Source organism: Equus quagga, chromosome 11 (assembly GCF_021613505.1).
Source record: "Equus quagga isolate Etosha38 chromosome 11, UCLA_HA_Equagga_1.0, whole genome shotgun sequence".
Taxonomy (NCBI): Eukaryota; Metazoa; Chordata; class Mammalia; order Perissodactyla; family Equidae; genus Equus; species Equus quagga.
This window is the reverse complement of record NC_060277.1, coordinates 54,147,844-54,219,932: the sequence shown is the minus strand read 5'-3', so window position 1 is coordinate 54,219,932 and position 72,089 is coordinate 54,147,844.

Sequence of the window (72,089 nt, the reverse complement as noted above, 5' to 3'; positions counted from 1 at the left end):
TTATTTTCCACCATGGATTACATAAAATACAGAAAATCAAGAAAAACTGGTCACTTGGCCTTACTAGGAAGTAGCGATTTGCGACCTTTTTCCCACATTGGGTTAGAACCCAGATACTGGATGAGGCTGGAGTGTGAAGACTGAAAACACACAGACCCTTGATTTCTGCTCAAGAGGCCAGATATTTCTGGTTGAGGACCCCTTCTAGTGCTTCATATCACCAGTCCATGGACCACGTGACACAATGCCATATTTGATGATATTCAGAATTCGTTTATCATCGTCATCCTCTGCTTACTATTATTGAGTGACAGATTTATGGCTTTAATTTTCTTAGATATGAGAACACATCAGAAAACATTTTTCCAGTACATGTAATTAACCGTAGGACCATTTTTTTAATGTGTGATTTATTCAAATAGCTTTGAGTTTATAGATTTAAATTCACTTTAACCAAAACTTTTGAGAATGTACTATGTTGACACTAGAAGAGGTCATGTAGGCAATAATAAAATGCTCACCTGGTTCTCTTATTATGGTTCAGCAATAAGATATTTACACAAATAATTACAATATAAAGCAGAATGTCTGTTGGTTGCAATCATGGGAATGTTTTTATTGTCCCTTCCTCATGTGACAACTTACTTTAACTTGTCCCAAGTGCTTTTCCTTTACATGTTTATAATGTATGCTGTAGCCTTTAACATTTGTGTGTACTTGAAGTAATCTAGGTTGTTATTTCTTTAAAGGAAAGTGTGTGTTTGTACTTTCCAATAGTTTCACATTTGAAGTGTTGAATTTTCTCTACTGGAAAAAAATTAAAGTGAAATTGCTTACAAGACATTGCCATTGCTTCTCAGTTTCATAAAAACAGACTCCTTTTCTTCCAGTAGTTCAAAGTAGAAGGTGAAATGTTTACAGAGGATGATAAGTACTAAGACGACTTTGATTTTACCTTTGCTATATGACCTTGCTCCATGATGGTTTCATTTCAAACCAGACACCATAACCTTCCTCAATTTCAGAAAATTGTTCTCTATGATTGCTTCATCATAGAAGTGTAGCTCTTTTAGCACGTTTCCATCTGGAAATGAATCACTCAGTGATCCACATGTGCCATACCAACTGAAGTCAATCTGGACCCCATCGGCAACAACTCTGCCAAACACAAGACTATTCCAAGCCATGAGATGTTGGCTTTCCTACTTGATTAATGAGGACAGTATTTAAATCTGATATCATATTTTAAGGGAAACATTAAAAGTAAAGGGCTTTCATTTATCCTATCCTTAATAAAATGGTCAAATGTAAATGTGGATTAAAGTTGAAATCTACTTTATTTTGGAAAGTGGATTATTTCTGTCTAATTTTCTTCCTCTTCCTGATGGCAAAGAATTTCATTCATCGAATTTATTGAATTTCATTTATTTCTCATTTATTTTTCTGATGGCATGGAATTTTATTTATTGAATTATTGAATTTCATTATTTTTCTTTTATGATGTGAATTTCTCCTCTATTCTTTAAAATTTTTAAAATTATTTAACATCAAAATAACCTAAATGCCATCATATTTCAACAAACATCTACCAAAGGACAGTCTCACACTCTTGGTGACCACAATTCTTGTTGTCCATGTAATTATCTTTTGTTTGTAAAATGTATACCGTGTTTACCAAAGGTCACTATCACCAAAGATCTTACCAAGTAAAAGTAGGAATGGTAGTTATAATTCCACTCATAGCTCAAACTGACATAAACCTTAGAATAAGACACTTTGTGGGCTTAAGTTAAAAAAAAAAATCTTCTTTATTCTTCCCTCCCTTATCAGACGTAGAATGCAAATTCTGTGTCATATATGATAACTTAAAGCTAGTGTACTGAATTCAAAAGATAAGAAGCACAAGATGTACTGTCTATATTATGTTTTGTGTAGAGCATATTGCATATATTATATACATCCTCATCTTTTATCAGTCTATATACCAGTCCTCATCTTAGCTTAGGTTCTCCAGAAATCAGAGCCTGAGGTAAGAGTTTGCATGCAGATAGGTCATTTGAGAAATGATTCCATTTATAGTAGTGAAGGACCTGGAGAGAGTGAAAGAAGGAAGGAGGGAGAGAGTCAACACAATAATGTGTTACTAGTTGACCACCATTGTGCATGAATAGGTGCTCAGTCCTGCTGGGACCTTCAAGGGAGGGAGCTACAGAACACATCCCAGAATTAGCTGTCCATAAGGGAAAAAAGAAGTGGTTGTGTGTCAACTGCGTCTTCTCTGGGTTGAAAATTGTTCCTTGGGCAATAATTAACACATACTTCAAGGCTGCACGTGTATGATTACTAACTGGGCTCCTGTGGGCATCCCACCCTATGCATCAGGAAAGGCCCAGGGCAGAAAACAAGAAAAGCACTGCGTGACTAAAGTGAGACTCTTTCTGCAAAGTAGGTTGAAGTTTGTGCAGATGAGTTACTTTAGCTATGGCTGAGGATTTCATGAGACTTAGAGGACCTGAAGCTGTGGATGGCCAATAGAGTCTATTCTATTTTCCAAGCTTCTCACCTGCACGTAATTGCTAAGTTGATTCAGTTATAATTCCTTCAGAGCAGCAATGACCAAAATGGGTTCTTAGAGTACATACATAATGATAAAACTTGTAACCCATCCAATTTTATGTTCAAGTAATTATGAGAAACATTTACTTAAACAAAGTGGAGTAGATTTCTTTACTCAACACTTTCTGAATATTTAGAATGTGGATGAGTTTGTGAATCCAGGGTTTTTAAATGATCTGCTTCTTAAAATTTTATTTTTTTATGGAGGAAAATTTGCTTCATGGAATACTTCAAAAGACTCAAGTGCCATAAAAGAATTTTAGAAAGCAATAGGTCATATGTTTTCAGCTTGGGTATGCTCAGGGCTCTGCCCCAAGAGCTTTACGTGGAGTCACGTATTTCACCTTCACAATTTTGTAAGACAAGGAATATTATTCTCTCCATTTTACAGAAATAGAAATTGAGGCACAAAGAAATCTTTGCTAAATTTGCCTTAGAGCTTTTACAGATGATCCAAGACAGACACAATCTTTTGGGTAAGTGACACACGTGGGTCTGAAGATGGATTCGCATATTTATTTTCCAATTGTGTCCAAAGTTTAGTGTACCTAGAAGTTCCAATAGTTCATATTTTCAGTTTATTTTCAAATATATTTTATACATCACAGTTTGAAAATACATTTTTCAATACATCAATAAATATCCCATTGAGATGTCCATGAGATTCACTCTCTTTTTCTCTCTTTCTAGCTATCTTTTGGTCTTTCTGAAAGCATCTTATTTCTAATTCTAGGAATGACTTTCTTAATAATATTCATTTTGAAAAAATTTCTCATTTTCATGACTAACTCTTTTGATTTGGGTTTGAATATAGTTATATGAGTAGGTTAAGTGAAAGTTGAGCATATGAAATTCTCAGGGTATGATGTTTTTAAGGAAATACAATATTTTGGAAATTTTAATTAATCAAATTCTCCACTCTAAGACAAGATCGAATAAATGTTTTATGAGCCTGGATTGAAAAATTTCAACTTAAATTGATGTCAGTTTAGAATTTTTGCTTTGGTAAAATGTCATTATATGCCATTTCCTTCCAAGTTTTGTTGTCTGGCTTCTGCTATTCTGTTCCCAAGATAATCTCATTTACCCTTATGTCTTTACCAATAATGTCTACAGATAATTATGCACAAAATTAATATATAGAATAAAAGCTTCATGAATATAAGATGAATTAATGAAATTTCAAATTTTTATGTCTTGTTGTAATGTATATTCCAAGTTCTATCTCTCTAATCCATTCTCCATATTTACACCAAACATTCATTTAGCACCTCTTTCCAGACACCATGTTCCAGAATTACAAGTCCAATTCCAATTTCGCCTTCTGCAAAATGGGAATGCCTTCATCATCAGATATTATAAAAAATTGGGGAGACAATTTATATAGAGTATCAGTAACAATAAGCACTAAACAAATATGAGTTGTAGTCTCCAAAACCAGAGGTCAGCAAATTATAGTCCATGGATAAAATCAGGCTCATCTGTTTCTGTAAATAAAGTTTTATTAGAATACAGCCATGATTACATGTTACATATTGTGTGTGGCTACTATAATGGTAGTAGAGCGGAGTAGCTGCAGCAGAGACCATATGGCTCACAAAGCCAATTAGGTTTACTGTCTGACCCTTTATGGAAAAAATTGGCCAACTAGTATTTCCCAAATTACCCATATTTTAATACTTGTTATATATAGAAGAACTTGTTATATAGAGAAATACTCATTCCTCTCTATTTGGATTCTGATTAAAGAGATTTGGGGTGAGGCAGGAATTCTATGCTCAAAAAAATTCCCAAATAATGCCTAAAAAATTAATTGAGAGGTCAGTTTGGGAAACTTTCCTAAGAAATGACTATCTAGAGATGGATTTAAAAGTTCTGTGGTGTCTTAGCAGAGGAGAAATTTTTTAGGAAGAAGAGATAGATCTCCTAATCTGAATTGGCACTAAGGTAACCCTGAGCAGAACAAGAAAGGACAAAACTTCACTAAAATGCAAATTCTAATTCCTGAGCTGAAATTTCTGTGGACAAGATTTAATGCTGAGTAGGGAATCTGTCAGCACTAGACCAGTTAAAGTCATGAAGAGAGGACTCAAATAATTAAGTGCAGAACACTGAGTAGACTAGAAGACCTGCATTAAAAGGAAAAAAGACCTCAGTCAAATTGTGACAAAGCCATAAGCATTTTAAATTCAATGAAAAGGTTTTCTCAAGGGTCCAAGTGTTAGTAACAAGGCAAAAGAGTTAGAAAGAAAAGAACTAAGTAGAATGTACTTCTAAATGTGTTATCTTGCCAAATTATGGCATATATTCTCAGCCTAATGTAGTGCTAATTCCTTTATTAATCTTACTGAAATCAAAATCTGTCAAAGTAGTGATAGTCATTAGGATACGTACTTTAAAGAGCAGTGGCAAGAGAGCTCAAATCCACGTTTTATTTCTGCATGGGACCTAAAGAAGGGCACTGAAGATTGTAAGATTTTCTTGCTCTCTAAATAGGAAGAAGTCAGAAGGTGGGCCTAGTTGGCTGGGGATTGTTTGGATGGGAAGATGCCATGAAGTCAAGCCATGTCTGCTGCTTGAGTAGTTAGCCATCCTACCCCGGACAGGACCAGAGGACCTTTCTAGGGAAGATGCTTGATGACAGTAACCTTTCCAGCAACTCTGGGAACCGTGTAGAGTTGAAGAAACCCTATGCATCTGAGTCCTACCTGGGGATCATTGAGCACTTGCTCTGTCTTGGTCTTGCGGCTCTTCCTCTAAGATGTTTGCGAATAAAATCATTAGTGGGAGCCTTCACTCCAGCCTTTAATGTCTTCATAACCAGTCATAGAAAGGCCTTGGGTGCCTTATTCACACTTCTACTTCTTCCATAACTTTTCTTGGACCTCCCAAGTCCACCTCAGTAAACTTTCAATTACAAAAAGCTTAATTTAATCTGAAATGTACTAATCTTTAAGTGTGTTTCCTTATTTATTCTGCCGTTTAAAAACATAGCATCTACCAAGGATCTGCTTTCAATTTTTAAAGAGACTATGCCTTTTCTCTTTGAATATTCTCAAACCATTTAAATAAAACAACATGGAAAACAACTAAACAGAAATGTAGAGTGGTTTCCTCACTCAACAAGACACCCCTCCAGTCACAGTACTTGTATTTAGAGATCCTCAAAAACTTTGGAAACAACAGCTTCATATAAATTTCTAGATGTTAATATTCATATCCTTATAATCCCTGACAGTTGTCTTTTGATCCATATACGTACATAGTATACATACAAGGTAACTTGTACATCACACACATGTATTTCTGTCCTTTTCCACTTTCCAGCCATGGACACTCACAGAAACTCAGAACCAGAAGACACTATCAATGGCTCAATATGGTTGTTTTAACACATGCCCATAGAAGTTTTGACACTCTTCCCACCAGGGAGTAGTATGCTTTTGTGATTGTTTCAGCCAATAGACATTGTAGAAGTGACGCCATGTGACTTCAGAGGTCAGATCCTAAAAGGAGATGCAGCTTCTGCCTGCTCCCTTGGTACATTCACTTTCAATAAAGTCAGCTACCATGTAAGCGGTCAGACTGCCCTGAGGTTGCCACGCTGGGAGGAAGCCCAAGTTAGTGTATTTGAAAGACCTCATGAAGAGACTGACAGATGCCTGGCAAGCTCCTAACTGATACCATGCCCTGCTCTCATTCCACTCACCATCTCATCTGTCTGCAATTGTTTGAGAGACCTCAATCCAAAACCTCCCAGCAAAGCTCTGTCCAAGTTCTGGACACACAGACACTGAGAGAGAGTAGGCTGAGTTTGTTTTAAACCATGTTCTGGGGTAATTTATTTCACAGCAGTAGATAACTGAAACACTCATCTGAACTTGTGTTTTCATTACCTTTAGCTGTGTAGGGCACTTTGGGTCCAGGGACCCTCTGTTTTTCTTAGTCCATGGTATCAGAGGCCACTAGCACTAATGAATCTCTTTAAAGGGAGAAGAATTAGAATGATGCAGAAGTTTGGCAATGCCTCCCCCAAAACTCCTCTATGTGCAAAATTTTAGTGTCCATTCATAGACCTTCAGAAAAACTCTGTAGACAGAGATAAATTAAGTTCTCTGCCTACTATAGCAAAAAAGTGTTGATTTATAATTGTGGCAGAACTGGATCCAGTTGAACTGACTTGATTCACTCAGGGTTTTGGCGGGCTTGGGTTCAAATTCTGGCTGAACTATGTTCATAAGCTATTTGACCATGAACATGCTTCTTTCTTGGGGGTAATTTCATCCAACCACTTAGAATGAATTTTTTATAAGCAGGAGCATGTGCCCAAACATGAGTTTTATGACACGGTCATAAGCATGAGGGTATAGGCTGGAGGCTGGATTGGAGAATCTTATAGGGGTAGCGATAAGGGAGGGAGGAAAGCTGATGGGTAATTTACATTAACAGTTAGCAGTTAACAGTATCACCATGCATTTAGTTTCCTGAATTATTACTGTAATTTGTATATCACAATTTTTTACATTAAAAATATTTAGTAAATATTTATATTGGTTGTTTTAATAGTTACAGTTTTATAAGTTAGGGTAGATTGTGAATGCCCTCCATATCTGTGGAAACCTAATTGGTTGGTTCTTAATACCACAAACCTGGTTCCAAAGAGCTGTCTGTGTGTTGAGTCATGAAATAATTGTTGGTTAACTGTTAACCAGTCTTTATAAAAGTTTAGCATCAGTAAACCTGGGGTACTTGTTCAAAATTGAGATTCCACCATTTGTGACAACAGGGATGGACCGTGAGGGTATTATGCTAAGTGAAATAAGTCAGAGAGACAAAGTCAAATATTGTATGATCTCACTCATAAGTAGAAGATAAAAACAGTGACAAAGAAATACATAGCAATAGAGATTGGATTGGTGGTTACCAGAGGGGAAGGAGGAAGCCAGGAGGGAGAAAGGGGTGGTTAGGCACACATGTGTAGTGATGGATTGTAATTAGTCTTTGGGTGGTGATCATGATATAATCTACACAGAAGTTGAAATATATTCCGATGTACACCTGAAATTCATATAATGTTATAAACCAATGTTACTGAAATAAAATAAAATTTAAAAAAATTGACATTCGGGGCCCGACCACAGATGTAGCTCCGTTTGCGTTTAGTCCATGGTGGCAGTGGCAGCATTAATGCTAGTCGTTCCTAGTAGTAATGAATCTCTTTAAGGAGAGAATAATTAGAGTGAACCTCTGGGAAGGAAGCCCTGATATCTGCATTTTCAGGTCTCCAAGTAGATGTGAGAAACACAGTTGGAAAACTATTATGGAGGCCAAAGTGATGAGCAACTGTCCAGTTAAAAGTATGTGTCATGTCAGTTTCACCTTAGACCTTCATTGCTGCTTGTTATTTCATATTTGTGTTTCTGCGGTACCCACCCTTTCGTAGAATTCCCCTTCCTCCTTAAATTTCCAACTCCTCTTCCCTTTTACCTCCCATTCCACCTACCAGAAATCTTTCCTCTTACTTTATGGGGAAGGTAGCAGTCATTGAAATGCACTTGTTTTGTATTCTCATTTTAATATATTCTCAGTCTGGCTGAGAACTGGATGTTTGATTTCTTCATGTGATTCTGCCATGATATATCTGTGGCTGAGGTCAATTACTTTAATTCTCTTCAGTTTTCATTTTTCTCTGCTGTAAAATGTGGGACTCTACCATGAATCTCATAACTAAAGTCAGAATTTATTGCCTTGTCATAAAAGGCTCTTAATGACTGGTTCTTACGTCTTATTTCCAGTTTTATTTCCCTTACACAGCTCCCAGCAAACTTTGCTGCCAAGCCCCAAACTTGAGCTTTCCAGACTTTCCATATTTAATTGCTGATGATAGACCATGAATACTATGCTTTTGCTTCTCTCTGCTTGGAACCTCTTCCCACATCTCATTTCTTTGTTTAGTGAAATCCTACCACCACCTGCAACCACACAAAGCATAAAATCCTGTATATAGCTTTCCTAGAGCACTTAACGTATTATATCTTATCTACCTACAGATACTTGTCTTCACAAGGGCAGACATTGGGTTTCTTCACCCAAGTATCCACACTACCTTGAACAATAAGCACTTGTCCAGAGTAGATGATCTTGATCAGCCCTAACATTTTATAAATTTTGACCAGTTCACAGATTTCTAAATTGTAGACATCCTTGAGCTTCTAGAATGAGGTCTTGTAAATCTTAAACTCTAAGTGTCAATGACTGTCTCACATGTGATGAAGAACATTCCATGGTGTCATGTGGACCTGGATTTGAGTCCCAGCTCTACCACTGTCAAGCTATCAGACCTTGGGCAAGATGCATAAACATCTTTGATGAGCCTCAATTCCCTCATCTTTGAAATAGATCTTACGGATAGTCCTTATCTCATAAGAAAATGCACATGAAATTCCTAGAATATCTGACAATGATTGTCAGATGTCATTGAAACTAGGATATTATCAATTAAATGATGCAAATTAAACCATAACACAATGTGTTTTTAGTGACTTAGAATTTTCATTTTATACATATTGTGACAGTTAATTTTATGTGCCAACTTGACTGGGCCATGAGGTGCCCAGATATTTGGTGTATACGTTTGGCTGAGAAGCCAAGACGTTGAAGCTAACATCCAGGTGGAACAATAAAGGAACATGAAGTTGGATAAGGCCAAATTAATTGATATGGACTCATTAAGCAGATATTCTACATTTAATATTGCAGCTCAGGGAGTTAGAAAGGGTTCTAATAGCTTGGTAGGTTTGCTGAAACATGTACCAAAAGGAGGTCCACAGTGAGCAATTTGGAAATGCCAGATCTGCCTTCGCTTAATGTAGAGGAAGAGATTCAAAGGCTTAAGGTGATTAGAATGTTAGTGTGAATTTATTACTTAAGACCTACTCACACACACTGGGAGAGGCCAAGAGACACTTCTTTCACTATGACTATGAGAAATAAATTTTTGAATGGAGCCCTGGCATCTTTGAAGAACTTTGTGATCACTCTTCTCTACAGTGGGGACCTACAGTGGGGACGATAGTCACTGAAATGGGAAACGTAAATACAATTGGGTAATTGGATCCCAGGGTGGCAGAGGTCAAGTGGGGCACTTAACAACGAAAGGCAAGGTGGACACGGTTACCGTAACGAGCAGCAGAGTCAAAGCAGCAATCAAAATATATGATTTGCACACACCTGTGGAGTTGGCCGGTTAATCATGGTGTTTCTAGAAGTGAAAAATGTAAGAAGCCTAAATTCTTACTTGATCTGTGTAAGCAGAAAAGTTCTAGGTAAAGTGAATCATAAAACAGAAAATCAAGTCCCCTCGATTGGTTCCAAGCTTTGAGTGGATTTATAAACCGAGAACCCCTTGAATGAAGGGAAGTAATGAGGTCCCTCTGAGGAAGCACTGATACACTACCAAAAATTTCTACTGTTAATCTTTATCCCAGCTTTCCACCAAAGGACATATGGCTTTTTACAAGGGTAACTGTGCTTTGGGGAAAAGGAAATAATCATAACTTTCAGAAACTACTGGACACTGACTCTGAACTGACACTAATTCTAGGAGACCCAAAATGTCATTGTGTTCCACCAGAGTAGGAACACATGGAGGTTATCCGATCAATGATCAATGGAGTTTTAGTTCAAGTCTGTCCCACAGTGAGACCAGGGGGTCCCTAAGCCCATCCTGTGGATATTTCTCCAGTTCCAGAATGCATAATTAGAGCAGATATACTCAGCAGCTAGCAGAATCCCCACATTGATTCACTTAGTGGCTGTCACGGTGGGGAAGGTTAAGCGGAAGCCACTAAAACTGCTCTACCTGGGAAAATAGTAAACAAAGGGCAATGTTGCATTCCTGGAGGGGTTGCAGAGATTAGTGCCACCATGAAGGACTTGAAGGATGCAGGGGTGGTGATTCTACCACATCCCCATTCAATTTGTCTATTTGGCCTGTGCAGAAGACAGTTGGATCTTAGAGAATGACAGTGGATTATTATAAGCTTAACCACATGACGATTCCAATTGCAGCTGCTGTATAGATGTGGTTTCCATTGTTTGAGCAAATTAACACATCCACTGGTTTCTGGTATGCAGCTATTGATCTAGCAAATCTTTTCTGCATCTGTCTATAAGGTACCAAAAGCAGTTGCTTTCAGCTGGCAAGGCCAGCAATACATCTTCACTGCCTGCTTCACTGCTTATATCAACTCTCTAGCCCTATGTAATAATTTAGTTTGCAGTTATCTTGACCACTTTTTCCTTCCACAGAATACACACTGGTCTGTTACAGTGATGACATTACGCTGATAGAACTAGTGAGCAAGAAGTTGTGACTACTCTAGATTTATTAGCAAGACATTTGCATGTCATATGGTAAGAAATAAATCTGGCAAGAGTTCAAGGGCATTCCAGGGGTCCAATGGTATGGAGCACATTGAGATATCCCATCTAAGGTGAAAAGTAAGTTGTTACATCTAGCCCCTTTTACAACTAAGAAAAGGCATAACACTTACGGGGCCTCTTTCTATTTTGGAGGCAACATATTCCTAATTTGGGTCGGTTACTCCAGCCCATTTAGCTGACCCAAACAGCTGCTAGTTTTTGGTGGGGTCTAGAATAAGAGGAGGCTCTGCAACAGGTCCAGCCCACTGTTTAAGCTGCTCTGCCACTTGGGCCATATGATCCAGCAGACCCAAAGGTGCTTGAAGTGTCAGTGGCAGATAGGGATGCCGTTTAGACCCTTTGGCAGACCCCCATAGATAAATTTCAGTTAAGGCTCTTAGGATCTTGGAGTAAAACTCTACCATCCTCTGTGGATAACTACTCCTCTTTTGAGAAACAGCCCTTGGCCTGCTCCTGGACCTTAGTAGAAACTGAATGTTTAACCATGGGTCACCAACTTACCATGTGACTTCAGCTGCCTATCATAAACTGGGTATTATCTGACCTACCAAACCATCAAGTGGACATGTGCAGCAGCACTCCATCATCCAAGGGAAGTGGTATATAAGCGACTGGGCCTGAGCAGACCCTGAAAGCACAATTAAGCACACAGTTACATGAAGAAGTGGCCCAAGTGCTCATGGTTCAGGCTCCCACTGCACTCCATTCTCTCTCCCAGACTATACCTATGGCCTCACAAGGAGTTCCCTACAATTAGTTCACAGAAGAAGAGAAGGTGTGGGCCTGCCTTAGAGATGATTCCACACTGTATGCAGGCACTACCCAAAAGTGTACAGAAGCAGCACTACAGCCCCATACTGGGACATCCCTACCGGACAGTGGTGGAGAGAAACCCTCCCAGTGGGCAGAACTTCAAGTAATGCACCTCAGGTTGTTCACTTTACTTGAAAGGAGAAATGGCCAGATGTGTGATTATATAGCAATTCATGGTCTGTGTCCAGTGGGTTGTCTGGATGCTCAGACGGACTTGGAATGAACATTATTGGAAAATTGGTTACAAGGAAATTTGAGGAAGAGGTATATGGATAAATCTCTCTGAATGCACAAAATACATGAAGATATTTGTGTCTTTTGTGAATGCTCACCAAAGGAATACCTCAACAGAGGAGGATTTTAATGATCAAGTGGATGGGGTGACTCAATCATGGTGGATTCTAGTGAGTCGCTTTCTTTGGCCACCCTTGTCATCACCCAATGGGCTCATGAACAAAGTGGCTAGGGTTTCAGGGATAGAATTTATGCATGAGTTCAGCAACATGGACTCCACTCACCAAGTTCAACCTGGCTATGACCATCACTCAGTACCAAATTTGCCAGCAGCAGAGACCAATACTGAGTCCCAGTATGGCACCATTCCCTAAGGTGATCAGTCAGTTACCTGGTGGTAAGTTGATTACATTGGGCTGCTTCCATCATGGAAAGGGAAGTGTTTTGGAATGGATAGTTACTCTAGATATGGATTTGCCTGCCCTGCTCACAATGCGTCTACCAAAACTACCATTCATGGACATAGATAATGCCTTAACCACTATTATGGTATTCCACACAGAAGAGTTCCTGCATCCAATTAAGGAACTCACTTCACAGCAAAAGAAGTGCAGCAATGGGCCTATGCTCATGAAATTCACTGGTCTTACCATGTTCCCCACCATCTTGAAGAAGCTGGCTCAATAGAATGATGGAATGACCTTTTGAAGACTCGGTTACAGCACCAGCTAAATGACAATACTAGCAGAGCTGGGGAAAGGTTCCCCAGAAGGCTGCAAATGCTCTGAATCAGCATCCAATACATAGTCCTGGTTCTCCCATAACCAGAATTTATGAATCTATGGATCAAGAGATGGAAATGGAGTGGCACCATTCACTACTACCCCTAGTGACTCACTAACAAAGTTTTTGCTTCCAGTTCCTGAGACCTTATGCTCTGCTGGCCTTGGAGGTCTTATTTCCAAAGGGAGGAATGCTCCCACCAGAAGATACAACGATTCCATCAAACTGGAAGTTAACACTGCCACCAGACCACTTTGGGCTCTTCATGCCTCTAAATCAACACTCAAAGAACAGAATTATTGTGCTGTGTGGGATGACTGATCCTGAATACCAAGGGGAAATTGGACTACTCCTCCATAATGGAAGTTAGGAAGAATACATCTGGAATACAGGAGATCCCTTAGGGTGTCTCTTAGTATTACCATGCCCTGTGATTAAGGCAATGGAAAGCTACAAAAACCCAATCCAGGCAGGACTACTAATGGTCTAGACTCTTCAGGAATGAAAGTTTCGGTCATCCCACCAAGTAAAGAACCACAACCAGCTGAGGTGCTTGTTGAAGGCAAGAGAATAGAAAATGGGTAGTGGAATAAGAATAAATACCAGCTATGATCACGTACGTGACCAGTTACAGAAATTAAGAAATATAATTTTCTAGAGTATTTCCTCCTTACAGTCACGCACTTCATACCAGTGTTTTGGTCAATGACAGATCGCAAATACGATGATGGTCCCATAAGATTACAAGGGAGCTGAAAATTTTCTATTGCCTACTCACATCATAGCTATTGTAAGGTCATGGCACAACACATTACTCACGTGTTTGTGATCATGCTGGTGAACCTACTTCACTGCCAGCACATACAAGTATATACAGTGCATAATACTTGATAATGATATAAGTGGCTATATTACTGGTTTATGTATTCACTATACTATACTTTTTATTCTTGTATTAGAGTGTACTCTTTTTACTTATAAAAAAGGCTACTGTAAAACAGTATGCTCTGTTATGCTTTCAGCAGCCTCATACATCTCCTGTTTGCTGCGTCTTATGACTGCATCATTTTCTCTTGCGCTTGATTTAAGCTTGTGTTGTTTTGTACATCATGGTCCCTAAGCATACAAAATCCACTGTTAACTTTACCAGTAATGGTCTACATTGAGTGATTGAATTGGAAACAAAATTAAAAGTGATTAAGCACTACGAAGGTGGAAAATCAGTGATGGTTATTGCTCACCAGTCAGGCATGTCCACTTCCACTATAGCTATGCTCTTGAAGAACAAAAATAAAGTGACAGAAGATGTTAAAGGATCTGCTTCATTGAAGGCAATGAGACTAACAAAAATTTGAGAAGGGCCTATATCAGACATGGAGAAACTTCTAATGACTTGGATTGAAGATCAGACACAAAAGCATATCCCTCTCGGCACCATGACAATCACAGCCAAAGTAAAAGTTCGTTTGTGAGGTTGAAAGAAAAGGCTAGACCTGACTGCAGTGTTGAATTTACCACTAACTCTGGGTAGTTTAAATCATTCAAGAATCATTATTCATTATATAATGTGAAAGTAAGAGATGAGTCTGCTAGTACTGATGTAAAGACAGCTAAAGAATTTTTAGAAACTCTAGACAAGCTGATTGTGGAGGAAAATTATTTGCCACAGCAAATATTTAATATGGATGAAAACCTCTCTATTCTGGAAATAGATACCCTGCAAAGACTGTCATCTGTAAGGAGGCCAAGTCAATGCCAGGTTTCAAAGCTTTTAAGGATAGGATAATAGTCTTGCTTGGGGCAATGTTGCAAGCTACAAATTGAAACTACTTGTGATCTGGAGCAGCAAGAAGCCCAGGGCCTTCAAGCATATCAACAAGCACACACTGCCAGTGTACTGCAGGAGCAGTAAGAAGTGATGGATGACCCAAATCCTCTTCTAAGATGCCCTACCTCCTGAATTGCTATGCCGGTAAAATAGAGAAGTATTATTTGGAGAATAACGTACCTTTCAAGATTTTGCTTGTTGTTGATAATGCTCCTGGACATCTTCTTTTATTGGTGACCTTTATCCCAATATCAAAGTGATGTTTCTCCCTCCAAATATCACCTGTTTGCTTCAACCAATGGATCAAGGAGTTATAGCAGCTTTTAAGGCCTACCACCTGAGCGGGACCTTTGCCCAGGTTATTGGTGCAACTGAGGAAGACATTGAGAAGACACTGACGCAATTATGGAGGGATTACAATATCTATGACTGCATCAAGAACCTAGCTTGGGCTTGGAGTGGAGTGATATTACCAAGGAGTGTATGAATAGCATCTGGATGAAGACTCTCAGGAGGTTCTCCTGTGGCTTCAAAGGATTTGCCGAGGATAAGGAGGTTGCAAAAATCAGCAAAGCTTTGGTTGAGATGGCAAACAACTTTACCTGGCTGTAGATGAGGATGACATTAAGGAGCTCCTAGAGGCGGTGCCTGAGGAATTGACTAACAAGGAGTTGTTGAAACTGGAACAAGAATGCATAGCTGAAGAAGAGGCAAGAGAAAAGGAAATTGCAGGAGAAGAAAAAGAAGAACTCCCAAGAAAATTCACAGAATTGTGACCTTATTATTGCCTTTATTTGAAGATTAAGTATGGTTTAAAGAGATGCATATGGGTGCCAAGTTGACAAGAGGTGGACTTGTGATGGTTAATTTTATGTGTCAACTTGGCTTGGCCATGGGTTGTCCAGATATTTTGTCACCATTATTCTGGGTATGTCTTTGAAGGTGTTTTTGGATGTGATTAACATTTGAATTGTAAAGTGGATTGAGTAGACTGAGTAAAGCAGATTTCCCTCCTTAATGTGGTAGCCCTCATCCAATCAATTAAATGCCTGAATAGAACAAAACTCTGCCCCTCCTATGAATTCTGCCCTTCCTCCTGCCTGACTGCTTGAGTGGGAACATTGGTCTTTTCCAGCTTGTGGACTCAGACTGAAACATCAGGTCTTTTTGATATGAAGGCTGCTGGCTTTCAGACTGAAACTTGTGCCATCAACTCTCCTAGTTCTCATGCCTTCAAATTCAGACTGAAACTACACATCAGATCTCCTGGATGTTCAGCTTACTGAAGACCTTGGGACTTCTTGGCCTCCATAATCACGTGAGTCAATTTCTTATTTTTATAATATATCACTATTTACATAAATTAAAGAGACAACACAAATAAAATAATTTGGTTAATGTATTCAGAACATTCTGAGTTACTTTTAGAATCAAATTCATTGATTTTGGTATTTTTCCACAAAATTTTCTTTTAAATGTCATCATGACGACAATCATAAAGTATTTCTTAAAAGACGTCACCATTGTCTCCAGGGTGTTAGTTCAAGTTGATGACACTCATGCTACATATTTTCATGCTAGCCCTTTCATAGTATTTCCACAGATGTCAGGTCAAACAGTTATGCCATGTCTATCATCTGACTGATAACAATTGTAAGACAACTTTGATTGAAAGGCACATTCTGACATCAGAGATGTTAAAATATGAAAAAATGTTCATCTTAGAATTGATGAAATTTTTATAGTGCTCAATAAATATTCTTATCATTATATTGATGATGATGATGATAATGATGAAGATGATGAATATTATCTGGGGGATGTGTCCTTGTAGCTGATGAAGTATGTGTTTATGTATGTGGGAATGTATGCCTGACAGTTGGTGGGTTTTTTTTTTCCGGAGGGGCTAAAGGATCTACGCAAAATGAACATGAAAACTAATTGTCTGAGGTGTCACCTCATAAAAATTTTAGTTCCACAACTGATAGTGATCAACTTTTCAGGGTATTTGTAGTGCCACTGACACCTGCTGTTCTGATGCCATACAAGGTCAGCATTTCACTCTCAGCGCCAGCACTGAGCTTGTTATCGCTATTTTTCAGTTGCTTGTGGAAGAATTCTCATAGGAACAGTTCTTCGAAAACATCAGTCTTTCAATTCTAGAATTTCCATATTTCAGGATTCTCTTCCTCCAGATATGTTCTTTTACATTCTACGTTTGCCTATTCTTTTCCTGTGGACTACTACATTGAAAAATAGGTAAATGATACTCCCAAAATAAGAACAGACTGAAATGGAGTGTCCAAACCGTAAAAATGAAAGCCATTCAGACCTATTTGCTTTTCAGCAACTAGTTAGCATTCCTGTACAAATATACTGTATTTATTTTGAAGCTTGTTCAGTTAATATCATTGTCCTTCTATTTCCTACATATGATGTATTTGTGCCAGTGAAGCTAAATCATGCATTTTCCAGATGGCAAGGCTTTCTGAAGAAAGCACTGTGGTGGCAGACCTGGCCAGCAGACTCCACCAACTTTTCCTTGTGCAGCTCCACTGGGAATAAATTAGATTAGGCATGGCCTCCAGGAATGCAGTTAAGGTTAAATTTCTCCTTTAATTCTGCAAAAACAACAGTTCTGAAGAGGAGTACATTGCATAAATTCTGAGCTGCTTTTCACTGGAAGTTTTCAAATCATCTAGAGAATCTAATGTGCCTAATAGCAATCCAGAGGCAAGTTCTAATTTTTATTTTGTTCCAAAATCTCTAGCAGGTTCCTAAGTTGTTTTATTGGAAGTACATCATCTTCATTTATCTCTAACCATCATTCCTGGCTTAGGACCCCTCCCCTTTCTTTGTTTTCTATATGTGTAATCATGTAGCCAGGATGAACAAGGTCTTATTTACTGTTTGCTAGTCCAGAAATCAGTTTATGAATGTTTACATGGTAGCTGGAATTTCTTGAGTCATCACAAGAATTCAGAAATAAAAAGATTTAATTTCCCCCTTAGACTGCCCACAATCTTCACATCTGGCTGTTTCAAGTTATCTTGATCCATGAGAAAAGGAAACCAGCACAGGGAGCCAAAGCCATAGCTCTGAGTAATTCCTGGCAGGTAGGCAGCTCCAGTTATAAATAGTTACACCCCAAAGGGTAATTGCAGGCCAGACGCTTCGTTAATTCATGGATCCATGCATTCCTTCACTCATTCATCCATTTTAGGGGGAAGACTTACTTTGATAGGCCCTGAGAATGCAAAGGCAAACACACCACAGTTCTTGGTTCTAAGGGATTTACTCTCTAATAGAATAACAATATGAAAACAAGGAAGGGTAATGAAATATTTTAGATACCACAAGAGAAGAAACAGGACTTCTGGGGAGTAATGGAGAGAATAGCCAGCTCTTCCTGGGAAGTCATAAAAAGCTGAAAAATAGGCTGTTGTCCAAAATGGGCCCATGTTTCCCAATCCTCTAGTCTAGGAAATTCATCCCAAACTGTGTGGAGAGTATGGATGGGAGTGGAGGCAGAGGGTGGGGGATTGGAGCAGATGCCCAAAGGCATGATACTTTCCTACATGTTCCCAGAACCGCAAACATTTGATCTGATTTATGACAATGAGAGAATGTAGATTTATCCTAAAACACGAGTAGATAATGAAGTACCATATTTGCCATTCTAAGGCGTTTTCTGTTGGAAACACTGAAGAGTATGTTGTTTGGGATTTATAATGCACACGCAATAACAGTTAGGTTCCTAGGCTCCTCAACAAAATACTTTTTTTAAGCATTAAAACAGCTGAAATACAATAAGAACATTACTGTGTTGTGTTTAATTCCTGAGAGCAGGGAGCGAATAATTCAGGAGTAAGGAAAAACAAACAAAGTTTCATTTTACTACCATTTTCAACTACCTTGCAATGTATTTTCTTTCTTCACAAATTCCCTGGACATCACTGGCAGCCTAACTGCTTCTGTCCTTACTCCTCCCTGAAACTTGACAACGGGGCTTCTGCTTCTGTCATTGCTTCCCAGGCTCAGGATGGATCCCTTTTAAACTTCCCATAGGTGCTCCTTCACCTTCCTTTCTGCAGAACCTTAAAGCATTCCATTCTGGTGCTCCACAGTTTCTTGCTGAAGGGAACCCGACCTAGTGCCACTGCCCTGTGCTCCAGAATTGCTCCCTTTATACACTCCCATTCCTTGAGTGCAATTTGATTTTAGCTCCTAGCAAAAAATCAGATAGAGCTAATTTCTCTAACACCCTATACATTTCCCAGAAGTATTTGTACTTATAACTCAAATGAATTGGTGGAATTTTAAGCAATCATGTAAACTGAAGGGAATATATTCAGGCTTTAGAAAAAACACACTTATGGAGTGGTGAGCTGGCACCATTCAGGCCCCCTGGTTGTGCCTTGAAGACTGCCCAGTGTGAGTTTCCTAGAACTGTTGCGCTTTTCAAAGCCTATCCTCAACTAACCTTTAGAACCCTGAAATTCTCTAGAAGTTCCAAGTATTTCCTACAGAATCACCTTTGACAGCAACAGCAGGAGCCGAACAGCAATTGGAAAGGCAGTAGGGTAGGACATGGAGAGCAGGGAGATGCTAGAGTGACTTCATTTTCAACAAAAATACAATCTTTCCCCAAAAGAAATAATAATGTTTGTAATCACATCCACATATTTCTGTAAGATAACACTGGAGGTTATTGTGGTCTGTCAAGAATATAGGAAATTGTACATCAATTCATGCATTCATTTATGTGTATACCATTTTCCTGCTTATTTTTTAAGTGTTCATTTCCTTTTTTATTGAATTACATAGTGGTATAACCTCTGAGATTCAAATAAAGATTTCCGTAAACTTTAAAACGCCGTTTATCTCTTCTTTTAAAAAGTGATTTCTACTTCTTGCAAATATTGTTTGTTTTGTACTATAACATTTTACATAAATTTTATTACTTGTGTTATGCTATTACATCTTACATAAATTTTTAAAAAATGAATTCATGTTGCTAAACAATAAATTCCTAAAATATAGTAATAAAAGTATTTGCATTCAGTAAATTATTCCAAAAGCTTTTGGGAATAAATTACCACATGGTGAATTTTAAAGTTATAAACTATAGTCTAAAAATCAAAAGATTGAATATGAGAGCTCTAAAAATATTAATACAAACTTTGTCATTTGCTCAAGAGATAAAATATCTTTGCAAATGAAAAATTATTCACCAAATATTTATTAAATGCCTACTATATATATTATTGCCTACAACAAATAAATGCTCACCTCATTTCATTTCATTTCATTTCATTTTTAAGCCAGAAAGGAATATCTTTTAAAGTCTTTCACTGTGCACTTTCTAATTTTGCTGTTACCTTCCTTTTCTTTAGCAAGAAGGACGGTGTTGGCTGAAGTTAGAAATATGAGATTCTAACCTATCTCTTTCTTTCCATCTCTATGATTCTCAGACCATAAACCAAGTTATTCTTTATGAAGCAGGGCTTCACAGATTCATATAGAATGGGTGAATACAGTTAGCTTCGAACGCTTGCAATTCTGAAGTAGGTAAATAAAGTAGACTCAAGGTAGGAACCTCTTCTCATGAATTAATGTCCTTTGGAACTTCAGTTTAGCCTTATCTTTGTTAAACTAAGGTAAATCTCCATGGATGGTGATGAGTGTTAGTGAGCCTCAGTGAACTGTTCCATCTCTTGACATCTACTTAAAGAGCAGTATGTACCTAATGCCTGGTACCCAAACTGAGCTTCTCGTTCTAAATGACCCACAGGCAATCCAGAGTGTAGGAAGAATAGAATGTCCTGTGCTAAGTCACACCTTCTTGCCTTCCAACTAGCCACGTCAGTCCCAGCATGTACACTTACATTTTTGCAGATTCTGAATTCAGGGATCTTGGTTTCTTGGCAATGTACTGGGTAAATCTAGTCATTCTGTTCTTGGTAGAATAGAAACAACCCAGGGTTTGGAGCTTAGATGGCTTGGGTTTGAATCCAGACTCTAACATTTACTAGCAATTGCATAACCTGTTTTAGCTTTGATGATATCATCTATAAAATATAAATGAATAAAATATCTGTCTTACGGTACAGTCATGAGCAAAGTGTTTAGCACGATATCTGGCTCACAATAGAGAGTTGGTAAGTCAGTAGAGTCAGTGGGAGTGATGGCAGCAGCAGAAAGTAGTAACAGTACTAGGTGGCAGTGGCCAGTAGTAGAAGTAGCAGTGTTAGGTCGTGGTAACAGTAGTAGTAGTAGCTAGAACCATTTTAGTAGTAGTATGAGTTGAAGAGGGGATAAAACAGAATTGGGTATTTTCTTGTGCTGGGATGCAGTAAAATTCTCTTCGACAAGGCTTCCCTTTGAAGAGGGAACTCAGACGTTCCGCAGTTACTATGGGTCTATGTCTCAGGAAAATGAGGTTGAATATAGATTGGAGTTGTCAGAGATTTGAGAAGGAGATATGGAAGAATTATTGGTTATAAAAACAAGAGTCATCGGTCAGCAAACTGTCAGCTGAGCAGGTCATATACTCTAAGTGGATGTTTACCCAGAGTTATCTTAAATTATGAACATCAGACATAAGTCCTGTGTGTTGGTAAATTTTATCTGCTGGGACACGGGCCTGCCCTGATGGCATTTTGGTATCCCTGAAGAAGGCGAGTAAAGGGACACAGTAGATCTTCTTCGAGCAGTAATGAATATTCAAACAACACTTCAGGTGAGACAAAATGAGGGACGCTTAATTACTGAACCAGCCTTCACTGATACTGAGAACTCCATGTTTATATCTGAGGTACAACATTACACGTGTACCTACCTTCATCCTTAAAAAGATCTAGTCACTTTGTCCTTTACTCATTAATAAAGATAGAAAGTTAGAAAACTAAATTGAATATAATTGAGTTTAATGATACTTACAGAAACATACCTATACGAAATGTATTCTGATAACTGATTGCAAATTGTTGTTCAGGATGTCAAGGTGTTTGCTTGGAAAACTCAGAAGGACATGATTATTGATTAAAGTATTGCAAATAAGTATCTCTCTCTAGATAGAACAATTCACTTATTCCCTTGTCTTAATAAAACATCATCTATTTTACAACATCAAGTAACCAATTAAATTGGAATATATACATTTTAATTATTTCTGCATATAGCGTTGGATGATATAATTTCAAGCTGTTTTATTATTTTTTTATCATTATTCTCTTTGTTGTAATTTGAAAAGGAAACAGAGAGGATATAATTTTGTGAAATTTGTATCCTTACTCTTTGGTTACCCCACCCTATCTATGTTTTCAATCTTTCCTCTGCTCTGTTTCCATGAAGACATTTAAACACTCTTACACGGATACACACACTTACCTGTCTTCATCTCTGCCTCCACCTCTTCCTGGCAGCCTCACTCTCCATTTCTTCTTATGTTCTCATATGTTGAAATTACATCTATGTCTTCCAATTTATTCATAAATTCACTTTATCTGATTTGGACTGTACAGTTTCTTTGTATTTACCTTCACTGAGGCCAACATAAGTCATTTACTCATTCATTCCACACATTGATGATAACTTTTACTATGAATGTAAAAGTGAATTGATATTGCCTTTGACCTCAGTGAATTTGCACTGTGGTAAGTAAAATTACTTTCTCTTAGGTTCTGTTATTGACTTCTCTTCCACCACCCATGTCTGATTCTGTCTTTGACTTTTTAAATTCTATTCTACTGTAATTCTCAGCATGTTCAGTAATGGATGGGTTGTCTGTGCCTTTGTGCAGTTTCTTCTGCTGCTCATCTTCCTGCCCTGAGTCTAGAGTGGCTTCCTACTTGCTGCCCCTGCCTCTGTGTTTTCTGAGTAGACTGCTCAGAACATAACTGGGCTGCCTCATGTTTGTTTTCTGACTTCTGAGAAGCATATTTCTTACGTTTGCCAAGGACACTAGAGCTTCTGTTGACAAGTAAACAAATGCTGTGCAACCAATTAAAAAGTAGGTGGAAAGGCTTGTGATTCTGTGTATTAGTCTCAGAGCACAAATAACCCTCAACTCAAGCAGAGATTTTTGTTATAAATAATGTGTCTAGCCCAACATGCTACCATCTTGGAAGTGCTGGAACAGAGGAGACAGAAGAGTTAAAAGATATTGCTGGGTTCATAAAATAGTTTAAAGCAAATTAGACAGATTAGAGAATGATTAATAATTGTATTTCCCATTCCTAGATGATCAAATTTTAAACTTGGACAGTCAAATGTTCTTGACTTTATAATTATGTTATTAATCCCTTAAAGGTCAATTTCAGGTTACTGTTTAGTACTTTTTGAAGACCTGCTATGTCTGTATTGACTGACTTCAATGGACGTGTAAGAAAGCAGTGAATAACAGTAAAAACTATATTTTCTCTTGTAGGTTAATATTTTTGTGGAATAAATTAACCACATATTCTTGAATTTACATATTAATGTAATTTTGTTCAAGAATTTTAGAGCAAAATTACCTAGCCCAAGTCCCTCTACCCCCATCCGGGCAAAATGTCAATTCTACAGCAGCCCTGAGTTTAGGCCTTTCCACTACAGTTGAATCAATAAATAGTGAAGTCAAGTGCGCTGAAACTCTTGCCAAGCTACTAAGTTGCAACGCTTAGATATTGTGGTTAGTACTTAGAATTTTGAATTTATAACTTAACCTTGTTACCAAACAGTGACTCCAGTACAGTAAAATGTGTTCTATAATTATTGAATAGTAATTATAGGATTATCTGTCAGTCTTATAAACTTTACCTTTCTAGGCCAAAGACTGAAAATGACAGACTATCTGTGAATATATTCATTTCTTTTCTTTTTTTTTCTTTTTTAAAATTTTTCCTTCTTCTCCCCAAAGCCCCCCAGTATATAGTTTGTAGGTCCTTCTAGTTGTGGCACGTGGGATGCCACCTCAGCATGGCTTGATGAGCGGTCCTAGGTCCGTGCCCAGGATCCAAACCTGCAAGACCCTGGGCCACTGAAGTGGAGCACGTGAACTTAAAGGCTTGGCCACAGGGCTGGCCCCCAGTTGCCAGAGTTTTAAGGAGCTCTGGTTTCCATATTTAGCCTGTGATCTTATTCCTGTATCACAAGAACTTTTGATTTTTGCCCTTGACACCGAGTTCTCACTTGTACTCCAATTCCCACTATGCTCTTTTACCTCTTTTTCTTTTAATTTTTTAATTTTTCTAATTGCAGTAACAATGGGTTATAACATTATAACATCGTATAGCTTTCAGATGTACACTGTAATATATTTCAAATTCTGTGTAGATTACATCATGTTCACTACCCAAAAACTAACTATAGTCCATCCCCTCACATGTGAGCCTAATCACCACTTTTGCCCTCCCCCCCTTCCCCTATGGTAACCACCAATCCACTCTCTGTTGCTATGTGTTTGTTATTGTTTTTACCTTCCACTTATGAGTGAGATCATACGGTGTTTGACTTTCTCCCTCTGACTTATTTCACTTAGCATAATACTCTCAAGGACCACCCATGTTGCCACAAATGGCCAGATTTCATCATTTCTTATGGCTGAGTGGTATTCCATTGTGTATGTATACCATGTCTTCTTTATCTATTCGTCCCTTGATGGGCACCTAGGTTGCTTCCAAGTCTTGGCTATTGTGTATAATGCTGCAATGAACATAGGGGTGCATGTATCTTTATGCCTTTGCGTTTTCAAGTTCTTCGGATAAATACCCAGCAGTGGGATAACTGGATCATATGAAAGATCTATTCTTAATTTTCTGAGGATACTCCATACTGTTTTCTACGGTGGCTGCACCAGTTTGCACTCCCACCAACAGTGTACAAGGGTTCCCTTCTCTCCACACCCTCTCCAACATTTGTTGTTTCCTGTATTGTTAATTATAGCCATTCTGACCGGAGTGAGGTGATACCTCATTGTAGTTTTGATTTGCATTTCCCTGATAGCTAATGATGTTGAGCATCTTCTCATATGCCTGTTGGCCATCCATATATCTTCTTTGGCGAAATCTCTGTTCAGATTTTTTTCCCATTTTTCAATTGGGCTGTTGGTTTTATTGTTGTTGCCATGTACGAGTTCTTTGTATATTTTGGATATTAACCCCTTATCTGATAAATGGTTTGCAAATATCTTCTCCCAATTGTCAGGTTGTCTTCTTGGTTTGTTGTTTCCTTTGCTGTGCAGAAGCTTTTTAGTTTGATATAGTCCCATTTGTTCATTTTTCTTTTGTTTCCCTTGCCCAGTCAGACATGGTACTTGAAAATATGCTGCTCAGACCGATGTCAAAGAGCATACTGCCTATGTTTTCTTCTAGAAGTTTCATGATTTCGGGTCTTACGTTCAAGTCTTTAATCTGTTTTGAGTTGATTTTTGTGCATGGTGTAAGGGAATGGTCTACTTTCATTCTTTTGCATGTGGCTGTCCAGCTTTCCCAACTCCATTTATTGAAGAGACTCTCCTTTCTCCACTGTATGCTCTTGGCTCCCTTGTCAAATATTAGCTGTCTATAAATGTGTGGGCTTATTTCTGGGCTCTCGATTCTGTTCTATTGATCTGTGTGTCTGTTTTTGTGCCAGTACAACGCTGTTTTGGTTACTATAGCGTTATAGTATATTTTGAAATCAGGGAGTGTGATACCTCCAGCTTTGTTCTTTTTTCTCAGGAATCCTCTGGCTATTCAGGGTCCATTGTTGTTCCATACAAATTTTAGGATTCTTTGTTCTATTTCAGTGAAAAGTGTTGTTGGAACTTTGATGGGGATTGCGTTGAATCTGTAGATTGCTTTAGGAAGTATGGACATTTTAACTCTGTTAATTCTTTCAATCCAAGAGCACGGAATATCTTTCCATTTCTTTGTGTCTTCTTTGATTTTTTTGAACAACGTTTCATAGTTTTCAGTGTACAGATCTTTCACTTCTTTGGTTAAATTTATTCCTTGATATTTTATTCTTTTTGTTGCAATTATAAATGGGATTGTATTCTTAATTTCTCTTTCTGTTCCTTCATTGTTAGTGTATAGAAACACAACTGATTTTTGTATGTTGATTTTGTATCCTGCCACTTGACTGTATTCATTTATTGTTTCTAAAAGTTTTTTAGTGGATTCTTTAGAGTTTTTTATGTATAAAATCATGTCTTCTGCACAGAGTGACAGTTTCACATTTCTATTCATTTTTTAATTTCCTATATGTCATAAATTGATAATTTGATGAAATATAATAAAAGTAAATTTCTAAATAACTGAAAAAAATTATAAGCCATTTTTGAAAAATTATTAAATGATCAGGCATATAATTAATCTATCAAATTGCTATAAAAGTATCTAAACACTCAACTTTTATACTTAATTTGCCAAAACAAGCAGTCTATGAACTGGCATTCGTCTGCACTACACTTTGAAAAGTTCATATTAGAATAGTAAATTTAATATTCCTTCAGAGATACATTTTTATGATGTTATTACATTAATTAGAAAATAAATGGAATTAAGTGACTAATCAATAATGATTTTTAATTTTTAAAGCAATATTTTTTGTTTTAAAATATTTTTCCTGGAAAGTTGTTTTTAGATATTAGATGGAGGAAAAGACATGTTTTGTGGAAAGAAAAGGGATAGAAACTGTAGAGAGACTGTTATTAGCTTACTCAATATTCACTCTTCTTATCTTCTTTAGTAACACAAGCATGTTTTCATTCAAGGTGACAGTTAGCTCCCTTGCATTTCATTGTGGTTGATAATAGCAAAGTGGAAGTCACTAGATAAGGCTTCTGAACTCTTTAAAGAGATTTCCAAAAGGCTTATTCAACTAGTAGAAGTGCCACTTTGTCCTCTACTCTTCCCCTAATTCCTTCCTGGAAAGTGAACAAGATGGCTGGAGTTTCAGCAGCTATCTTGGAATCACGAGGCAACCTCAAAGATGAAACACATTAAAGAATGGCAAGGCAAGATGTCTGAGGAACCAGAGACATTGATGGCTTCAGGAAAGCCCTAGAAAGCCTACTTTTAGATTTTTTTTTCACAAGAGAATGAACCCCTAAATTGTTAAAGGCACTATAATTGGCTGTTACAGGTAACTAAATGTAATTCCAAATGATTATAGGAAATAATATTTATTTCCAGACTTTTATTCTTGCTCTAAGAACTGTTTAAGCTCATATAGTTTCTATAATCTCTGAGCTGCACATGAAAATAAAATTGAGGCTGGTCATCAAAATTGTTCTGATTGGAGGTGTATTTTAGACATAAAGTGACGGTACTTGCTGAAGAATTCATTGTATTGGAATGTAAGGGAAATGGAATAATCAAGAATGCTGAGATGTTTTATTTGAGCAATTGAGTGGACAAGGTCTCCATTGACTGAGATGGGGAAACAGTAGTTTGATTTTGGTGACGTTACATTCGAGATACATACCAAACATCCAAGTGGAGACATCAAATGGGCAGTCGATACATGAAACAAGTCCGGGGGAAGGCCAGGACAATGAGATTTGGGAGTTGTAACATAGATGATAATAAAAGTCATGAGACTGTGTGCAATCACACGGGGACTGTGTGTAAATAGACAAAAGAAGGAGACTGAAAAGGAGTCCTCAGTAAGACAACAGGAAAACCATCATGTATATTAACCAATGGAAACAGAGGAAGTGGCCAGCCAATCAAATGCTACTGAAAGAGCGAGAAAGCTACTCGATGAAGCAATCTTATTGCCATTACTACTTTTGTTTTGTTTTCATAAGTTGGCTGCCTAGTTTCTTTTTAATTTTTATTCAGATGTAATTGACATATAACATTGTACAAGCTTAAGTGTACAACCTGCTGCTTAGATACATGTATTTCAATATGACTACCACCATAGCATTAGCTGACATTTCCATTATGTCACATAATTACCATTTATCGTTTGTAGTGAGAACATTTAAGATCCAGTCTCCCAGCAACTTTCCAGTAGGTAATGCAGTGCTGTTAACTACAGTCACCGTGCTGTACATTAGATCCCCAGAACTTATTTATGATCTAACTGCAAGTTTGTACCCTTTCGCCAACATCTCCCCACATCCCGTATCTCCCAGCCCCTGTTACCACCACTCTACTTTCTATTTCCTTTTTAGATTCTACATTTAAGTGAGAGCTTTGTCAAGAAAGTCTTAGAGCAATGATGACAGAAGTCTGAGAGGGGTAGATGAAGGAAATAATATTAGGTGAGAAACTGGGGACAACCCTTTTAAGAACTTTGTCATGACGAGGCATAGACAAAAGGGGCAGTATCTAGAGTAGAAAGTGGACTTCCCACTGTGATTAGAAAAACCCCAAATCTCTTATGTGGTCTTATCAGGCCCTACATGTCTACACTCCCGCCACTCTGAACCATCTCCTAACTACCGCTACCCACATTCACTACTGTTCAGGGGAAAAAGGCCTTCTCTCCATCCTTCCAAATCTTCAGAAAAGTTTTTTTTTTCCTACCATAGAGTCTGTGCACTTGCTTTTCTTCTATTTCTTTCACCTGGAATGCTTTCCGACCAATTCCACATAACTGGCTCCTTTTGTCATTACTATCTCAACTCAGATGTCCTCTCCAAGGAGGCTCTACCCAGCCATCACACTTAAAGTGGCTTGCAGTTACCTTAACCCATTGCCCTGCTTCCTCCCCTGACAACAAGCACCACAATGTAAAATTCGCCTGTCCACCATGGATTGTGAGCCGCCGCACCAGGGCAGGAGCACAGGCTGTGTTGTCCACTGTGTATCCTCAGCGCACAGTACATAGGAGGAGTTCCACTAATAATGTTGGGTAAATGGATGATGGCACCAAATGGATTCATAATGTGTTTTTGATTAGTACAAAGCTAAACAATTGTGGAAATTATGGATACACAAAAGAATGTAAAACTTAAAATATATCAAAGTTAGAATAGGAGAGGTGGGTGGGTGAATTGGGGAAGCTTAAATGAGGTATTTCCTCATCTTTTTAGCAGGGTGGTCAACTGATTCTGTCTTTTGTTAAAATATGTGACTTAAAAAGACTCATCAACTTTTAACTTTTTCATAATCTTTTCAATTAGCTTAAAATAATCTTCTAGGATTTATCAATTTTCCTGATGGTGGAAGTTTAGCAATTTCTTTATTAACTTTTCTTTGGTTAAATTCAAGAAAAATTACATATTTTTTAAATTAATACAATGTATCTTGTGATTCTGTTTTCCTTAAAATATATATTATATATGGCCTATTATTTCTTTTACTATATATATGGCATATATATATACACATATATATACTATATATATATACACACATATACACTATATACACTATATATACATATAGTGAGAGAGAGAGAGAGGGAAAGAGAGAGGAAAGAGAGATTTTGGTTGAAATCTCATATCTTTCATTTTTACTTCTAAACGATGAGATATGGAGTGATTTTTAAAAAATTTTATTTTTACTTCTTAAATATTTATCACAAACATGTGTAACTTCCATAAAATAACGAAACCATTAATCTAAAAAATAAAATATGTGAGCACAATTTCTTTTTCTTTGAAATTAATCAGGAGAAGTTGCAGATATTGGTTGTTAAGGTGTTGTAGGCAATCTGATTAAATTTATCTTTTAAAAGCCAAGCACTTTATACTTAGGTAAAGAATTCCACAAGCATTTTCATTATTTATAGTGGTATTTAACTGATTTGATGATATTCTAAAAACCATTACCTAATTATTTGGAAATACTCAAAAGTGTTTATATAGTCATCTTTATGAATGATATTTTTGGCTCTAGGGAATAGTAACACAACAGTAATAAATAACACTTTAATCTAAATTTTGTTCCTTCCAAAATAAAGTGAAATTGATTGTCTGCCCTATCAATTGCCTCCTTTTGAACCACTAGCAAAAGAAGAGAATTGTTATCTATTGAAAGAGAAGAAAATTGAGAGCTAGAAATATAACTTAGTTTAGATTTCAACCATTTGTTTGGCTTTTGTTATAAAATACATGACTACTATTTGAGAAGAGGTATTTATTATTAAATGTCTTTTTTCAACAATGATACAAATTCTATTGATTAAACAATATATCAACTTAAAAAAAAGAGAATGTAGGAAGCATTGAGAGAGAGGTTGTACTTTTCCTACTCTTCATTCCATGGCTCCAGGAAAATTTTGTTCCTGATATGGATTTTAAAATCCCTTTGGCAATCATTCTTTCACGGACAATCTACCAATATTCAAACATTTTATGGTTTTCAATACTCTCCAAAAGAAACAGATTCCTTTAAGTCATTAGTTCTTCAAAAGAGGTTAGCCTGTCCAGAATCCCCTGCTTCGCTCTGGATGCAGTTAAAACAAGATAAAGAGGAAGAGAATTTAGGTCTACTGATCTGATACATCTATTAAAGCCAAACCAGATGGTCCTCTGCCTGCTCTTTAACCCACATGGTTCATCATCAGATTATTTTACTCCCCTGCCTAAAATCTTCCTATTGCTTCTCATGACTTTTATTTATTTGAATTTATTTTTTTTATTGCACTAACATTGGTTTCTAAAGTTACATAAATTTCAGGTATACACCATTATATTTCTGTTTCTGTGTAGATTACATCATGTTAACCATCCAAAGACTAATTACAATCCATCACCACACACATGTGCCTAATAAACCCTTTTGCCCTTCTCCCTCCCCCCGCTTCCCTTCTGGTAACTGCCAATCCAATTTCTGTCTCTATGTGTTCATTTGTTATTGTTTTTATCTTCTATTTATGAGTGAGATCATACAGTATTTGAATTTCTCCCTCTGACTTATTTTTCTTAGCACAGTACCCTCAAAGTCCATCCACATTGTCACAAATGACAAGATTTCATCCTTTTTCATGGCTAAGAAGTATTCCATTGTGCATATATACCACATCTTCTTTATCCATTCATCCTTTGATGGGCACCTAGGTTGCTTCTAAGTCGTGGCTATTGTGAATAATGCTGCAATGAACAAAAGGGTGCATATGTCTTTATGCATCCATGTTTTCATGTTCTTTGGATAAATACCCAGCAGTAGAATAACTAAATCTTATGGTAGTTCTATTCTCAATTTTTTGAGGAATCACCATACTGTTTTCCATGGTGGCTGTACCAGTTTGCACTCCCACCAGCATTGTATGAGGGTTCCCCTCTCTCCACATCCTCTCCAACACTTGTTGTTTCCTGTATTGTTAATTATAGCCATTCTGACTGGAGTGGGGTGATATCTCATCATAGTTTGATTTGCATTTCCCTGATAGCTAATGACATTGAACATCTTTTCATGTGCCTGTCAGCCATCTCTATATCTTCTTTGGAAGAATGTCTGTTCAGACCTTTTGCCCATTTTTTAATTGGGTTGTTGGCTTTTTTGTTGTTGACATGTATGAGTTCTTTGTATATTTTGGATATTAACCCCTTATCTGATATATGGTTTGCAAATATCTTCTCCCAATTGTCAGGTTGTCTTCTTGTTTTGTTGATGGTTTCCTTTGCTGTGCAGAAGCTTTTTAGTTTGATATAGTCCCATTTGTTCATTTTTCTTTTGTTTCCCTTGCCCAGTCAGACATGGTACTTGAAAATATGCTGCTAAGATCAATGTTGAAGAGTGTATTGTCTCTGTTTTCTTCTAGAAGTTAAATGGTTCGAGGTCTTTCATTCAAGTCTTTAATCCATTTGAGGTAATTTTTGTGTATGGGGTAAGATAATGGTCTACTTTCATTCTTTTGCATGTGGCTGTCCAGTTTTCCCAACACCATTTATTGAAGAAACTTTCCTTTCTCCATATATGTTCTTGGCTCTCTTGTCAAAAATTAGCTGTCCAATATATGTGTGGGTTTATTTCTGGACTCTCCATTCTGTTCCATTGATCTGTGTGTTTTTGTGCCAGTACAACACTGTTTTGGTTACTATAGCGTTATAGTATATTTTGAAATCAGGGAGTGTGATACCTCCAGCTTTGTTCTTTTTTCTCAAGATTCCTTTGGCCTTTTGGCATCTTTTGTCATTCCATATAAATTTTAGGATTCTTTGTTCTATTTCTGTGAAAAATGTCATTGGAACTTTCGTAGGGATTGCATTGAATCTACAGATTGCTTTGGGAAGTACGGACATTTTAGCTATGTTAATTCTTCCACTCCAAGAGCATGGAGTATCTTTCCATTTCTTCTTGTATTCCATTTCTCTCAACAATGCTTTATAGTTTTCAGTGTAGAGGTCTTTCACCTCTTTGGTTAAGTTTATTCCTAGGTATTTTATTCTTTTTGTTGCAATTGTAAATAGGATTGTATTCTTAATTTCTCTTTCTGTTACGTCATTCTTAGTATATAGAAATGCAACTGATTTTTGTATGTTGATTTTGTATCTGCAGCTTGACTTTATTCGTTTATTATTTCTAAAAGTTTCTTGGTGGATTATTTAGGGTTTTCTATATATAAAATGATATTATCTGCAAATAGTGACAGTTTCACTTCTTCCTTTACAGTTTGGATTCCTTTTATTTCTTTTTCTTGCCTGATTGCTCTGGCTAGGACTTCCAATACTATGTCAAATAAGAGTGGTGAAAGTGGGCATGCTTGTCTAGTTTCTGTTCTTAGAGGGATAGCTTTAAGTTTTTTACATTGAGAATGATATTACTTGTGGGTTTGTTACACGGCCTTTATTTTGTTGAGGTGTTTCCTTCTATACCCATTTTATTTAGAGTTTCTTATCATAAATGGATGCTGTATCTTCTTAAATGCTTTCTCTATATCTATTGAGATGATCACGTGATTTTTCTTATCTTTTCTTTTTTATTTTTTTAAAGATTGGCACCTGGGCTAACAACTGTTGCCAATCTTTTTTTTTTTTTTCTGCTTTATTTCCCCAACCCCACCCTGTACACAGTTGTATATCTTAGTTGCAGGTCCTTCTAGTTGTGGGATATGGGACGCTGCCTCAACATGGCCTGATGAGCGGTGCCATGTCCGCGCCCAGGATCTGAACCCTGGGCCACCGCAGTGGAGTGCACAAACTTAACCACTCGGCCACGGAGCCAGACCCCATAACATGATTTTTCATTCTTCATTTTTGTTAATGTGGTGCACCACGTTGATTGATTGCAGATGTGGAACCATCCCTGCATCCCTGACATAAATCCCACTTGATCATTATGCATGATCTTTTTAACATATTGTATTCAATTTGCTAGTATTTTGTTGAGGATTTTTTTTAATTTAAATTTTACGTTTTTTTCAAATAACTTTATTGAGATCATAATGTTTTATAACATTGTTTAATTTCGGGTGTACATTATTATTTATCAATTTCTGAATATACTTCATCGTGCTCACCCCCAGTAGTCTAATTTTTGTCCATTATCATACATATGTGACCCATCATCCCTTTCGCCCACCCCTAACCCTCTTACTCTCTGGTAACCACTAATCTGTTCTCTTTATCCATGTATTTTATCTTCCACATATGAGTGAAATCATGCAGTATTTATCTTTCTCTAGCTGGCTTGTTTCGCTTAACATCATACCCTCAAGGTTCTTGTAAATAAGATGATTTTATCATTTATTATGACTGAGTAGTATTCCATTGTATATATATACCACATCTTATTTGTTCATTCATCCCTAGTAGGGGACTTGGATTCTTCCACATGCTGGCTATTGTGAATAATGCTGCAAAGAAATAGGGGTGCATAAATCTCTTTTGATCACTAATTTCAAGTTCTTTGGATAAATACTCAGTAGAAGAATAGCTGGATTATATGGTAATTCTATTTTTAATTTTTTGAGAAATCTCCATACTGTTTTCCACGGTGGTTGAACCAGTTTGCATTCCCACCAGTATTGTATGACTTTTCCCTTTTCTCCACATCCTGTCCAACATTTGTTGCTTTTTGTCTTGGTAATTATAGCCATTCTGACTGGTGTAAGGTGATATCTCATGGTAGGTTTTTTTGGGGGGGAACATTAGCACTGAGCTAACATCTGCCAACAGTCTTCCTCTTTTTGTTGAGGAAGACTGGCCCTGAGCTAACATCTCTGCCCACCTCCTCTACTTTACACGTAGGATACCTACCACAACATGGCTTGATAAGCAGTGCATGGGTCTGCCCCCAAGATCTGAACCAGTGAACGCTGGGCTGCCAAAGCAGAGTTCGCGAACTTAACAACTATGCCACCAGGCCAGCCCCTCATTGTAGTTTTGATTTGCATTTCCCTAATAATTAGTAATGTTGAACATCATTTCATGTGTCTGTTGGCCATCTTTATATCTTCTTTGGAAAAATGTATATTCATATCATCTGCCCATTTTTTGATCAGGTTGTTTTTTTTTCTTATTGAGTTGTATGAGTTCTTTATATATTTTGGAGATCAACCCCCTGGCAGATGATTGATTCTCAAATGTCTTCTCCCACTAGGTGGGTTGTCTTTTCATTTTGTTCATGGTTTCCTTTGCTTTGCAGAGCATTTTACTCTGATGTAATCCCATCTGTTCACTTTTTCCTTTGTTTCCGTTGCCCAGGTAGACGTGCTATTCGAAAAGATGTTGCTAAGACCAGTGTCAAAGAGGATACTGCCTATATTTTCTCCTAGGAGTTATTTCAGGTCTTGATTCAAACCTTTAATCCATTTTGAGTTGATTTTTGTGCATGGTGCAAGATAATTGTTGACTTTCATTCTTTTGCATGTGCTGTTCAGTTTTCCCAACACCATTTATTGAAGAGACTTTACTTTCTCAATTATATATTCTTGGCTCCTTTGTCAAAATTAACTGTTCGTAGATGTGTGGGTTTATTTCTGGGCTTTGGATTCCATGTCACTGATCTGTTTGTCTGTTTTTGTGCCAATGCCATGCTGTATTGATTACTATAGCTTTGTAGTATATTTTGAAATCAGGGAGTGTGATACCTCCAGCTTTGTTCTTTTTTCTCAGGATTCATTTGGCTGTTCAGGGTCTTTTTTTGTTCCATATAAATTTTAGGAATCTTTGTTACATTTCTCTGAAGAATGTCATTAGGATTCTGACTGAGATTACACTGAATCTGTAGATTGCTTTACATAGTATGGACATTTTAACTATGTTTATTCTTCTGACCCATGAACATGGAATATCTTTCCATTTCTTTATGTCCTCTGCAACTTCTTTCTATATTTTCCTATAGTTTTCAGTGTAGAGATCTTTCACTTCTTTGGGTAAGTTTATTCCTAGGTATTTTATTTTTTTTGTTGCAATTGTAAATGAGATTGCATTCTTAATTTCTCTTTCTGCTATTTCATTGTTGGTGTACAGAAACATAAGTGATTTTTGTATGTTGATTTCATATCTACAACATGTCTTTATTCATTTATTATTTCTAAAAGGTTTTTAGTGGATTCTTTGGAGTTTTATCTGTATAAAATCATGTCATCTGCAAACAGTGACAGTTCACTTCTTCCTTTCCAATTTGGATCCCTTTTATTTCTTTTTCTTGTCTAATTGCTCTGACTAAGACTTCCAATACTATGTTAAATAAGAGTGGTGAAAGTGGGCATCCTTGTCTGGTTCCTGTCCTTAGAGGGATAGCTTTCAGTTTTTCTCCACTGAGAATGATATTTGCTATGGGTTTGTCATGCATGGCCTTTATTGTGTTGAGGTACTTTCCTTCTATTCCCATTCTATTCAGAGTTTTTACCATAAATGGATGCTATATCTTGCCAAATGATTTCTCTGCATCTATTGAGTTGATCATGTGATTTTTGTTCTTCATTTTGTTCATGTGGTATATCATGTTGATTGATTTGCAGATGTGGAGCCATTCAGGCATCCCTGGAATAAATGCCACTTGATCATGGTGTATTACCCATTTAATGTATTGTTGTATTCGATTTGCTGTTATTTTGTTGAAGATTTTTACATCTATGTTCATCAGTGATATTGGCCTGTAATTTTCTTTTTTTGTGTTGTCCTGGTCTGGTTTTGGTATTGGAATAATGTTGGCTTTGTAGAAGGAGTTAGGAAGCTCCCCCTCCTCTTCAATTTTTTGGAACAGTTTGAGAAGGATAGGTACTAAGTATTATTTGAATGTTTGGTAGAATTCAGCAGCAAAGCCATCTGTTCCCAGACTTTTGTTTTTTGGGGAGGTTTTCGATTAGTGTTTTAATCTCCTTACTGGAAATTCGTCTATTCAAATTCTCTGTCTCTTCTTGATTCAGTCTTGGAAGGTTGTATGATTCTAAGAATTCATCCATTTCTTCTAGATTACCCAATTTATTGGCATATAGCTTTACATAGTATTCTCTTATAATCCTTTGCATTTCTGAGGTGTCTGTTGTAATTTAGCCTCTTTTATTTCTGATTTTATTTATTTGAGCCTTCTCTCTTTTTTTCTTGGTGAGTCTAGCTAAAGGTTTGTCAATTTTGTTTATCTTTTCAAAGAACCAGCTCTTGGTTTCATTGATTTTTTTCTTTTTTTTTTTTTTTAGTTTCTATTTCTGCTCTGATTTTTATTATTTCCCTCCTTCTGCTGACTTCGGGCTTTGTTTGTTCTTCTTTTTCTAGTTCTGTTAGGCACATTATAAGATTACCTATTTGAGATTCTTCTTGTTTGTTGAGGTAGGCTTGAAGTGCTATAAACTTCTGTCATAGAACCACTTTGGCTGTATCCCATAGATGTTAGCATGTTGTATTTTCATTTTCATTTGTCTCTGGGTATTTTTTTGATTTCTCCTTTCATTTCTTCATTGACCCAATCGTTGTTCAGTAGTATTTTGTTTAACCACTACATATTTGTGGCTTTTCTGGTTTGCTTGCTGTCATTGCTTTCTAGTTTCATACTAGATGTTGTGCTCAGAAAGGATGTTTGGTATTGTTTCAACCTTGTCAAATTTTTTGAGACTTGTTTTGTGGCCTAATATTTGATCTGTCCTGGAGAATGTTCCATGGGCATTTGAAACGAGTGTGTATTCTGCAGTTTTTGGATGGACTGTTCTGTAAATAGCTACTAAGTCCATCTTGTCTAATGTGTCATTTAAGGCCAATGTTTCCTTATTTATCTTCTGTTTGGATGATCTATCCATTGGGGTAAGTGCATCGTTAAAGTCCCCTACTATTATTGTTTCTCTATTTCTTCTTATATGTCTGTTAATAATTGCTTGCTATATTTAGGTGCCCCTATGTTAGGTGCATAGATATTTACAAGTGTTATTTCCTCTTGTTGGATTGTTCCCTTTATCATTATGTATTGCCCGCCTTTGTCTCCTGTTACAGTTTTTGTTTTAAAGTCTATTTTGTCTGAGATAAGTGTTGCTGTCTCAGCTTTCTTTTCTTTGCCATTTGCATGGAGTATCTTTTTCTATCCTTTTACTTTCAGTTTGTGAGTGTCTTTGCGTCTGAAGTCTGTCTCTTGTATGCAGCATACATATGGGCCTTGTTTTTATCCAATCGGTCACTGTATGCCTTTTGATTGGAGCATTTAGTCCATTGACATTTGAAGTAGCTGTTGAAAAGAATGTATTTATTGCCATTTTATTACTTTCTTCTGGGTATTTTAATGTTCTTCTCTGTTCCTTTCTTCTCTTGCTCTCTTCCGTTGTGGTTTCATAGTTTTCTTGAGTATTATGTTTGGGTTCCTTTCTCTTAGTTTTTTTGATATTTAATATAGGTTTCTGGTTGTGGTTACCATGAGGTTCATATATAATAACCTACATATGTAGCAATCTATATTAAGTTGATGGTCTCTTTAGTTTGACCTCTTGCTAAAACCTCTACTCTATTACTGCTGTCCTCCCATACTTTATGTTTTTGATATCATATCTAACCTCTTTTTGTGTGTGCATGTATCCACTACCCTCTTATCATGGCAATAGATAATTTTAGTACTTTTGTCTTTTGACCTTCCTATTATCTTTGTAGGTGGATAATCTGCCATCTTTACTGTAGAGTTTCCTTTGTGTGTAACTTGTTGCCTTCCTCTTGTGTCTTTTAGGATTCTCTCTTTATCTTTAATTCTTGGTGTTTCAATTCTAATGTGTCTTGATGTGGCCCTCCTTGGATTTCTCTTGTTTGGTGCTCTCTGCATTTCTTGTACATGGATGTCTGTAAGAGATGTCTTTTGAGGTGTAGCAGTGTGCTTCCTTCTCATCAACAGTTCCCAATGTTGCAGGGTTGTCCCCTCTGTGGGCTATGTGTGTCCTTCTGTTGTGGTAGGGTACTCTTACTGCAAGTGCCCAGGGAAGCTAGGCTGTCCCCCTGGGATGCTAGGCTGTCCCCCTCAGAGGCTGGTTGTAATGCTCAGCTCTGTGTGGCTGCTGTGAACCCTCAGTCACTTTATCAGGCATGGAGAGCCTTAGCATGCGTGGTTGCAAGGCCTAATAGCACATTCCCTTTGCAGTTTTTCTGTTAAATGAGTAGGCCTCTAGCATGGCTGGTTGCTAGGCTCAGGGGCTTACAATTGCTGTAGGCCTCCAGCCTGCAAGACTGTTGTCAGCTCTCTCAGGGTTGCAAATGAGTGGGACTGGTCCCAGGCATGGGAGCACCAAATTGTTTCAGGCTCTCAAATGTAGGGCTGATCTCCTCTGTGACTATTTGCAAAGCACAAGTCTTCTGCAGCTGACAAGCCCCATTGCCCACAGGGCCACACACACCATCAACACAGTCCTGTCCTGTGCGTACTCCCTGACCCACTGAAGCAGACCCCATTGAGGTCCCACACACTCCATCAATGCAGGCCTGCTCTTTGCACACACCCTGCCTTGCAGAGGCAGACCTCCTCACAGAGGTTCTAGGCACCAGGCCTATGTGGGCCCACATCTTGCCTGAAGGCTTGCTGTTGGGTGGGGCCAGTCCCTAGGCCAGCCTGCCTACCTTAACTGAGCAGGATTAAATCAGTTCTATAGTGGGTGGGGCAGACGCTGGGCTAACAGGTCAGTGGAAGATCTCAAATGGTATCTGCCAGCATCTGTGTCAGCATGCCTGTACTAGGTCACAATAATGGCTGCTGCCAATGTCTCAGTCCCTGGAGTGGTCTCACTTCTCACCAGGATGTACCCAGAGTCTATCCAGTGAGTCTCTTTTCACCAAAGGACCATGCACCTATCTCTCTGATGATTTTAGATTGCTTTCCAGACAGGTAAGTTTGTGTGTGGGCCCTTTAAGAGCAGGCTTTTTTTCCCCTTATGTCTGATAGCTTTTCTGGGGATATTCCCCATTGTAGTTAATAGCCAGCAAAGCCAGATGTTATTACACTTGTCTCTGCTGTGCTGAGTCCAAAGCTATTTATTGTGGAAACGCTCTTGCGCTCAGATCACCCACTCTTCCAGGGAAGACTTCATACCTTAGGATTGCTCCCAGAAATCCATGAATAGCTGTGGCTTGAAGGTGGCTTTTTTTCTCTCTAGGAAGGAATTTCTGCTTCTTCACCCTCAGTCAGCACTGTCCCTTGTTGTGGGGTTTTTTTTATGCAGTTTTCAGCTCTTTCTCAGGGGTAATTGTTCCAAGAGTAGTTGTAAATTTGTTGTGTCCATAGAAGGTGCTTTCAGAGTCTGCTTATGCCACCATCTTAACATCGCCCTCATGACTTTTAAAATAGTGTCAAATCTCGTACCAGAACCAAGAGCTCTATACCACCCAGCCCTGCCTACCTTTCCTACATTATCTTTTACAGTCTGTTTCACTAGAACCCAGCTTCTTAGTTTTCTTCTTCTTCCCCAAATGCCCAATCTTGCTCCTGCCCCTAGCTGTTCACTCTTGTGTTCCCTCTGCTTGGATCAGGTTTCCTCCTATTTTCACAGGCCTGGCTGCTTTGTGTATGTCATGGTTTGGAGCATATACACCTCCTCAAGGACACCTTTCCTATCATTATACCTAAAACACTGCATTCTCCAGTTGTTCTCTCTCTGTATTCCACAACCCACCTTTATTTTCCTTACAACCCTGAAAGCCATTTGAAATGTTATCATATTTAACACTTTTCCACTTATTTCCATGTTGCCTTCCCCCAATAGAAAAGCAGCTCCACGAGAAGAGAGACTTTGCTTGTGTTGTTTACTTAGCTCCTAGTGTGTGCTCAACAAACAAAGGAAGGAACAAAAAGAAACAGAAAAAGTAAACCACCTGTCTGTCAGTCTTCACCTGAAAACACTCTCTGAAAGTCCAAGGAGTTGTCACCCTGAGGTGTTATGTTTGTGTTTGTGTAATACTGGCCTTTAATTACATATTAAACATATCTGTGCTAAGCTAAGATCTTTCTATCTACCGTTATTTATATTTAATGTTCTTGAATTACCATAACAATTTCTTCACTCATTATATACATGTCTCTTATTTATTGAAGGTATTTAACTATATTTATACACACCTTTTTTCAATTATTTAATCTCAATGACATTAAAATATAAACACTGTCGCAAGCTACATTGGAGATTAAGAAAGAATATGACTAAAAGTAAAGGTTGAAATGGAGAGTACAAGAGAAAAAGGACACACACAGTAATGCTCTATTTTGTCTCACTATGCTTATACTTTCAGGCAAATAAACATCTATCTGTATGTGCACACATAGACATATATACTGACCTAAGAAAATGATATAAAAGCATCATCAAGTGGAATCAAGTGATTTAAGAAAAAAATATATGAACACTTTTGATATCTAGTTAGGATTTTTAAAATGTTTTGTCTCTATATGTCTAGATAATTTTAAATGACACCAAAAGCAGTTTTTTAGGAGATGGAAAACAGATCTTCTCCTTTTCTGACATGAAGATGTTCTGTATATTAATGACAAAAATCATCATTAAATATCTTTTAATGTTCAGTTAGTACAATATAATTCGTGACACTCCATGCTGTCAGTAATTCAGACCTAAAATAGAAGAAATAAACATTAATTTTGACTCTAACTGTAGCCATCAACACAGCACAAGATTGCTCCTTGTGGTTTCTCTCCAGCCTCTAGTACCTTGAGGAACTCAGAGCATTACGACTGAAGGAGGACACCAGGGAAGTGCAGCTGAGGTCAGAGACGTCTCTGCAGCAGTGAGCTAAGAAAAGCAACTTGTAGCACTTTAAGACTAGTCTTTTGGTTTATTATCCTTCTTAATAAGAACAAGGAAATTTAATTTATCATTTATAATTGTGTCTCTCTGTTGCTTTGCCTCTAATGGCACCTCCACACATGCCCAGTCCTGCCAACCTTTGCAAAACTGATACTTGTAGTCCAGACACAGGCGTGGCTCCTTCCTCTTACTCAGAACTTGCTCTACTCTATGACTCTTGGTTTCTATCTAGTTGTTTTCTGTTTGGATTTTTGCCTCTCTGCTCTGCCATGCCGCCACCTGAGAGGGACTGTTCACCTGGCTCTTGATGTCCATGTTGCCCTCCTTGCAGTCTTAGGCCAAGTGACAGGCCCAGCAAGAGTTCTCAGCTATTAGTGAGGCAAAAGCAGTCATAGTCCAACTCTTCACTTAGGTCATGAAATCAGAAAATTTAAAACTAAGCAACTATTGCTATTATTTAGGAAAGCAGTAGCATTTAGTCCAATTCATCCTTCTGATCATTGTAGATTAAGTTAGGTAAGTGTTGGTAAAATGGAGAAGGTGAAATGTGAGCTGGGCTTAAGGAAGGGTAAGATGAAGTCAAGCAGAGAAAGGATAATGCATGTCAGATGGAGGCAAAAATGGGCCAAGGCACAGCATGAGCAGAGCACATTCATCAGACAATCTTGGAAGAGCTGATACTTTCAAGGTTGCAAAGGTAAACCTGGACAATTTATGAGGTATTTGGAATGCTAGTTTTTTTATCCTCTGGTAAATTGACACTTTTACTTTTTCCAAATGACTGAAGACCACCTGCATCACAGTAACCAACTGCTTCATTAAAAATAGTTGGGACCCACATAAACCTAGTGTATAAGAATCTCTGAGGCCGAAGCTAGGAAATTTGGCTTTGTACCAAGTTCACAAGTTCATTCTTGTTTAAGAACAAATTCTATAGAGTTATGTTTTTTAAACTTTTTTTTAGCAGTCAACTATCACATTTGAAACTCAGGATATAAAATGGATAAAATCCCTGTTTGAGTGGTGGATGTATGTGGGGAGGGGCACTCTTGGGACACGGGAAGCTCTCAGGTCTCAGTTAGAAGAAAACTATCGTAACTAACAGGGAAATCACAGAGAAGTGTTACAATGACAGTGAGTGCAATGTGGCAATTTATAAGGAATATATATTTGGTTATTCAGATGATCAAAATATATTTCTCATATATATTTGGCCTTGGTCCACAGATCTGGGCTCATAGCTCCCAAAACCGTTGGAATTTCCTAAGTGTTGAGTGATAAAGGTATCCTTTGTTATGTTAATGTGGTGACTTTTGGGAAGTACTTTAAGGATGGGGCTGGTTGCCAATGGAGCCAATCAGATGATTAGAGGATTGGAACTTTCAGTCTCACCCCCTAACATCTGAGGAGGGAAGAGGAGCTGGAGGTTGAATCAATTGCCAATGGCCAATGATTTAATCAATCATGACTAAGTAACGAAGCCTCTGTAAAAACCCCAAAGGACAGAGTTCAGAGAGCTTTCAGGTTAGGGAACACATGGAGGTGCTGAGTGACACACTGGAAGAGAGCATGGAAATTCCTCGCACTTCCGACATCCTTTGCCCTGTGCATCTCTTCCATCTGTCTGTTCCTCAGCTATATCCTTTTATAATAAACCAGTGATCTAGTAAGTAAAATGTTTCTCTGAGTTCTGTGAGCTCCTCTAGCAAATTAATCAAATTCAAAGAAGAGGCCATTGGAACCTCCAATCTGTAGCACGTTGGTCAGAAGCAAGATAACAGCCTTGGCTTACAAGTAGCATCCGAAGTGGGGGTGAGGGAGCAGTCTTGTAAGACTGAATTCCTAATCTGTGGAATCTGATGCTGTCTCTGAGCAGATACTGCCAGAATTGAGTTGAATTCTTGGACACCCTGCTGGTGTCTGAGGATTGTTTGTTGGTGTGGGGAAACTCCCTCACCCCATGTTGGAAACTGGGTCTCAAGACACTAATTTAATGGAGTTTTTAGAAGAATAACCAATCATTAGGATGTGAAATGGATTTGGAGAGAAAGAGACAAAAGACATAAAAAGACCAGCTAAAGGCCAGTGTAACAGATATTAATTTGCCGTCTCAAAATCAAATGTACAAAAAATATCAAGTGATTTTAATTTCTTTGAATCAATTAAATCTGACTTTGAGGGCTCCAGAATATGCATCCAGTAGTAAATTCAATCTCAATCAACATTGGGCATCTCCAAATCTGTCTCATACATGTGGAAAGTTCTTGGAATCCAAACAGAGCAAACGTGGAAAAACCTCTCTGGTGTTGATCCACCCAGATCACTGCCAGTAAGTTCATCAGACAAGTCCACTTGGTGCCTTAAAATCCAGTAGCTCTGGATGTCAGTAAAAACAATGAGGTAACTGGCAAAAACATCAGAATCAACTTTTTCAGAATGCTGGAAATTAATCAAAGTTTGCAGCAACCCAGGAAGCATTCATTTAAAAAAGAGAGAGAGAGAAGAAAAAGAGAACAGAAGGAAGGAAAGAAGGAAGAAACAAAGAAAAAGGAAGAAAGGAAGGACAGAAGGGAGAGAAAGAGAGAAAAGGCTATATTTTGGTAAGAACAGTGAGCTTGGTGGCATTTCAACATACTCAGGGTCCATTCTCCACTCTTTAGCTTCATGGTAGCATTAAAAAACAACCATCCACATCCGCAGTAAAAACCAGCAGCCTGGGAGCAACCATAAGATGTCCAGAGCTCTTCCAAAACCTTGTCCCAAGAATTGTCATTATTTTACCCTCCTGATGGTTCATTGGAAGACCCCATTTGCAAAACTGTCTCTATTTAACCTGACTCAGAGTTCACCAAGTGTGGAAAGCCTTCTCCTTCTCCATGCTTGCCCAAAAGTCTTTCCCTATGGGGGTGTTATCAAAATCTATTACAGGCAATGATCTACACTGTGGCTACCTGAGGCAGTAGAAAACAGTTGGGGAAAACAATAGACTAATCAAATGGTTTAAAAGGAGAAGCTGAGGAATGAAATAGCCATAGGAAGAATTTGAAAAGCTTAGATATATTCCTGGGACTCTAGAAGGTCACATGCATATATCAGAATGTGTCCATGACCAGTGCGCATGCATTCTCAAGAAATATCTGAGAATTCTGTAAGCTACCTCTTCAGATTGACCTTGAGGATCTGTGAAATCAGGAAGTGAAAGCTAAGGCAGAGTTGTCAACTGCCTGGCTGAGTGTTGACAATGTGCCCAAAATGCACTCAGAGCCCAATTTCAAAGACCGGGAGACTTAGTGGTTTGAGGTGTTGAAGGACATTCAACTAACTAATAGGTAAATATAAAAGACAACATAGATTGAAAAGTCGGCAGAGGATCTGAATAGACTTTTTTCCAAAGACGACATACAAATGGCCAACAGGTACATGAAAAGGTGCTCAATATCACTAATCATCAGGGAAATTCAAATCAAAACCACAATGAGATATCACCTCACAACTGTTAAAATGTCTGTTATCAAAAAAGACAAGAAATAACAAGTGTTGGTGAGGACATGAAGAAAAGGGAACCCTTGTGTACTGTTGGTGGGAATATAAATTGGTCCAGCCACTATGGAAAACAGTATGGAGGTTCCTCAAAAATTAAAAATAGAACTACCATATGATCCAGCAATTTCACCCTGCGTATTTATCTGAAGGAAATGAAGACACTAATGCAAAAAAATATATGTACCTCCATGTTCATAGAAGCATTATTTACAATAGCCAAGACATGGAAACAACCTAAGCGTCCATTGATGGATGAATGGATAAAGAAAACATGGTATATATACACAGTAAAATATTATTCAGCCATAAAAAGAAAGAAATCTAGCCATTTGCAACAACATGGATGGACCTTGAAGAAATTATGCTAAGTAAAATGTCAGAGAAATAAAAATACTGTGTGATCTTGCTCATGCAAGTATACTTCAGAGATAGTGCAGGCTTTGTTCCAGACCACTGCAATAAAGTGAATATCACAATAAAGTGAATCATACAAATTTTTGGTTTCCCAGTGCATATAAAAGTTATATTTACACTATACTGTAGTCTATTAAGTGTGCAATAGCATTATGTCTAAAAAATCAGTTTTATCTTATTTAAAAAATACTTTATTGCAAAAAAATGCTAACCATCGTTTGAGTCTTCAGAGTTATAATCTTTTTGCTAATGAAAGGTCTTGTGAAAAGGACAATATCTGCAAAGCACAATAAAGCAAAGTACAATAAAACGAGGTATGCCTGTATTTGAAATTTAAAAAAAATACAACTGAGCTCATAGATACACAGAACAGAGAGATTGGTGGTTGTCAGAGAGACAGGTGGTGGAGGGTGGGTGAAATTGGTAAAGGTGGTTAAGAGGTACAAACTTTCAGTGGTAAAATGAGTCAGTCCTGAGGCTGTAAAGTACAGCAGGGGGACTATAGTTAATAGCACTGTACTGTGTATTGAGAGTTGCTAAGAGAGCAAATCTTAAAAGTTATCATCACACACACACACAAATTGTGACTATATATAGTAATAAATGCTAACTAGACTTCTTATGATGATAATTTCGCTATTTATACAAACAGCCAATCATTATGTTGTACACCTGAAACTAATTTAATGTTACATGTCAATTATACCTCAATTAAAAACAATACAGTATAAATGTATTTTTGTTTGCAATTCATTTTTCCTGTCTAATTCAAAAGACAATTTTATCATGAAATAATTATATATTTGTCAATAGATACACAATATATAAAGATGTAGTTTGTAACAATAACAGCTTAAAGGAGGTGGGGGAATAGAGCTAAGAGAAAATTTTTGTATACTATTGAAATTAAGTTGATATTAAGTTAAACTATAGCTATAAATTGATATTGATTGCGATTTCTAAGGCAACCACTAAGAAAATAACTTAAAAATATATAGTAAAATTAATGACAAGGGAAATAAAATGGTACAATAAAAAAGTCTAATTACCACAAAGGCAGCAGTAATGGTGGAAAGGAGGAACAAAGAGACATAAGATATATATAAAACAAATAGCAATACAGCAGATATAAATCCAATCTCTCAGTAATTACATTGAAAGTAAATGGATTAAACCCTCCAATTAAAAGGCAGAGAGGGGCAGAATGGATAATAAACGTGACCCAACTATATACAAGAGACACACTTTAGATTCAAAGACACAAACAGGTAGAAAGAAAAAGAATGGAAAAGATATACCATGTAAATGATAACCAAAAGAGAGCTGGAATGGCTATACCAATGTCAGATAAAATAACTATAAAACAGAGTCTGTTACTAGAGACAAAGAAAGACACTTTATAATGATAAGAGAGTGAATCCATCAAGAAAATATAACGATTATAAACATATATATACCTAACTTTAGAGCCCCAAAATAAATGAAGCAAAAACTGGCATAATTTCAGGGAGAAATAGAAAAATTCAGCAATAATAATCAGAAACTTTTATATCATATTTTCAATAATGGATAGAACAACTAGGTAGAATATCAGCAAGGAAAGAGAAGACTGGAACAACGCTATATACTGACTAGATTAAACAGACGTCTACAGAACACTTCACCCAGCAAAAGCAGGCTATATAATCTTCTCAACTGCACATGAAATATTCTGAGCATAGACCCAGCCATAAAGCAAGGCTAAATAAATCTAAAAGAATTTAAAACATATTCTCCGACCAGAATGGAATGAAATTACAAGTTAATAATAGAAAGAAAAATCACAAGTATGTAGAAATTAAGCAACACACTCCTAAATAATGAATGGGTAAAATAAGATATCACAATAGAAATTTTAAAATACTTTGAAATCAATGAAAATTAAGACACAGCACTCCAAAACTTGCAAGATATGGTTCAATCAGCACTTAGTAACTTATAGCTGTAAATACCTATATTTTAAAAATATAAAATATCTTAAATCAATAACTTGACTTTCATCCTTAAGAAATTTGAAAAAGGTCAAACTAAACACAAAACAAACTGAAGGAAGAAAATAATAAAGACTAGAGAAGAAATAAATGAAATAAAATATAGAAAAAATTTGAGAAAAATCAGTGAAACTAAAAATTGACTCTTTTAAAAGTTCAAAAGAAATGACGTGCCTTTAGCTTGACTTACCAAGAAAAAAAAAGAGAGAAGATTCAAATTACTAATACGAAGAATGAAAGTGGGGACATAACTATCGACCTCACAGAAAAAAAAAATGAGATGGAAGTAAAAGGGTTGCATGGTAACCAAGGAATAAAAATTTCAGTTTAGATTACTTGAGATGCTTATTGATGAAAGTTATTAGTTAAGGGAAGCAAAAGCTTAAGGAGGGAATAGTAAAGAAAGGTTTCTGGGAAATGGGTGTATTTTCAAATTTTGTGATGGCTAATTTTATGTGTCAACTTGACTAGGCTAAAGGGATGCCCAGATAGCTGGTAAACATTCTTTCTAGGTGTGTCTGTGGGGGTATGTCGGTAGTCTGAGTGAAGAAGATCACCTTCACCAATGCTGGTGGCCGTGATCCAATCTGTCTAGGGGCCGAATAGAGCAAAAGGGTGGAGGGAGGGTGAATTCACACTCTCTGCTTGAGCTGAGACATACATTTTCTCCTATCCTCAGCCATCAGTGCTCCTGGTTCTTCGGCCTTCAGACTCTGAGCAGGATTTATGCCATTGGCCCTCATTCTCAAGACTTGGGATTTAGACTTACACCATCGGCTTCCCTGGATCTTGGGTCCTCAGACTAGCACTGAATTACACTGCTGGCTTTCCTGGTTCTTCAGCTTGCAGACAGCAGATTGTGGGACTTCTCAACTCCATAATCACGTGAGCCAATTCCTATAACAAATCTCCTCTTATCTGTATCTATATCTATACCTATATCTATACTTAAATATATATCCTGTTGGTTCTTTTTCTCAAGAGAACCCTGAAGAATACAAATGTCTTATATTTAGACGAAAAAGAATAAAATAGTTAAGCAAAAAATAAGTGAGAATTTGTTGGTTGACTAAATTAGAAAGAACAATGGTGCAGTTAGAATCAGCATCACTGGTTCTAAGAATTTAAACAAGTTCCAAGCTCTCTGTCTGTCTCTCTCTCTCTCACTCTCTCACCCTCTTCCTGTTTTATCCCTTGTGTCTGATAGCTTTTCCAGGGGTATTCCCTATTGTAGTTAATACCACAAAAGCCAGATAATATGAGACTCATCTCAGTTGTCCAGAGTCCAAAGGATGCTTACAGCAGTTTTTTTTTCATGTTTTTCAAACTACATGTTTTGGAAGAAAATCACTATGCTGTAAAAATGCTCCACCTCCTTGAGTGCTGAGTATCTACCTAAATCATTTATTTTCTGTGCATGTTTGTCTCTTCCTCACCATTTATTTATTTATCCAATCATTTATTGGTATTAATATGAACTCTTGGATATTTATTTTATACTTAGAGTTATAATCCAATGCTACTTTGTTTTGTTGTTCGAATGGTTTCAGCTTTGGTAATTGGGAGTTCTTTCAGTTGGCTCCTGTGTCTTTGGATGCCTAACAGATGCCTCCATTATTGTGGGGGGTTTTGATCTTTTTTTTGTTCTGTTTTCAGTACTTCCTTACTTTCTAGCACTATGTGATACTCCAAGTTTATCTTGTATATTTCCTGCCTCATTTCTAGGATCAGCCATTTCTCCAAGAATCCCTAGTTCCTATTTATTCAAGAACAATATTAGACACCAGAATCTTGGGTTTTGACATGCTCATTAATACTCCTATTTCTTCTAAGTCCTCTCAGCTATGACCAGAAACGCATTACATAAAGCACTGGTTATGACCATAGAACTTACCTTTACTTGTACAACGAAGCTAGATGATGATTTTAAGATAGAATAGTATATGATAGTTATATTCTCTGACAATGTAGAAACAGTACAACTATAACAATGGTGTAAGAATTGGCAGTGTATGTGAAGGTAGAATAGTTCACTGATTTTAAGCATATTGCTTGAAATTACACTGCTGAGGATGAAAAAGAGTAGAAGATAGTACTAGGAGGGAGTAGAATACAATAATAGCTCACTTTTCTTCTATGTATAGGAAATAAGTTAAAAGATTCCAAAAAGAGAGTGGGACTTTAAAAGTATTGTATAGAAGGTTGGTGTCAGGATGGCAGCATAGGCGGACTCTGAACTCACCTCCTCCATGAGCAAAACCAAGTTACAGCTTTTCTTGGAACAATTGCCCTGAGAGAGAACTGAAAACAGGATTTAAAAAAAAAACCCTCTCAACAAGAGACAGTCCTGATTGAGGAAGAAGAGGCATAAATTCCTGTCTGGAGAGAAAAAAGCCACCTTCATGAGCAGCAGAGCTTCAGAGCCAGGCCAGAGCCACCCTAAGGTATGCAGCCTTGTCTGGAAGAGTGGGGACCTGAGCAGGGGAGCATTACTGCTGTAAGCATCCTTTGGACTCTGGATAACTGAGATGAGTCTCATATTATCTGGCTTTTGTGGTATTAACTACAATAGGGAATACCCCTGGAAAAGCTATCAGACACAAGGGATAAAAAGCCAGCTCTTAAAGGAGCCATGCATAAATTCACCCGTTTTGGAAAGCAACCTAAAATCACCAGAAAGAAAGGTGCACAATCCTTTGGTGAAAAGAGACTCACCTGACAGGCTCTGGTTTCATCTCAGTGAGAGGTGAGACAGCCCCAGGGACGGAGACATTGGTGGTAGCCATTATTGTGACCTAGTAAAAGCAGGCTGGCATAGACACTGGCAGATGATATTGGAGTTCTTCCCCTGACTTGTTACCCCAGGCAAGGCCAGGGTCTGCCCTGCCCACTAGAGTACCAATTTAATCCAGTTCAGCCAGGGCAGGCAGTCTGCCCTAGGGACTTGCCCCACCCAACAGCAAGGCCTTGGGAAACTAGTAGACCTGCATAGGCTGTGTGCCTGGATCCTTTGCAGGTAGGTGAGTGGGTCTGCCCCTGTAAGGCAGGCTGCAGTGTGTGGGGCATTGATTGGGGGTAATGGAGGCTCTGCCATGGGGTAACTGGGTGCACTCCAGGAAGTCAGGACGTGTGCATGGGCCAGGACTGTGTTGATTGTTTGCATGACCCTGTGGGCCGTGAGGTTTTGTCAGGAGCAGAAAACCTTCCAAAGCCTGAAACAACTGGATTCTCACTTGTCTGGGACCAGCTCCTCTCAGCTGCAATCCTGAGAGAGTCAACAACAACCTTTAAGGGCAGAGGCGTATAACAATTGTAAGCCCCTGAGACAAGCAACCAGACACACTGGGCACCTACCCACTTAACATAAAAACTGAAACAGGAATGTGCTATTAGACATAGTAGCCAACTGAACTTGGCCTCCCCAAACTCGATAAAGTGACTGAAAGGTCCATAGCAGACCCCCATAGCTGAGCATTACAACCAGCCAGCCAGAGGGACAGCCTAGATTCCCTGATCACCTGCAGCAGGAGCAACTCTGCCACAACATAAAGCACCAATAGCCTACATAGGGGTCACTCAGGGAACATTTGGAACTGGTGATAGGAGGGAAGCATGCTGTTGCACCTCAAAAGATGTCTCTTACATAAGGCCACTTCTGCAAGATCAGGAGACATATCTGATCTGCCTAATGCATAAATTTAAGAACAGAGAAAGAGGCAAAATGATTAGACAAACTAATATGTTCCAAATGAGGGAACAGGACAAAACCACAGAAAAAGAACTAAGGAAACAGAGATAAACAATCTACTTGAGAAAGAGTGCAAACTAAGGGTCATAAGAATTCTCACTGGTCTTGGGAGGAAAATGGATGAACACAGTAAGAACTTCAACAAAGAATGGGAAAATATAAAAAAGAACCAATCAGAAATGAAAAATTCAATACTGGAAATGAAAAAGTCACTAGAGGGACTCAATAGCAGAGTAGAATCTAGAGAAGAATAGATCAGCAGGCTGGACAAAAGACTAGAGGAAATCACCCAAGTGGAGCAGATTAAAGAGCAAAGAATTAAAAAGAATGAGGACAGTCTGAGTGAACTCAGGTAAAACCAGAAGTGCACTAATATTCATGTCATAGGTGTCTCAGAGGGAGAAAAGAGAGACAAAGGGGCAAAGAGTATATTTGAAGAAGGAAAGCTGAAAACATTCCCAAGGTAAGGAAAGAAGCAGACATCCAGGTACAAGAAGCGCAAGGCCTTTATTGTGTTGAGGTAGTTTCCTTCTGTTCCCATTCTGTTCAGAGTTTTTATCATAAATGGACGCTTTATCTTGCCAAATGATTTCTCTGCATCTATTGAGTTGATCATGTGATTTTTGTTCTTCATTTTGTTCATGTGGTGTATCACATTGATTGATTTGCAGATGTGGAGCCATTCAGGCATCCCTGGAATAAATGCCACTTGATCATGGTGTGTTAACCATTTAATGTATTGTTGTATTTGATTTGCTGTTATTTTGTTGAAGATTTTTACATCTATGTTCATCAGTGATATTGGCCTGTAATTTCTTTTTTTGTGTTGTCCTGGTCTGGTTTTGGTATTGGAATAATGTTGGCTTTGTAGAAGGAGTTAGGAAGCTCCCCCTCCTCTTCAATTTTTTGGAACAGTTTGAGAAGGATAGGTACTAAGTATTATTTGAATGTTTGGTAGAATTCAGCAGCAAAGCCATCTGTTCCCAGACTTTTGTTTTTGGGGGAGGTTTTCGATTACTGTTTTAATCTCCTTACTGGAAATTCGTCTATTCAAATTCTCTGTCTCTTCTTGATTCAGTCTTGGAAGGTTGTATGATTCTAAGAATTCATCCATTTCTTCTAGATTACCCAATTTATTGGCATATAGCTTTTCATAGTTTTCTCTTATAATCCTTTGCATTTCTGAGGTGTCTGTTGTAATTTAGCCTCTTTTATTTCTGATTTTATTTATTTGAGCCTTCTCTCTTTTTTTCTTGGTGAGTCTAGCTAAAGGTTTGTCAATTTTGTTTATCTTTTCAAAGAACCAGCTCTTGGTTTCATTGATTTTTTTCTTTTTTTTTTTTTTTTAGTTTCTATTTCTGCTCTGATTTTTATTATTTCCCTCCTTCTGCTGACTTCGGGCTTTGTTTGTTCTTCTTTTTCTAGTTCTGTTAGGCACATTATAAGATTACCTATTTGAGATTCTTCTTGTTTGTTGAGGTAGGCTTGAAGTGCTATAAACTTCTGTCATAGAACCACTTTGGCTGTATCCCATAGATGTTAGCATGTTGTATTTTCATTTTCATTTGTCTCTGGGTATTTTTTTGATTTCTCCTTTCATTTCTTCATTGACCCAATCGTTGTTCAGTAGTATTTTGTTTAACCACTACATATTTGTGGCTTTTCTGGTTTGCTTGCTGTCATTGCTTTCTAGTTTCATACTAGATGTTGTGCTCAGAAAGGATGTTTGGTATTGTTTCAACCTTGTCAAATTTTTTGAGACTTGTTTTGTGGCCTAATATTTGATCTGTCCTGGAGAATGTTCCATGGGCATTTGAAACGAGTGTGTATTCTGCAGTTTTTGGATGGACTGTTCTGTAAATAGCTACTAAGTCCATCTTGTCTAATGTGTCATTTAAGGCCAATGTTTCCTTATTTATCTTCTGTTTGGATGATCTATCCATTGAGGTAAGTGCATCGTTAAAGTCCCCTACTATTATTGTTTCTCTATTTCTTCTTATATGTCTGTTAATAATTGCTTGCTATATTTAGGTGCCCCTATGTTAGGTGCATAGATATTTACAAGTGTTATTTCCTCTTGTTGGATTGTTCCCTTTATCATTATGTAAAGGCCATGCATGACAAACCCACAGCAAATATCATTCTCAGTGGAGAAAAACTGAAAGCTATCCCTCTAAGGACAGGAACCAGACAAGGATGCCCACTGTCACCACTCTTATTTAACATAGTATCGGAAGTCTTAGTCGGAGAAATTAGACAAGAAAAAGAAATAAAATGGATCCAAATTGGAAAGGAAGAAGTGAACTGTCACTATTTGCAGATGATATGATTTTATACAGAGAAGACTCTAAAGAATCCACTAAAAAACTTTAAGGAATAATAAATGAATACAGTCAAGTTGCAGGTACAAAATCAACATACAAAAAGATTCAGTGCAATCCCAATCAGAATCCTAATGACATCTTCACAGAAATACAATAAAAATCCTAAAATTTATCTGGAACAACAAAAGACCCTGAATAGCCAAATGAATCCTGACAAAAAAGAACAAAGCTGGAGGTATCACACTCCCTGATTTCAAAATAAACTAAAAGACTGTTATAATCAAAACAGCATGGTACTGGCACTAAAACAGACACATAGATCAATGGAACAGAAACGAAAGCCCAGAAATAAACCCACACATCTACAGACAGCTAATTTTCAACAAGGGAGTCAAGAACATATAATGAAGAAAGGAGAGTCTCTTCAATAGTGGTGTTGGGGAAACTGGACAGCCACATGCAAAAGAGTGAAAGTGGACCATTATCTGCACCATGCACAGAAATTACCTCAAAATGGATTAAAGACTTGAATGTAAGACCTGGGACCATTAAACTTCCAGAAGACCATACAGGCAGTACCCGCTTCAACATTGGTCTGAGCATCATATTTTCAAGTCCCATGTCTGAGCAGGCAAGGGAAGCAATAGAAAAAATAAACAAATGAGACTACATCAAACTTAAAAGCTTCTGCACAGCAAAGGAAACCAACAACAAAGCAAAATATCAAGCTAACAATTGCGAGAAGATATTTGCAAACCATATATCTGATAAGGGGTTAATATCCAAAACATACAAAGAACTCATGTATCTCAATAACAAAAAAGCTAACAACCCAATTAAAAAATGGGCAAAATATCTGAACAGACATTCCTCCAAAGAAGATATGCAGATGGGCTAAAGGCACATGGAATATGTTCAACGTCATTAACTCTCAGGGAATTGCAAATCAAAACTACAAGGAGATATCACCTTACTCCAATCAGAATGGCTATAATTAACAAGACAGGAAACAACAAGTGTTGGAGAGGATGTAGAGAGAAGGGAACCCTTGTTCACTACTGGTGGGAGTGCAAACTGGTGCAGCCACTGTGGAAAACAGTATGGAGTTTCCTCAAAAACTTAAGAATAGTTCTACCATATGATCCAGCTATTCCATTGCTGGGTATTTATCCAAAGAACTTGAAAACGCAAAGGCATAAAGATACATGCACCCCTATGTTCATCACAGCATTATTCACAATAGCCAAGACTTGGAAGCAACATAGGTGCCCATCAAGGGACGAATGGATACAGAAGATGTAGTATATATACACAATGGGATACTAGTCAGCCATAAGAAATGATGAAATTCAGTCATTTGTGACAACATGGATGGACCTTGAGGGTGTTATGCTGAGTGAAATAAGTCAGAGGGAGAAAGTTAAATACCACATGATCTCAATCATAAGTAGAAGATAAAAGCAACGACAAACAAACACAAAGAAACAGAGATTGCATTGGTGGTTACCAGAGGGGAAGCAGAGAGGGAGGAGGGAGAAAGGGGTAATTAAGCACCTGTGTGTGGTGATGGATTATAATTAGTCTTTGAGTGGTCAACACGATGCAATCTACACATAATTCAAAATATATCACTCTGTACCCCTGAAATTTATATGATGTTATAAACCATTGTTATGGCTATAAAAAGTCCACATATTTCACATAAAATAAGTAAAACTAAAACCTGAGAACCAAAAAAATAAAATAAAATAAAGAATTGTATAAAATAATTAACATAGAGGTAGCCATTAGGGCAAGAAAACAAATCTTTCTAAATATGATATAATAAATAAAAAATGTAAGAATATATGAAATTACATAGAAAACTACATCTACATCTATATTTATTTCAACATATATAGACATAAATATATATGCCATCATATAAATATATTTATATTCCTCACATAAATATAATGAAATACAATATTTCTGAACTGAAACATTCTGAACTGAAGCCAAACACATTAATTTTGTTAACAACTGTAAATTGGAAAAACATATGTATCAAAAGAAAAGAATGTTCAAATTTGTCAACAAAGCTCTGTTTTTAGGTGCATATACATTTAGGATCCCATGCCTTCTTCAAGAATTGATTCTTTTATCATAATGTATCCTCTCTATCCATTATAATCCTTCTTGTTCTAAAGTCTAATTTGTCTGAAGTCAATATAGCTGCTTGAACTTTCTTTTTGTTAGTGTTTGCATGCTTTCACAGTAGCCTAAACTCAGCCTTTAGCAGTTAAATAAAAATTTCTACTTTAACTACTAAATTATATGGCATTCTCACACGGAAGCTTATCAAGCACCCCTATGCCATAACTGGTGTTCTGACTATATTAAAAGCAGAAAAATCCGTTCTTGTTCTTTCCTAGCACAGTCTCCTTTCTCACAATTGGAAATGTGGTTGTCTCCATTATCTGCTCCTTTGTGATCTGGGTAGTATAGGAATTATTAAAATGGAAAAAAAAAAAAGGATTGGAGGGCCGGCCCCGTGGCGGAGTGGCTAAGTTCCAGCGCTCCGCTGTGACAGCCCAGGGTTTCGCCGGTTGGAATCCTGGGCACTGACATGGCACTGCTGGTCAGGCCACGCTTAGGCTGCGTCCCACATGCCACAACTAGAAGGACCTGCAACTAAGATACACAACTATGTACCAGGGGGACTTGGGGAGATAAAGCCGAAAAAAAAAAAAGGATTGGCAACAGTTGTTAGTTCAGGTGCCAATCTTTAAAAAATAAAATAAAATAGAGGTGCTTGATCTTTTTACACTTTCCCACTGATTCCTCCATTTCTCTGTCATTTGCACATTGAAATTCTGGAAACACATTCTGTTCACAGATTATGAGATAGAGTTGTCAGATTTGAACAAATGAGGGAACTCAGAGATAGCATAGTTCAACTCTTCGTTTTTGCATGGGAAAAGGAGGCCTAGAGAATTGAAATGACCCAGTTTTACAAAAAGAAGGCTTTTTATCATATTATCAATGATCCAGCTCTCCTCTTTCAAGAATGCAAATAATTAGATGGCAGACAGCCCACAAAGTGCTATTTAGCATTTATATTTTAAAACGTGATCAATGAATGAGCATGGAGAGGAAGAAGAGAAATGAGAAGGGCTCTTAAGACCTATCCTAGCCTGTTGACTGCACAGTTAAAACGCTGCTAAAAATAATCTATGACTTTATAAATCTCACCCAATTTTAGCGTAACTTTTCTTCCACGCTAAAAATACCCCCTTATATTTAAGCACCCTTTCTATTCACAAGCCTTCCAAATATAGGAAAATATATTGGTACGTGTATTTTTTTCACTATAATGTGCTGTGAAATACATACCTTAGTTTTTAAAAATCTGAAAATACTCCTTTTTGAATTTGCCGATATGCTTTGAAGGTGGTTACAATTATGATTTTATGAGTTAATGCCTACTATGGTACTTTTATAATTTTTCCTGGCTTCTGCAGATGTCTTTATTTTCTCCTCAATATATAATATGTTTTCTGCTGGGCTTTTCAAATGTAGTGTGGAGATTAAATTTTTTAAATAAATAAAAATGATTTAGCCTCCCAGCATTTCCACTTATGTTTTCAGTTGCACCAGAATAGATATCTAATAAAAAAATTTTTACAGAGCTAACCCCAAAATAAAGAAAATACAAGGTTTACTACATAAATAATCTTTTTCAGACACATTTATCATTACACTATGAATAGCTAATACGGGTTTCATTTGCTTTTTTGCTAAATTTCCTAATACCATGGCTTGAAACTATTTGAAACTAGCCAAACAACAAAATAAGCATTAGATAAGTAGGCTTTAATGGGATTAAATTTAATGACGGACCCCAAATTCTCCGTAACGTTCAGCTGGCACCTCTTCTTTCGGTAAGGCATGTTACACGCTTTGTTTAACGCTCCATGTTTAAAAGCTACAAGATCTGAATAAGTTTGTTGATTTGAGAGTACAAGCCATCAAATAGATTTTGGTGTGTTTGCACTCCATTATTTTAATAAAATTATCCTTGAAACTGCACACTTTTAACTTCTGGGGAAATTGGGTAAAATTTTGAGTGTGCATTGTACAAAAATGTTTAGACAAAAATTTCAAAATTCAGTTAGTCAGCTGGCTGTTTGTCTACATAGTGTCAAAAATTTAGATCTTTTGAAATGTTTAGCTGATTAAGTGAATTTTCCATCCTAACTTTGGGCATCCTAGGGATTCAAGTTTGGTTGGCTTTGTCTTATTTTGTATTTTTGTCATTAGCTAGTTGCATAAATCAAAAGGAGAGTGAATTAGGACTAAGTTAAAGTGTAAGGACATTCAGCAGAAAACACATGAAAATCCGTGATTTTATTATTTCAGATAACTGGGGCAAAGCATGAATAAAGAAAATTCCTGAAATTTACTTTGGTCATTAATTTCACTTTCATATTCTACATATTCTTTCTCAAACTGTTTTAGTCCAAATTATCATTAGAATGAACAACTAATAATAATTAACTTTAGATTATTTGCACATCATTTTTAAATTCTTTCTTATCAGATAGGTCAAAAATACAGAAAAGTATAGAGAAAAAGTAACAACGTGTCACCGCTTAACTTGACCACACCCGAATCATTTGTCGTGTTTGCCTTAGATTTTTCCAGCAATCGGACATTAGAGATAATAGTGGTTTCCCTCTGCCCAGCTCCCTCATTCCATTCCATTCTCCCCATCTGCAGAAGTAATTACCATCCAGTTTTCATATCGAGTATAGTTAATGTGAACAACGAAGTTTCCATTGAACATTATAACTAAAGCATTTATATCTTATAAACATCAGAATTTTTTAGCTTCAGTGTTTAAGGAGAAATGTGAGCTTCAATATTTAAGAAGAAATTCATTTAAGGAGAAATGGATTGTTGTTCCTTTTTACCGAATTTCAGAAATGAGTAAGTGTATATGAAAAAGCCATTGGTGCTAATAATTCCCCAGGATACTGATTTACATCCTTTTTAATTGGTGAGCTGGTTTTATACTAGACTTAGTTTTCTGATGGTGAGACAATAAAAAAGAATTAGAAGAAAATATCACTTTAAATTATTTGTGTATATGTAACAAGGTATAATAAAACTAATTTTGTGTGCTTTTTTCTTTTGCCTTCCAGTGTACTTGAAATTTACAATCTGGTTGGTCTAGGCATCCACATATTTAGGAGAGAGGATGGAGGAAATTAGAAACGTTGCGAAGGAATGCAATGAGGTAACATTTTGCTTCTGACATTTAGAATAGTATTATGCATGATGAAAACGAGAGAAATGATACAATGTACATTCTGATTTCCCATCTCTGGGTTTGTGCTAGCTAAACTGAAGGGCAACGCAGAGAGTGAGAAGCTAATGCTCAACTGCCCAATCTGGGTATCAGGAAATCACTACACAGAAACCCAGATGCCAGCCTAATTCAGAGAACAGAGAGCATGGTCAGACAGAGAGAGGATCTGGTTAGCAACCTAGTCTGTCTCACTTCCTGAGTGCTTGGAGACCAAAGGGAGAGCCTGCAGGGCTGCCACAGGACCAAAGTGGCTGGAATGGAAGAACAGGCATTGGGACTGAATGGAGTATGTGGCAGATCCAAGAGGAACTGAGAGGAATCTGAATCAGTGAAGGGCAAATTGTTTATTCGCCCTCTGAAATAAGGGACCTCAATTTCACCAGCTACAGACTCTGGAAGGCCTGTAGGAACCACCGGCTAGAGGACAAGAGTTATCATTCCAGACCCCAGTGGCTCCCAGGCAACACACATCCAAGGTCTACCTCAAAGAAAAGAAACAACTACCATTTCCCTCTCTACCACTAAGACACTTAAGCCGCACCCCTTGTTCACTTATACCCAGGAGTATCTTAAGGAAAGAGGCAGACAAAGGGAGATATTAAGAGACAAAATATTACTTAACTGACTATTGATAATAATATCAGCTCAGATGAGGTTTAAAACCAGAATGTATAATGAGTTCATTTTTTCCCCAGCTAAACAGTATACGAGGACTTGTGAAACAGAGATTAGCTCTAAACCAAATAATGTGGCACATTTTCCTCTGTACATCTGAATTGTAGTGAACAAACGTGCACAGACCTATAGACACATGAACACATAGATATACGCACAGATATAAATTAAGTCAATTATTATGCGTTAAGTATAATAGGATATTTAATTTGTCAGAGTCACACATTTTTCATTTAGGGAATAGGTAAGTTTTTATTATTGATGTGAATACGCCGTAATAAAGCAACTTCTTAATACCATGAAATTGCAATGGGCTAAACAGTCCGAATAATAATGGAAGAGGGCAATTTCCATTTGAAATGACATACTATTCAGGTAGTAAAATGATTATGAAATAAAGAGCTTATAATATCTCTGAATAATTTCCATTTTAAGATATACCCTTAGGGTGTTTCTTTTCTTTGTTTGATCTTAATTGACTAAAATCATCTAAGAGGAAGACATGGTTGGCTGTTATCCTGCTTCTTTGGAAATGTGGTCTCTAATGTTCTCTGGAAGAGAGAACGCTTTGCTATGGAAAAATGGCATTGAGGTAGCAAATGGGTTACATCCTTGAACTTCCTGGGGTTTTTGCACACAAAAACATAGATAAATGTTGATTAAAATTCACTTACTTATATCAACGATTTTCAACAGTATTAATATACAACTTATTTTCTAGAAACAGATCATGAATGTGCATTTGAATTCAGTTTTGTGTTATATTTATTCCCTAAATAATTTCTATTTCTCATCACATCAACTTGCCTCTAAGTCCTAGAAAAACAAAAGCTCTGGCCTTCAAGAATATGTTTACAGGGGGGCCGGCCCAGTGGCGCAGTGGTTAAGTTCGCACGTTCTGCTTCGGTGGCCCAGGGTTCGCCAGTTCAGATCCCAGGTGCAGACATGGCACTGCTTGGCACGCCATGCTGTGGCAGATGCCCCACATATAAAGTAGAGGCAGATGAGCATGGATGTTAGCTCAGGGCTAATCTTCCTCAAAAAAGAAAAAGAATACGTGTACATGGATGTTTAAGATAGCATTATTTGTGAGGGTAAAAAGTTGGAAACAAACTAAATGTCCATCAATATGAGAATGACTGAATAAATTACTATATATCTCTACTAAGTATAAATCTAGACACTAGAAGAATAATTTAGAATTCACACACCCTAACCCCTGAGATATCCAAAATATACTGTTAAATCAAAAGCACAAGTTGCAACAAAATGTGCATAATGTATACGATCTGTCTCAGGGTTTTCTTTTTAAATATGAATTTGGATGTTTTCCTTTTTTGATTATAATTTGAAATCATTTAAATAGTATTGGAAGTATCTGATCATTAATGACTTGATAGAAGTTCCCTATGAAACCATCTGGACCTGGTATATGTTGAATGTTTATTGGATGGGAGACCTTTTATTTCTCTATTTTTTTCTATGGTAATTGATCTGTTTAGATTTTCTGTCTCTACCAAGATCAATTTTGACAAGTTGTATTTTTCTGTGGAATTATCCATTTCATCTAGACTTTCAAATTTATTTGCATAGTTGTGTAAATTACTCTCAACATTTTAGAATTTTTCTCTTTTCTGATGGTTATTTTCCTCTTGTCATTTCTAATTTTTTGTGTTTGTGTCTTCTTACTCTTATGTTAATAAGTTAGCTAGTGGTTTGTTTATTTTGTTGGTAGCTTCCCAAAAGAATTTTCTTTGAACAAAGAATTTCCACAAACAAAATGGATATTTTTCAAGGAACTGTCATTTAGATTTATTTATTACTTCTACTATTTTTCTATTTTCTAATTCACTAATTTCTACTTTATCTTTGCTAATTTCTTCTGCTTTTTTATTCTCTTTCTTTTCTTGAATTTGTTGTAATTTATTTTATTATAGTATATAATGTTACTTAAATATATAGCTGATTCCAGGACTTGGGCAGTGAAAATATAAGATGAGCCTGGAGTATCTTCTAGTGCCAGAAAGGAAGGGAGTACTCAAAAAAAAAAAAAAAATGATGGGGTCATGTGAAAAGGACAGAAGAGTCAATCTGAATGAGTTCCTAATGGCCAAAGCTGGGACAATTTGAGGAGCAAAATAACAATAGTACTGTATTATAACCCAAAACATAAAATAAACATACGTGAGTTCATACTGATATAAATAATTTTAATAATAGATGGGGGGAGAAATGATACATTTTTCTTATAGGAAAATTCCAAATACATACTATATGTAGATATTACTCCTTCCAGGAGTGAAGCTTAATACACACCCCCTTGAGTGTGAAATGGACATAGTGACTCACTTCCAAAGAACACAGAAAGGGACAAATAGTAACTTTGCAGTGGAGAAATCTGGCAAACAATACCTTAACCAAGTGATCAAGATTAGCATTATCAATATCATGTTGATATCATGTATCCCCCAATATGCATACGTAATGAGAAGCGCACTTCTCTTCTGTGGTATACTTCCAAAATCCACAAACCCAGTCTAATCAAGAGAAAAAATTGGACAAACTCAAAATGTGAGACATTCTACAAAATACCCGACAGGTAATCTTCAAAAGTGTCAAGATAGTGAAAAACAAAGGAAGACTGAGAAATTGTCACAGACCAGAGGAGACTAAGGAGATATCACAACTAAATGAAATGTGTTTTCCTGGATTGGATTCTGGATATTAGTGGAAAACTGGTTCAAGAATTGTTTAATAGTAATGTACCAATGTTAATTTCTTAGTTTGGACAAAAACACCATGTTATATAAGATGTTGACTTAGTCCGTTCCAGCTGCTATAACAGAATAATGTAGACTGGGTGGCTTATAAACAATAGAAATTTATTTCTCACAGTTCTGGAGGCTGGAAATCCAAGACCAGGGTGCTGGCAGATTTCGTGACTGGTGAGAGCTGCTTCCTGATTCACAGCCTGTAGTCTTGTTACAGTGCTCACATGGCAGAAGGGTGAGGGAGCGCTCCAGGGTTTCTTTATAAAGGTGCTAATCCCGTTCATAAGGGCTCCATCCTTGTGACCAAATCACCTCCCAAAGCCCCATCTCCAACCGCCATCACATTGGGAGATAGGAGTTCAATAAAGTGAATTTCGAGGGGACGCATTCAGTCTATCACAGATTTTAACACCAGGGAACAAAGTAAAGAGCATATGGGAACTGTCTGTATCATCTCTGGAACTTTTCTATATATATAAAATTATTTCTAAATAGAATTTTTAAAATTCTAGAGTCAGTTGCAATGGCTTAAGGTGAAATTAATGAAGTGTCAAATTATAGTTTTATTGTCAGCCAATGGAAATTCATATATTAAGCCATAGTTTCATCATTGTTATTTATGTACTCATACACGTTTATTGACAACTTAGTATATGAGTAGCACTGTGCTAGGTCATTGACTAGAAAAATGACAAAATCTACCTGCTACAACCCTCAAGACATCCCCTCACCACCATCAGTAGATATGCTCACAGTCTGTCATGTAGACTGTTGAGGTTTATTTAGGGACAAGGGGCTATTTCTGAAAACACAAGGGCTAAACTCTCTCTAAGAGACAGATGCTATACCTGGATCTACGAAGAAATCCAACTATTTTTATATATCGTAATATGATTAATCAGTTCAAATTACTTCAGCCTTTTAAATTCTTTGCCTGGACAAGCATTACTGGCAGAAACCAGCTCAAATCAAAATTATCAGGTAACCAGTTAAATTCATTGCATTTGAATATTTAATTGCAACCAATTCACAATCCAACCATTTTAAAATCTGCTTTCTATTACAAAGACTAATGATTTCTCCAGGAATTAAACACTTGGGAAAACATTATGCCATGTTTTGCTAGGAGCAAACTAGCCCTCTAAATCTGTATTTTTCAAACCATTTATAGTGACTCATGAGCGAGCCATGATATTTTTAAAGTATGTCTCTATAGGCATTTTTTGGATGAAATACAATTCAATACAATGGGAATAACTAAAATGCATTTAATGTAATAAGGATAAATATTGTTTCATGAAATTTGTTTCAATTTAGACATGTGTGTGTGCATGATACTCTGGTGCAAAATATATTTTTTATATATGAGTCAAGAATAAAGTTCAAATCCTCTGCTTTAAGGGATTTTCCAATGTTGTCACCAGACCAGAGACATGGCACATAAGGCTTATCTGAGGAGTCTTAACAATAAGCAACATGAAAGTAAAGAAAATAAAAAATATCTTTCTTGGGGAGTCGGAACAGTCGTTTTGAAGGAGGTAAGATTTGAACAGAATTCTAAAGGGCTCAGAGTTACATAGAAGAATTCCAATAGGCAGACATGCTGGGAAATGGTGGCTGGAAAGATGAAGAATGCTTAATGTGAGTCAGAATCATCTAGATCCCTGTCAAAATGCAGATTTAGGGGCCTTGTACGCAGATATTCTGATTCAGTAGATCTGGAGAGTGACCAAGAAATCTACATTTTCAACAAGCATGTGCTTCTTACATACACACACTGTTGCTGGGATTCTGATTCATGGGGTCCAAACAGCCTGATAGCTTAGAGGAAGGAAAGCATAAACAAATTTTTAAAGGTCAACTAGGCAAGTTGGTTGAAATACTGTGAAGATCCATAATGGAAACTTTTAGGAGAACAAGCTGGAAAGATGAGTGAGCCAGGTTGTGAAGGACTGGGTATCTCAAGTTAAGGAGGGTGCATTTTACCTTGAAGCAACAGAGTATTTTCATAAAATAGAGGAGCATCATCTGAGATGATTAATTTGACATTGGTGTTAAAAGAAAGAGAAACTGAAAGTGGAAGATTGGTTATAAGGGTGTTGAATGTCTAGTATGAAGGCCTGGCTTATACCAGAGAGAAAATTTTACACATTGAGAGTGTCTGGGTTTTGACATAAAATATCGAGTTAAGTAAAGTAATACATTTTCAGACTATGGACTTAACTGAAATATTTAACCACATATATCAGGCACATCCACTAAAAAAATATGCTAACATTTTGTTCCATTCAAAATTTAGCACATCATGTTGTCCATGAGATTTAATAAAAGCGTTGTCCCCTGGGAAACTTCTTCATACCGTCTGCTGAAGAAGGTAACAATCCAGGTTTTCCTAACAAAGTGGGAACGCATTCTGCAATGTTTGGTGCATTAAGTTACATGGAATTGACTTTAATTTTCAAAGTGAAACCACCTTTTGTAATAATTAGAGACTAATAATTAATTCCTTATTACATCCATAACTTTTTCACTTATGCTTAAGTATGCAGAGAAACTATCTCCATTTTCCACTTAGTTTTTGTAAATTATTTGTTTCTGGTAATAAATCTTGCTAGCTCAAAAATGAAAATAAATTAGCATTACTTTTCGTATCCTTGAAACCTGATATCAATTCATAATGTCACTATTTATAAATCTATTAAGAATATTCTGTACTCATTTGAAAGGAGGTAAACATGTTTCTTCTGCAATGTGAACAACTCAGAAAACCCAACAATGGAAATGACCGCAGGTGAACTGCAGAGTGGAGTAGATAATTTTTTTTAATTTTATTTTTCCCCCCAAAAATTGCATGAGGATTTCTTGAGGCCAGGGTTGTTTTTATAAGGAAATTGCATGTTAAGAAAAAACAGATTTGACCCCAAGCTACACATGCGTAGATAGTGGACTTGGCAAACTTCCCCACCGTCTAACGATTCCGGGAGTAAACAGGGATGCGTGCATCCCAACCTAACGGCATTGTGCAGCCAGAAGAGAAAAGGAGTCTGTGCCCTACAGCCTCAACCCAACAGGCATCTAGCTGAGTGAAATAATAAATTTTCAGAGAGTGGACTTAATCAAAATACTTAAGCACATATAGCAGGCACATCTATGACCACTAACACAATTGCCAATAATTTGTTCTAAGCCTCCGCTGGACTCTGCTTCTCTACAACACATTTAGTTTGACTATTAGAATCATTACATCTAAGTTAGATCCTTAGAATTTAATCAAATTCTGATTAGAGTTTACAAAAGCAGCTCTCTTGTTCAAGTATAATAACCTCTGAGGTCTCAGATGAGAAGTGATTTTACATCTAAGAGCCTTAGTATTAGGAGTGTTGTCTAAAATCAAGTTATATATCATACAGCCTTTGCTTTCAAATTTTTAAAAGCTGGTAGTATATATATGGAAAGGCCAAACTCATTTCTATTAATAAACTTTGTCTATGGGGGTTGCTAAGCTAAAGGGTTATGGTAACATTTGTCTTATGTTTACTAAGTGCCTGGCGTTTACCTAAGCGCTCCCTATGATCATCACACAAACATACCAACAAGGGAAGTGCTGTTATAGATGAATGAAACACAGGCCCAGGGAGGCCGAATAACGTGCCCTGTGTTGACTCAGTAGCAAATTGCAGATCTGAGATTGAAACCCAAGCAGTCTGACTCTAGAGCCCCCGATTTTAACCACACTCAAATAAATATTTGTCGATGAATATTAAAGGAAATCATAGCTTTGAAGACACCATCACTATGTGTTTTGATTGCTTTTTGCTACTGAGTCAAAATAGAATGTAGAAATGAGAAGCTATTCTCCTTTGCAAGTTCCCATTTGAAAGTAATAAAGTAAGTGTTTTTAGGGTCATTTCTGGCCACATCTTATTGTTGCACATTATCAATGGGATCACATTCCCTATAATTTTGCAAATTATTTGGTATCTATTAACTATATATTGCTGCAATTGGTCATTAGTCTACTTTGCTGGGTAAGTTAAATTATCTAATTAGGGTTTTAAAAATTACTGAGCAATATAGTTTTGCTACAAAAAGTACATGAAAGAAATTTGAAATCATTATTATTCCCACAATCCAAAGATAACCACTCAACATATTTTGGTATAAATCATTCCAGGCAGCTTTTTATCCCTCTGCTTATATGGCAAGACAATTTGTTGAGTGTTCTCTGCTGTAGGTATTTTTCTTCCTTTGTCCCAAGAAATTAGCCAAACCTTATCTTCCAGGAGCTTTTATATTGCAGAAACAACCCAAGAGGTTATAAGACTTCTGTTGAGGAAGCTAAGAGATATGCAAGTCTCCCCAAATTAAGAACTGAGCATTGGAAGCCGTGCCAAAATATGCCCAGACCACGGTCAGCACAAAAGCACTCAAGCCACCCACCTACAAGCTGGAGGAAGATGACATCAGCAGCAAACAATATGAAATGAGGCTTTTTCCTGAACATTAAATGTAGCATAAGACAGAACTTTCCTACTTTCCCCAAAGAGAAAGGAGGGTGAAATAAAGAAACGGGATGTGTCTTGTACTCTCTGTCAAAATAAATTTATAAATATATGTAATTTCAAACAATATAAACATCTGAATTAATGTGATAAAGGCTTTTGTTTCTGACTGAAGTCCTCTAGTTTTTTTCTTTTTTTATTGAGATATAATTCACATAACATGAAATTCACCATTTTAAGAGTTACAACTCAGTGGTTTTAGTATATTCACAAGATTGGGCAACCATCACTGCCATCTAATTCCAGAATATTTATATCACTTCAGAAAAAAGACCCTTGTACCTGTTTTCAGTCACTTCCATTCCCCTCCTAACCCCCCATTCTCTGGCAACCACTGACCTACTTTCTGTCTCTGGATTTTCCTCTTCTAGACATTTCAGATAAATAGAATCATATAAAATGTGCCTTTTGTGTCGGACTTCTTTCACAAAACACCTTTCCAAATTTCAACCATGTTGGAACATTTATCAGAACTTTATTCTTTTTTATGATGGAATAATATTCCATTGTATGGATATATCACTACTGTTTATCCATTCCCCAGTTGATAGACCTTTGGGTTCTTTCTACCTTTTGGCCATTATGAAGAATGCTGCTGTGAACATTTGTGTACAAGTTCTTGTGTAAAGACATGTTTTCATTTCTCTTACATATATACCTAGGAGTGCAATTACCGTGCAATATGGTAACTTTATATTTAACTTTTTGAGGAACTGTCAAAATTTCCAGTGATTGTACCATTTTACATTCCCATGAGCAATGTACGAAGGTTCCAATTTTTCCACATTTTTGTCAGGAGTTGTCCATCCTTTTTATTACAGCCATCTGAGTGAATGTGAAGTGGTATCTCATTGTGGTTTTGATTTGCTGTTACCTGATGGTTGATGATGTTGATCATCTTTTCACGTGCCTATTGGCCATTAGAATTTCTTCAGAGAGATGTCTCTTCAGATGCTTTACTCATTTTTAAATTGAGCTACTTATATTTTTATTATTGAGTTGTGAAAGCTCTTTACATATTCTGGATACTAGACGTTTGTCAGATAAATGATTTGCATATATTTCTCCCACTCTGTAGATTGCCTTTTCATTTTCTTGATGGTGTCCTTTAAAACACAAAATTTTAAATTTTGATTACATTCACTTTATTTTTTCTTTTGTTTCCTGTCCTTTTGGTGCTATATCTAAGGAAACATTACCTAATCCAAGGTCATGAAAATTTACATCTATGATTCTTCTATGAGCTTTATACTTTAAGTGCTTACATTTAGGTCTTTGATCAACTTTGTATTAATTATATTGTACAGTAAAAAGTAGAGTTGCAAATTCATCTTTTTTGCATGTTGATATCCAGTTGTCTCAGCACCATTTGTTGAAGAGAGCACTCTTCACTGAATTGTCTTGATATCCTTGTCAAAAATAAATTGACCATAAATGTTGACATTTGAATTCTCAATTCTATTATATTAATCAATTTGTGTATCTGAGTACTACAGAATCTTAGTTTATGTATCTTTGTAGTAAATTTTGAAATCAGGAAGTGTGAGTTGTCCAAATTTGTTCTTCTTTTTCAAGATCTTTTAGCTATTTGGGGACCCTTGTAATTCCATGTGAATTTTAGGATTGGCTTGCCCATTTTGGTAAAAAAGGCTGTTGGAACTTTAATAGGTATTGTGATGAATCATAGATTTGGGGACTATTGCCATCTTAACAATATTAAGTCTTCCAACCCATGAACACAGGATGTCTTTCCATTTATTTAGGTCTTCTTTTATTTCTCTCAACAATATTTTGTAGTTTTCAGTGTAAAAATCTTATACTCTTTCTGTTATATTTATGCCTAAGTATTTTTAATGTTATCGTAAATGCAATTGTTTTCTCAATTTCATTTTAGGATTATCCTTTCTAATGTATAGAAATATAACTAATTTTTTATATTGATCCTATATCCTGAAACCTTGCTACACTTGTTTTTTTAGCTCCAATAGTTTTTTATGAGCTCTAAAAGTTTTTCTATATATAAGATCATATAATATGCAAATAAAGAGAGCTTCTACGTCTTCCTTTCTAATCTGTATACCTTTTGTTTCTTTTTCCTGCTGAATTGTCTTGGCTGGATCCAGTAGCACAATGTTGAACAGAAGTGGCAATTGTTGATGTGCTTGTCTTATTCCTAATTTTAGGAGGAAAGTTTTCAGTGTTTCACTATTATATATAATGGTAGTGTTGGATTTTTCACATATGCCATTTATCAGGTTGAGGAAGTTCTCTTTTATATTCCTTGTGTACTGAGTGTTTTTGTCACTAAAAGGTGTTGGGTTTTGTCAGATGCTTTTTCTGCATCTATTTAGCTGATCATGTGGTTTGTTTGGATTTTTTGTTTTTACTTTATTCTATTAATACGATAGATTACGTTGATTGATTTTCATATGTTGAACGTAACTTGCTTTCCAGGGAAAAACCCTACTTGGTCTTGGTATTTAATCCCTAGTATTTTGTTGAGGATTTGGGGTCCATATTTATAAAGTATATTGGTCTCTAGCTTTCTTTTCTTGTGATATTCTGGTTTAGTTTTGCTATCAGGATAAAACTGGCCTCAAAGAATTAGAAAGTATTCCCTTCTCTCCTATTTTTTGGAGGAGTTTATGAAGGATTGGTGTCAATTCTTTAAGTGTTTGGTAAAATTTACCAGTGAAGTCACGTAGTTCTGAGATTTTCTTTATAGTATGTTTTTTGATTACTAAATCAATGTCTTTACATGTTATACATCTAATCAGATATTCTATTTCTTTTCCATTCAGTTTTGATAGTTTGTGTCTTTTAAGGAGTTTGTCCATCTCATCTAGGTTATGTAATTTATTAGCATTCAGTTGTTGATGATATTCTCCTACAGTCCTTTGATTTCTGTAAGGTCAGTAGTAATCTCCACTCTTTGACTTCTGATTTTAATAAATCAAGTCTTCTTCTTTTTTTCTTGGCCAGTGTAGCTAAAGGCTTGTCAAGTTTGTTTATCATTTCAAACAATCAACTTTCGGTTTCATTAATTTTCTTTACTTTTTTTCTCTTTTATATTTCATTGATTTCCACTCTAATCTTTATTCTTTCTTTCTTTCTGCTTGCTTTGGGTTTAATTTGTCTTTTTCAGTTTCTTAAGAAGGAAGATTAGGTAATGCATTTGAGATCTGTTTTCTTTCTTTTTTTGGGGGGGGGATAGATAATTACATCTATAAATTTCCCTTTTGCTACTGCTAAGTCCCATAAGTTTTGATATGTTTTCTTTTCATTTGCATTCATTTCAAATAATTTTCTGATTCCCCTTGCAATTTTTTTGTTAACCCATTGGTTATATAGGAATGTGTTGTTTAATTTCTATATATTTGTGAATTTACAAAATGTCCTTTTGTTATCAATTTCTAATTTCAGTCCTTTGTAGTTGGAGAACATATATTGTAAGATTTCTATCCTTTTAAGTTTTTTGACGCTTTTTTATGGCTTTGATATGATCTATACTGTAGAATGTTCCATATGCACTTGAGAAGAATGTATAGTCAACCCTTCTTCAGTAGAGTGTTCCATAGATGTCTATTAGGTCTAGTTGGTTTATAGTATTGTTCAAGTCTTCTATTTCCTTGCTGATCATCTGTCTAGTTGTTCTATCCTTTTGTTTTGTTGAGGAAGATTAGCCCTGAGCTAACATCCATTGCCAATCTTCCTCTCTTTGCTTGAGGAAGATTGTGCCTGAGCTAACATCTCTGGTAATCTTCCTCTGTTCTGTATGTGGCACGCGCCAGAGCATGGTTTGATGATCCATGTGTACATTTGTGCCTGGGATCTGAACCTGTAAACTCCAGGCCACTGAAGCGGAGTACGCAAACTTAACCACTATGCCACCAGGCTGGCCCCTGTTCTATCCAATTTTTAATGAGGTATAATAATCATCATCTATTGTTGTTGATGTATTTATATTTCCCTTTAATTCTGTCAGCTTTTCTTTTGTGTATTTTGGGGCTGTATTGTTAGATGCATATATGTTTATAATTGTCATATTTTTTGGTGGAATGACATTTTTATCATTATAAGATTTTCTTTGTTTCTAGCAACAACTTTTGTCTTAAAGTCAATTTTGTCTGATATTAGGATAGCCAATTGAGCTCTCTTTTGATTACCAACTGCATGTCTTTTTCCATTCTATTTCTTTGAATTTTGTGTCTTTGAAGCAAAACTGTTGTCTCTTGTATAAAGCATGTAGTTGGATCATGTGGATTTTTTTTTTGTTTTACCAATTCTGCTAATCTCTGCCTTTTAATTGGAGAGTTTAATAAATTTATTTTAACTAAATTACTGATAAGCAATGATTTATGCTGTCATTTTTCTATTTATTTTCTATATGTCTTGTGTCTTTCCGTACCTCCTAGAACTTTTTTCCTAATTATATCTGTTTCTCCACCTGTTGTAAGTTGCCTGCTCAAATCTGCTGTTGAACTCCTCTAGTGATTTTAATCTTTCATTTCAGTTATTGGACTTTTCAATTCCAATAAGAAAGTGAAAGGAAGAACAAAACTAAGGGGATGACTCCTCATCCTACCCCTTCCCACAGTGGCCTCACCTCGTTAGGTAGCCCTAAGGAGAGAAGGATTAAAGCCAAGAAGTGAAAGAATTTTTTCATCTGAGATACTCAAGACCCAAACACACAACTGTGCTGCTAGAGTGGCTCTATGACAAAGTGTACTGCAGAGCTGCAGAGGGTCAGTTCTCCCTACTTGGTAATGGATAGTCAGCTCACCACCGGACCACTCACGACAATCACAATGGAATCCCACTATGCTGTTTTGCTGGACAGAGACAAGAAGGTCTACAGGTCAACTGTCCCTGCAGGGCAGCATTCCCTTCAGGGGCTCCAGCAGCACTGCTGATGGCAGTGGGCGTGTTTCTCAAGTTGTTAGTACAGTGAACTCACATAAGTAGCCTGAGTCAAAGATCAAGAATTCACTATTTCCTGAGCACCTGTGAGACAACCTTGGGGACTCCCAGATACTTCTGATGAGACTTTGAAGTAACATAAAGATGCAGCAAATATTGAGTATTAAATATGAATGTGATCTCCTATATTCTCACAGACTCTTTCCAGCCTTTAAATAGATTTCATTTTTTAGAGCAGTTGGAGGTTCACAACAAAATTGAACATAAAGTACAGACAGCTCCCATATATTCCATGCCCCCACACATGTATAACCTCCCTGGCTGTCAATATCACCCACCAGAGTGCTACATTTGTTACAATTGATGAACCTATATTGACACACCATTTTCACCCAAATTCCCTAATTTGCATTGCACTTCACTCTTCGTATTGTACATTCGATGGATTTTGAAAAACGTATAGTGACAAGTATCCACCATTATAGTATCATACAGAATAGTTTCACTGCCCTAAAAATCCCCTGTTCTCTGCCTATTAACCCCCCACCTTAACCCTTGATCTTTCTACTTTCTCTATAGTTTTGCCTTTTCCAGAATGTTATATAGTTGGAATCATACAGTATATAGCCTTTTCAGATTGTCTTCTTTCACTTAGTAATATGCAGTAAGTTTCTGCCATGTCTTTTCATGGCTTGATAGTTCACTTATTTTTAGTGCTGAATAATGTCTTAATGTCTGGATGTACCAGTTTATTTATCCATTTATCTACTGAAGGACATCCTGGTTGCTTCCAAGTTTCGACAATTATGAATAAAACTGTTATAAACATCTATGTGCTGGTTTTTGTATAGACATAGGTTTTCAACTCCTTTGGGTAAATACCAAGTAGTGTGATTGTTGGACTGTATGGTAAGAGTATATTTAGTTTTGTAAGAGATCATGAGA